Source organism: Corvus moneduloides, chromosome 10 (assembly GCF_009650955.1).
Source record: "Corvus moneduloides isolate bCorMon1 chromosome 10, bCorMon1.pri, whole genome shotgun sequence".
NCBI lineage: Eukaryota > Metazoa > Chordata > Aves > Passeriformes > Corvidae > Corvus > Corvus moneduloides.
In genome coordinates this window covers 25,989,757-26,059,492 of record NC_045485.1, presented here as the reverse complement: position 1 = coordinate 26,059,492, position 69,736 = coordinate 25,989,757, and the positions used below count along the sequence as shown (strand labels likewise).

At 46.5% G+C, this 69,736-nt stretch overlaps 3 protein-coding genes and 1 long non-coding RNA gene across 5 annotated transcripts in view; 2 read left to right on the top strand and 2 right to left on the bottom strand.

Moving 5' to 3' along the window:
• The window catches only part of NMD3 (NMD3 ribosome export adaptor), a 7,773-nt gene extending 6,794 nt beyond the window's left edge, over window positions 1-979 (bottom strand). Inside the window, exons 1-3 of the mRNA XM_032120248.1 lie at window positions 873-979; window positions 634-768; window positions 12-108 (exon numbers count right to left, since the gene is read on the bottom strand). Coding sequence (XP_031976139.1) covers window positions 12-108; window positions 634-768; window positions 873-916 — 276 coding nt within the window. The 5' untranslated portion in view covers window positions 917-979. The remainder of the gene's footprint in view (window positions 1-11; window positions 109-633; window positions 769-872) is intronic.
• Window positions 980-1,000: 21 nt separating this feature from the next.
• Window positions 1,001-1,635, top strand: LOC116449096. Its single transcript, XR_004242233.1, has 2 exons — window positions 1,001-1,110; window positions 1,404-1,635. It is a non-coding gene; the product is annotated as an uncharacterized LOC116449096 (long non-coding RNA).
• A 9,285-nt stretch (window positions 1,636-10,920) lies between these two features.
• Window positions 10,921-20,416, bottom strand: SPTSSB (serine palmitoyltransferase small subunit B). 2 transcript variants are annotated; one of them, XM_032120255.1, is made up of 2 exons: window positions 20,269-20,416; window positions 10,921-12,284 (listed from the first exon to the last, which is right to left on the bottom strand). In XM_032120255.1, the coding sequence occupies exon 2, from the start codon at window positions 12,254-12,256 to the stop codon at window positions 12,020-12,022; it is 237 nt and encodes a 78-aa protein (XP_031976146.1). In that variant the 5' UTR covers window positions 12,257-12,284; window positions 20,269-20,416; the 3' UTR covers window positions 10,921-12,019. The 2 variants fall into 2 exon arrangements, with proteins under 2 accessions (XP_031976146.1, XP_031976147.1); XM_032120256.1 differs by lacking the exon at window positions 20,269-20,416 and adding an exon at window positions 19,897-20,199.
• Window positions 20,417-28,803: 8,387 nt separating this feature from the next.
• Window positions 28,804-35,076, top strand: OTOL1 (otolin 1). Its single transcript, XM_032120249.1, has 5 exons — window positions 28,804-29,167; window positions 30,426-30,722; window positions 32,520-32,609; window positions 33,412-33,483; window positions 33,628-35,076. Exons 2-5 carry the CDS (start codon window positions 30,434-30,436, stop codon window positions 34,521-34,523), a joined length of 1,347 nt encoding a protein of 448 aa, XP_031976140.1. The 5' UTR covers window positions 28,804-29,167; window positions 30,426-30,433; the 3' UTR covers window positions 34,524-35,076.
• Window positions 35,077-69,736: the final 34,660 nt, after the last annotated feature.

Here is a 69,736-nt window from a genome sequence, read left to right as displayed (position 1 = left end):
GAGCTTCTCACCTTGCTCAGGGAAGCTTTGATTTTCTTCAGACACAAAGCCAGGAGCTCTCTTGATTCCAAAGCACACTGGATCCAGGTTCCTGGAGGCTGGAGATACCTGGGATACAGGGAGCATTTTACAGCACGTGGAAGACGCTTCAGCATCTTAAATTACTCGGAAGATGAGCAGCTATTTCCCAAGATTTCAGTTTAATAACAGCAATGCAGCTACAACTTTTAGAATTACAGAAAATCACGGAAAAGTGTCTAAGATGACTGAGTTCATTCCCTCAGCACTGCCAAGGCCACCACTAAACCACATCCCCAAATGCCATATCCCCAGGACTTTTAAATCCCTCCAGGGATGGAGACTTCACCAGTGCCCTGAGCAGCTGTGCCAGGGCTGGACAACCCTTTCCATGAAGAAGTTTTCCCAATATCCAAACTAACCCTTCCCCGGCTGCCCCCTCCTGTCAGGGACTTGTGCAGAGCCACAAGGCTCCCCCCGAGCCTCCTTTTCTCCAGGCTGAGCCCCTTTCCCAGCTCTTCACCAGACTTGTGCGCTTTTGCCCCCCTAAACCCTGAGCCTGCTGCATTCCAAGCGCATTTTGCTGCCATCCCAAGCAATTTCGCGGCCCCTCACCTCTCGCACTGCTTGCAGAAGTGCACCGTGCCCTGCTTGGGGATGCCCTCAGTGATGTCCACCTGGGCCCGCAGGCAGCCCACGCACATGTTGGCCGGGTTGGGCGGGATGGGGACGCCACACTGGCAGCACAAGCTGGGGCACAGGGACAGAGGGAAGCACAGTGAGTCACGGTCACGGTCACAGCCACCCCCAGCCCCGCCGCCCTCGGGGACCCCCGTCCCGCCGCCACCGCTCACATGTGTCCCTGCGCCGGGGCCGCCGGGGCCGGCAGGTACTCCATGGCTGCGGAACACGCCGCGCTTTCCGGCCGCCAGAGGAAGGGGAGGAGACGGCGGGGCCGAGCCCGGTCCGGCCCGTGGGAGGGCGGAGCGAGGGGGATGCGGAGAGGCAGGCGCGGAGTGGGAAGGGGTTGTGGGGGGGTTGTGAGCGAGCCCCGAAAGCGTCGTGAGGGGTCGTGGAGAGGCGGGGGAAGCGGTGAGGGAGCCCTGAGGGGATCGTGGGGGAACTGTGAGGGAACGTGGAAAGGGCTGTTAGGGGGCCATGGAGAGGCGGGCGGGAGCTGTGAGGGAGCCATGGGGGAACCGTGAGGGGGTCGTGGTGGAGCCGCCGTGGAGAAGCGGGCGGGAACCGTGAGGGAGCCATGGGGGAGCCCTGAGGGAGCCCGGAAAGGGCCGTGAGGGAGCCGTGGAGAGGCGGGCGGAAATCGTGAGGGACCTACGCTGTTACAATTCATTAATTAAGAATTAAATGATACTTTGATTTGCAAGGAGGAGCTGGTACAACCCGTTCGGTTTATATTCCATTTGTGATGTATCACAACCGCCCTTTGGAAGAGAGGAACCGCCGTGGCAGGGGTCAGAATTAAATGACCTTTAACGTCGTTTCCAACCCAAACCATTGTGTGATTCGGTGATTCTGTGATAGTAAGGTTTGTTTGTGGATCAGCATCTGCTTCCTGCAGGTTATGCTGGAGAAAAATAAAGCTGAATTGCATCAACACGCTGTGTGGCTCTTTTTAATGTGGTAACATCCCGATGGAAAGGAAAAGTTCTTTCACTCAGGGACTGAAAATCACAGCCTGTCAAGCTGTCTGCCGTGTTTTTAATTCTTTGGCACATTTTTCTTTGGTGGGCTGCTTGTGTTCACACACTGTTCCTCACTTCTGCTCCTTTGAAATTAAGTTTCTTTGCAGACCTCTCTGGAGACTCACTGTGGACCACATTATTAAAAACAATGAAAGGAAAAAGCAAAATTTAAAAAATTGAGTTTCCCTGCACTGTAGTTTTGTTTCAGAACCTCTGCTACACAGTGGATGTTATATATTTTTTACTTCAAGCCCTGATGAATCACTCTATCTTTTGATTTCTTTGATTTAGGAAATAAAACACTTCCAGGCTGGCATTTGGAGAGTCTAGCGTTGGGAGAGGGGTAGGACAAAGCCTGTCCTTTATGGAAGCCACATCTTTGAAGTCACTGGGAGGAGAATTCCTGATAATGCTTGAAAAGTTTCCATTGCAGATTTATTTTCAACCGCAGGTGTTTCCACCTAATTTTGGTGCAAGTATATCAAACCCCGCCTCAGCTCAAGGCACAGCCTCAGTTAATATCAGAACTGGGTTCTTTGTAGTCACCAAGGTACTCTCTATTTCCTTTGCAGGCTCTGGTTGTCCTCTGGCTTCGTGGAAAATTTGTGTGTTTTAAATTGTGCAAAGATATAAAGAAATTTATATCTTTGCACAAAATAAACAAGGTAAAAAGCAAAGCAGCCTGAATCTCACCCCTAGTGAGACAATATCAGTTTGCACTGATTTCTTATGTGTTTTTCAGTGAATATTATATGGATTTTATATAGGACTTTTCTGCCTCTACTGCCATATTCTTTCACAGCATTTAAAGGATCTGAGTGATAGGAAAGAACAGCAAGCACACCATTTAAATATACGTTAAATTAAAAAAAGTTAACACTATTTAAAACCAGGTTTCAATATTGATTTGCTCTCAGGCTTGTTTGCAGGTGGCTGGGCCCTCAAGAAAGTACCTGTCGGTGTTTTTGGGAAAGCTCAAGTGCCAAGGCTAGAAACACCAGGAGAGTGTTTACCAGTGGTGACAGCTCCCAGTAGTTTTCATTTCCAGTAGGAATGTCCATTAGAACAGTAAAATGGGAAAGATTCCTGTGATTAATTTAACAGACACCTGAGGTCACTATTCCCTCACATAAACTGGATCCAGGAAAGGAGGTGCTGCAGCTGCTCGAGGAGCTCCTGGGACTTTTCCTCCAGTTGGAGCTGCTGTGACCTTCCCAAAGAGGGTTTGTTCTGGGCTGCTGTTTTCATTACCTGTGCTCATTTCAGTATAAAACTCCCAGGAATTTTAAGAACAGGACCAAACACAGTGTTCTGCACTTTTTTTTTACTATTCCCTCTCAAATAAATTTGGGATTCAGAGCAGTGTGCACAGCAGCTCCAAGGCACAAACAGTAAAAATACCCTTGTTTAACTGTAGGATTTTAGCAACAGCATCTGGATGGAAGCAGGGGAAGGGCTGTGCAGTAACAATAAAACACCTTTATGATCTTTACTGGTGCCCAGTTTATAGGAGGATCCTGGTGACACCCAGTCTGTATTTTTAGCCGCTGAGGTCCTCAGCGTTCACACATTCCTGACAATTTTGCTCCTCTTCCTACTGCACCAAGTCATGGTTTGGAGGAACGGAGCAGTTTCCATTCAGACAACAGAATAGTCACTGGGATTCAGAGAGGGGAATTAAAAGCAGGGCTTTTAAAGGGAGCTGTTGTAGGCTCCAAGGTGGAGGCAGCAGCTCCCAGTGCCACCAGAGACATTCTTGGGCAGAACAGATTGTGCCTGGCCTGTGTGTGGGGTGGCAACTGCCAGGTTTATTCCAGGATCTAGCTCCCAGTTTGGTTGTAACCAGACATCCCCCAGTGGTCTATTCCTTTGAGAAAGCAGGGCTCTCCTTGCTTTTCATGCATGGCAGCTGGGAAGTTGCAAACTGATAATTTCAGCAAGGCAGCACACACAGAGCCGTGCCTCGGCTGCTGCTTCAGCTTGTCCTCTGTGTCTGAATGGGAGGAACACATGCCCTGATTCCACTGGGACATGGTACTTCCAGGGGCTGCTCGCCATGAGTTCACCTGCACTAAATTTACTGGGATAATGTTCCAATTATTTTCCAGTTCTTGCCTATTTCTTCAGTTCTAGTGAGGAATCCAATTAGCAATCCAATTTGTAGTGTGAGCCACGAGCATTATCACTGCTGAGCTTCAGAGGCAGGAACAAGGGAAGCTGGAACAACTCCTTTAAAATAGCTTTGTGACGGGGATCAGGATATTGTGACATTCCACTTTCAGCTGATGGAGATGAAACTGTGTTGCATCAGCAGCTTTAATGAGCGTTGTCACAGCACAAATACCTGTGGGTTGGCTTCCTTTTCATGTGTGCGTGAAACTTGCACGTAAAACATGTTGGATGCAGTGCAGGGATACCTCTGGAAGTGCTGCCCTGTGTCAGCAGAGGGGGATAATTCCCAGCCCTGCTGAAGCAGCTGGGAATAGCTGGATGCTCAGTGTGCCAGGGGCAGAGCTGCTGGGTTTGTGCACTCAGGGGAACAGTGGATGCACGCGGCAGTTTGGCACTGAAGGGCATCCTCTGCTTCCTAAATCCCTGGAACCTTTTTAAAACCACTGCTGTCACGGGCTTACAAACCGCGGAATTGTTCTTAGTAGCCTTTATAAACCAAAATAACCCAAACCATATTGAGCTGCTCAAACAAGGAGACATCCCAGATTAACGACATTAGATTTAGATTAGATGTGAGGGAGAAATTGTTCCCTGTGAGGCCCTGGCACAGGGTGCCCAGAGAAGTTGTGGCTGCCCCTGGATCCCTGGAAGTGTCCAAGGCCAGGCTGGATGGGGCTTGGAGCAGCCTGGGATAGTGGGAGGTGTCCCTGCCCATGGCAGGGGTAGGATGGGATGGGACTTAATTTCCCTTCCAACCCAAACCATTCTGGGATTCTATGAAATTGGACCTTGTGGGTATTGCAAGAGAAAATCCTCCTGTGATAACTCAAACATCACAGCCTAATCTTCCTTGATAACCACGGACAGCCATGGCAAAGGTTTCACTTTAAGGAAAAGCATGGACAGGAGCCAGCAGGTGTTGTTTTAGTCCTGGTGTGTTTGTTACCAGGCTGCACTAGGCCTGAACCTCAGACTAAGAAATAATTGTTTTAAAAAGGTAAATATTTGCTCATCAGAACACGAGAAGGATCTGAGGATGATTGTACAGGAGCTGTTTGCTTTCCTCTTGCCTTTGGTAATCTTCCGTGTCCCAGATAAAACATCTCGTCCCATTAAAGGAATCCTGGTGAGAAGGTGGGGTGAGCTGGGAGCTGCTGGGAGAGGGTCCACACCAGCGTTGAGTGTGGACATCAGGAGAGGTTCAGGTGGATATTGGGAAGAATTCCTTCACTGAAGGAGTGGTTGAACTTTGGAATGGACTGCCCAGGGTAGTGGTGGGGTCACATCCCTGGAGTGTTCAAACAACACTGGATGTGGCACTTCGGGATATGGTTTAGTGGGTTGAAGGTTGGACTTGATGATCTTGGAGATCTTTTCCAACCTCAGTGATTCTGTAATTCTGAGATCAGGAAAATGAGTGTATTTTTCACAGAATTTACATTTTCACTTTGAGTTCTCTGATGAGAGAGTGTGAGAAGAGCAAAATGCAGGTAAAAATATTGCACATTATGCCTGTTCAAAAGCTGTACATAGAAATTATGGGTAGAGTTGACATTTCCTAGACTTCACTTTCCTGACTTCCCTTGCCTCACTCTGGCTGGCTGGAGACAAAACCAGGGAAAATGCCAAAAATGCAGTTCAGCGAATGAAGATTGCTTAAACAGTCAGGGAAGGAAAACATGGAAAAAGGAGGAGTGGGAGGAGGATGAGGAGGACAGGGACACTCTGTCCACCCAGGGAGTCACCAGACCACTGGGGCATTGCAGCATTAAGCATCTTCCCAGTGGTAACCTAGGATGTGCTGAAATAAATGGAATTTACTAAATGAAATGACAACTCCTTCTTCTTAATTATGCACTGTTTTATTTTGCTTGCTCCAGTCCTCTCTGATGGCACTTGCATTTTACAATTATTCAGCGAGATAAGTTCTCAGGAGGAGATGTCACAATTGTCGTGGGATGGATCTCTCTTCCCACTGTTCCCACCTTGTTGGCACAGGCACACGGAGTGCTGACACATCCCTGGGAAAAGGTGCCTGTGCAGGTCTTGCTCAGCCAGAGCATTGCAAAACCAGGACTCACTGTATGGCCAAGGGAGTGGAAGCTTCCCAAGCTGATCCCAGTGCTGCAGCTCATTATTTATTTAGGAGTATCTGTGTTTGTAGGAAAGATGATCCCAGTGTTGCTCCTTTGGCAATGGAAGATTTCTTGGGGAAAAGAGGCCATGGAGCCAGGGCTGCTGCAAGGGGCTGTTTCAGTGCCCGAGTCCTGTATGGATGGATGGAGGGGATTGGAGAGGAATGGTTTGGGTTGGAAGGGACCTTGAAAATCACCCAGTGCCGCCCCCTGCCATGGGGACACCTTCCATTATCCCAGAGTGCTCCAAGCCTCATCCAACCTGGCCTTGGACACTTGCAGGGATGGATCAACCACTGTTTCTCTGGGCAACCTGTGCCAGGGCCTCCCACCCTCCCAGGGAAGGATTTCTCCTAATATCCAATTCCAAATTAAAAAATGATACTGCACTGGGTGTGGGGCTCTGAGGTATTTTGGTGCCACTAAACTGCATCAGTGATAAGGAAGAGCTTTTGGATACCAAAATTAGCCAAAATTTGGATTCCAGTTAGCTCAGATTATTGGATAGCATAGGGAGGCACCTGTAGCCAGCTGTGGAAGGTTTGGGCACAGGCAGCAAACTGGAATTTTTTGATGCATCTCCACAGCAAGCCTGAGGCAGCACAGACAGCTGGGTGGAGGTACCCACACCTCAGTACCAGTCTGATTCCACTTGAGTTCACCTTCAACTCTCACGTGGGGAGAAATATTGGAAAGGGAAACCAAAAGTGTGTGGAGAAAACTTCTTGGGATGTATTATTTACCTGGAGTGAAATACCAGACGTGTCCCAAACTTTCCCTGAGCAAGGCATCATCGTGTCCAGAGCTGGATGTGTTGAGTTAGTTTGCAGCATCTTTTTTTGAGCTGTTCCTTCATAAATCACTCAATCTCTGTGCGTTTGGCAGATAATTAGTGCCTCAGTGAGGCTTCGCTCTTGTGCAACTGGTGGCTGTGGAAAACGCAAGGAACTGCTGGAAGCCCTTTCCTCTGCCAGCCTGATGGGCGAGGCTGCTGCTCCCCATCTTTAATTACAGTGCTGCAATCCCATCCCAACCCTTTCCATGTCGGGCTGCTTTATCCTGAGCCTGGCCTCACTTGTTCCGTGTCACATTCTCCATGATGAACATTTTACCTGCGCTTTCTCCTCCTGTTCATTTTTTTAGTATCTGCAGCTCCTAAAAATTCACAGAGTGTAACTCATCCGTGAGTATGACCTTGAAATAAAGAGGTATTTCTGATCCACTCCATGATTACAAAGCAAAGATAGGAGCTGCCAGGAAAAGTAACGGGACCAGCACCCTGGCTGACAATGGATCTGTTCCTGACCCTGCCACAATTTACATTCATTTCCTCCCTCTTTGCTCAGTCATTGTAAGAAAAGCAAAATCTGGCTTTTTTTTTGTATGGATTTGTCAAATTTACCCTATTTTCCATCGTGTGGATATTTCCCCTCTCCTCTTTGTCCTGGTTCCTGACTTTTTCCTCTTAACTGAGCACATTCCAGCACTGAGATCCTTATTTTGATGCAAAGGGTTTGTGTGCATGGTTTTAATTCCACTTTTAAACCCAGACTAATGCGTGCTGGCAATTGAGGGGGGCTATAATTTATATTAGGCCACAGAAAGCAATTTCCATAGCCTGTTTTGAGCTTGGAGCTCCTTAATCCAACAAAAAGGAGGCCTTGGTTATCCTGGCTGTACTGAAACCCCAGGATCAGCAGAGTTTATCAGCTCTTACCTGTCCTGATGGAGCAACTGCTGAAATAAGGGTGGGGCAGGCAGGGATGATGACAAGTGGGAATTCTTGGAGTTAATTCTTACCTCCACCCGTGAATCAGAGCCTTCCAGCCAGGGAGTTTCCATGGAAGTTGCCTGGAGATATTCTCAGGATTTGGGCTCCTCCAATTCAGGCAAAAGATTGCTTATTGGAAGGACTGTGAAGGACAAAGTCGATCATGCTTTGAACCAAGGGGCTTTGTTTAGTGCAGGCTGCGTTTTCCTTGCTGTGTGTAAGGACAGAGTGAAGAGGAGCCCATTTCCTCTTGTCTTTTCCTGGTTGTGTAGTGGGACAAGCTCAGATCCAGCCTCTGGAGCACCTCAGGAGGCATCGGACCTCCTCTGTCAGCTCACAAACACTGAATTTTCAGTTTCCTGGGATTATTTTCCCAGAACATTTCACTAATTTCAGCTCCCTTGATTCCCTTGACTGCAACAAGTTTGCAGCAGGACTGCTTTGGGTGGTTTGATGTGGCTGTAGGAGATGAGCATCTGCACTTTAGGAGGAGTCCAGCTTTGCTCCTGACTTCCCAGTTTTTCAGTTTGTGGTAGGATTTCAGGATACAGCTGTTGTTTGGTGTTTGAGGAAAAAATAATTGAAATTATTTGGGTAGGGGTGAGAGCACAGTGCTGCTTTTGTGGCAGTGCTGAATATTGATGATTCTGTGTGATTAAGAGGAAGTTATTCCACGTTCAGTAATATTTCATTTGCAAATCAGCCTTTTCTGCTTTAATTTCAGTGCTCAGCCTGGCACGTGGCCACTTGTCCACGTCTGTGCCCTGGGGTGCAGCAATTCATCTGTGAGAATTGTCCCAATTTTGGCTCTCACTGGTGCTCCACAAGTGTAATTTGCTGTTCATGTGGTTCTGCTGACTCTTCTACACCTGCTGGGCTTCTTTTACCACGGCTTAAGTAGTTATGTGGATTTTTTCCCCAACGTCCAAATAATTAGGGAATTAAATTTAGAAGTGGAGCATTCAAATGAAGAATTCTAAATTATGGCTGAATCACAACAATGAGAAAACCTTAAAAAGAAAAATGGACTTGTTTTAAGGTTCCAAACTTTCATAAGCACAGGAATTTTTCCTGGAACTCTGTGTAAATGGAACACTCAGACATGCAGGGGCACTGCTGGTGATCCTGATCCCTGTGTTCCCTGGGGAACAGCACAGAGGGAAAGGTCCTTGGAAAATGTTTTTAATAGTTTTGGGTAAAAGCTGCCGCAGGGGCCTCGGGAGGAAAGTTCTGGAGGTTCATGGTCTGGGCATGTGGATGTGTTGTGGCCCTCAGTAATGGATTTGGGAGGTGATCCATGAAATTGGCCAGGAAACCTTTATGGCAGGATAAATGCGAGCTCTGATTAGATGAAATTAAGAAAATGAGTTTTAAACAAGAGATGTATGGTGCTGGCCAGCTGAGCCCCAACATTTCCTATCCCTTAAATTAATGGGGCATTTGTACTTTCAGGGTCAATGCAGCTGGAATTGGATCATCTCCTGTTCTGCTTTTGTTCCAGTTTTAACTGCTGGATTATTGGTTCTGTTTGCTCTGTTCATTTGGCTTCTTTTTGGTATGAAAACTTCCAGCTGCTGTGCTCAGCCTGCGCCACAATTAGCACAGTGGAGCAATTAACTACAATTAACATGGAGCAATAATGAAGCAGGAGAAAAGAGTGTTTTATAAAGAGCCTGACATCATATCCTTCACAACAGAGCTGTCACCCACGTGCTGGGCATACTGGTGTTACTGGGAGCTCCAAAATTCCACCCTCCCACCTTAGTGTGCAGCTGTGACCCCATGGAAACCTCTTCCCTTTGTCCAGGAATGGTTTTGTCCCCAGGGAAAAGGAATTCAGAGCTGGAAGTTTCCTAAGCTGTGCTGTGGTCTCAAGCTGTCGAAAGTGTTATCTCACCTCCTCTCTCTTTTAGTTGGGGAAAAAAATGCTTCTGTTCCCTGCTGAGTGCCAAAAATCCTCTGAAGTCTCCTGCTGGAACCCACTGATTTGGAATATCAAGTAGGGAGAGTTATTCCAGTTTTTCTGGTAGCAAGGAGAAGTGAAAAGGGCTGGGGAAATCTCAAAAGGTTTTTAGCAGAGATTGTTTGCAGCTGTTTCTTTCCTTCCTAGTAAATACCTCTTGCCTAAAACCTTTAAAATTTAGTCAAGAAGCTGAAGAATTCACACAAAAAATTAGTTTCCACCCAATTAAGGCTGCAGGGACCCCCCCCAAAAGCACCTGCTGCTGTTTCTGCCCCTTCCTGCACCTCCCAAAGCCTAACACAGTGAACAGGTGCAATAAGGAAGAGAAGTGCTTTGCATGGATCCCACCATGGGAGGGCAATGGAAATCCTGAACAAAGCCCTCCCCGTGCTCTGTTTGCCAAATGAAATGTTTAAAGAGCAATATTCCATCGGGTGTGTGCTCCTGGAGATAGGAGCTCCAACCTTTGCATTCCTGTAAAAGCCTGCTTCCCCTTGAACTCCAAAAGTTGTGTTTGATGTCATGGGGAAGAAACCAACTTTTTAAGGAATTTAAAAATAATGGAAACAGGACTGATGAGGAAGTGCCCTGGCATTCACACCATCATACTGTCTAGATGAGCAGAATCTTTGGAGATAGAATTTATACCAGCTGGCCGAGTAAATAGTTTTTCACCTCCAGCGTTGGGATTGTACCTTTTGGTCTATTTTACGGACCCTTTTCAGAGGATTTGTCACAGGTTTAACCATTTTTCATCTCCTGCGATGCCCTGTTTGTGACTCAAAGCGTGATTACAGCTTGGCACCTCATATTTGCAGGTTCCCCACTCTGATAAACTGTCAGGACAGCTCCTGTTGGAGCCTAAACCTCTCAGCTGAGCCCCCAGCACACGCAGGTATTTATTTGTTAATGCCTTAATTTGAGGCAGATCAGAGGCTTTTTTCTCCCTCCAGAAATGGGAGAGGCCTTGGGCTGGAGCACCAGTGAGGATGAACGGCTCTGTTCACCCCTGGGTCCATTTAAAGGATGCTTAAACCTCACCCTGAAACATTCACCACAATATAATCCATCTGCCACAGTGCCAGCGTGGCCCACACACATCCAGAATATTTATGAATGACTGGAAAGCACAAGAGAGCTGAGTCATGGAGCCAGAGGTCATTTCTGAAGAATAAAACTTTATTTTTTTGCTGAAAAAACTGCATACACATGTTCAGATCTGTGCAACCTTCATCACATGTCTTCGTTTCCAAACAAACTTGTGCTTTGAAGCATGCAGGAGCCCACTGCAGCTTGAGAAAGAAGTTAAGAGGTTTTTTTTTTTTGGGAAAATCTAGAACTGTGCAAACATCATTTGAAAGCTATTTACATTTTGCACCTCTCACTTCTACTAACAGGAGCATCAGCTGGTAAAGACGTGCAGTGTGCAGCTGTAATTTATGATTTGGCATCCACGTTTGATTTAGGTGTAAAGTGAAAACCAAACAAACCTCCCATTGTTCCAAAACCTCCCCACAGGCAATGGTAATAAATCTAATTTCTTCTTTGTAAAGGAGATCTCTTGAAGCACTCAGCCTTCCCTCCAGGTATTAAAATACTATTTCCACTCTGGATCTTCTTCCCCCGGTGCTGACTTTGCTGCCGTGGTGAGTGGGAGCAGCAAGAAAAGAACTTGATTTTCAGCAGAGCAGGCAGGAGGGCACTGAGACAGAGCAGGGCTGCTTCTTCCTGTCATCTTCACTGAACTGCAAGATGAGGTGGAGCATTTTTTTCAAAAAGAAAATATTTTAGACCATCTGAACTCAGATGCAGAAACTTAGGCATGAAAAAAGCTGGACTGAAGTTCATCCTCCTGTTGCTTTCTGTTCCAGTTTCCTCTCCCATCCATTAAAGCCTGGAAGTCAGTAACCAGCCAGATATGAACACTCAAATCCTGCTGGATATCCTCATTTTTTAATATCCCCTAACATGGCCACTGGACCGTGTCGATAGAACGTGGTGTGTGATGAGCCCCCAGAACAGTCTCTGCCAGAGTGGTTCAATGAGGCTGCTGGAAGCGGGAGCTGCTTGCATCCTGTGCCATTCCAGGCAGTGTGTCCCATTCCCAGAGTGTTTATGGAAGAGGGGCTGTGCTCAGCGCCCCGCTCTGCTCTCCAGCCCTGGTGGTGAAGCAAGCAGGGTTTTCCTAAGTGCCAAACTTCAGCATGAACACAATTTCACAAAGCTGCAAGAGCTGCTGGGCCCTGCTGCGGCCGGCTCAGTTCACCACGGTGCTCTCGGGCTGGGCCCCGAAAATCTGGGAGAAGAATTCCAAGGCCAGGCGGACGTGGATGGGCACGAAGACGTAGGCTGTGTACACCACCATGGCCACCACGGTGACGGTGATGGTGTGGAACATGGACTGCTCCCAGGGCTCCAGCACGTAGCTGCACGTCACCAGCTGGTACTGGTAGTACAGCCAGTAGAGGTAGTCCTTCACCCTCTTCACGTCCATCTTCAGCTCCAGGGGGGTTGGAGGAGACCTGGAATGACAGGGAAGTCGGGATTACAGCTGGGATATCCCATGGAACCACTATACAAACTCATTTTCCAAGGCATCAGTGCCAACCAGCTCCCTGGAGCAAAGGAAAGTGTTGAGTTCTGCAGCTGCTGCTTGGTTATTGGAGCTGCATGAGCTGGGCATTCTCAGTTCCCAGAAAAGCTGTGGCTGCTCCATCCCTGGAAGTGTCCAAGGCCAGCTTGGAGCAACCTGGGATAGTGGAAGATGTCCCAGTCCATGGCAGGGGTGGAACTGGATAATTAAACTCCCTTCCAACCCAAACCTTCCTGTGATTCTATCAACTGCCACATTGTGAGTGTGTTTTCCTATTCATTCCCTGTAGAAATCAGAGAAACAGGCATTTAAAAGGAAAGACTTTGGGCCAGCTTCCATAAATGTTCCATAAATTTCACGTATGCCCTGGAATAAAGATGAGATTAAACAACTGCTCTGTAACAACTCCTCTGCTTACTTTTGATAACCATTTTCATTGTTCTGCAGTTGCTGGGAATAAAGGAAAGACAAGTTATGAAAGAGAGAGGGAGAAAAAAGTAATCTCTGATTGCAGAAGGATTTTTTTCAGCTCATTCCAAAGAAATGAAAAACGTTACAGATTAAAAGAGCATTTAATGGAAACTACAAGTCTAGGGAAGATGTTCCTCTTGGATAATACCTTTATGCATTCATTGTTCCCGGCTCCACTTGGAGAGGAGAACGGCTGAGCAAGAATTAACGAGGAAATAGGGTTTGCTTCCACTGTTCATTGGTAAAATTGATTTTTGGCGTTTTAAACAATCTTTAAATGCAGGCTAAAAACATCTATTTAGAGAAAACTGAACAATAAGAAACTGTACAAGGCTTTACAGAAGGATTCCTTTATTTTGGGGTTTAAGGGCATTCAAGCAGATCAGTCCACAGGGAATACAACAGATTTCCCTGCTGGAAAACCTTCCAATGTCCCATTTTGTTCTACACTTGTGCTGCCTAAAATGCCAGGAACAAAGAGGCTTGGACATATCCCATCCCTCCAGTCTGGTGTTCATAGTGAGTTTGGGCCAACAGAACTTTGCTGTCCCTCAAAGCAACAAATCCTAAAGTAGCACTGGGAAATTTACAGCCTGGGATTAACATAATGATGGCCCACTGATATTGGTCAGAAAGGTGACAATATTCAGTGGTTTCCTGCTCTGTTCTGGAGGGACGTGGGGATTTACCAAAGGGAAGGCAAGTTTTCCCCCTAATTCTCCCTAAGCATTTCCTTCACTTCTATCTCCCCATATTTCCTAGACCAAGAAAGTTCCTACAATTCTCTGGGGGACAGATGAACATTTTAAATCCAGCAGTGGCTGTCTCTGTGACCAACTTTCCTTGCAGGGGTTCAGGCTGGGGAGAAAGGCACTGCTGCTCTCTGGCCTGGCATGAATGGAAGCTGAACCCTTTCAGATCATTTATTTTAAGGCAGAACTCCAGAGAGAGGCTTTAAAGCCTTGTAAATACTGCAAAGCCTTCAACAGAAGTGGCCCAGCTGGCAAACTGGGACTCCCTGAGAGCCAAAAGTGACTCTGTTTAGACTTTCTGCAAAAAGAGCAGCATTTCCCACTGAGGAGGTGAAGCCCTTTCCTGTACAGTGGGAAGGAGAAGGAGGAGGAGGAGGAGGAGGAGGAGGAGGAGGAGAAGGAAAAGGAAAAGGAAAAGGAAAAGGAAAAGGAAAAGGAAAAGGGCCCTCTCACACTCTCCAGGGTTATGGGATTTACACTGGGGTTAGGGCTGTGCTGGTTAAACTCATCCCTTCCGTGGGTTAATCCCTGCTAATCCTGACCCCTGCATGGAAAAGGGGCAAGGCTGGAGCACTGCTGGGGGCGTTTAAGGCTCTGAGTGAGCAGAGGTACACAGACTCTTGTGCATCTCCATCAACAGCTGGTGTAAAGAGCAGCCAAAGGCAGGAAAAACATTCCCAAGGTTTATTGTACTGATATTCCAGCCTGGAGCCCCACCACCAGCACTTGGAGGGACACATGAATAAAGGACGAGGTAGTTAAAATGATGAGCAGCCCTTTGGGTTTAACCAAAGCCCTTTTCCCAGCCTGGGGATTGCATTTCCATGCAGCTCCAGGACAGCCTGGGTTGCTTTCATTCTCCCAGCTCCCAGTGCAAGGCAGTAATTCCATCCCCAGGCACTCACACACTCTGGAACACCAGGAGGAACACGAGCTGCCTTGATGCTCTGTGGTCTCCTAATGAATGATGGAGGCTGGGATAAGTAAAAGGCAAACAGCAAATTACAGTCTGTGCCCTCACCACTGACACACTTCCCCTGCTTTTCATCCAGCCAGAGACTGCCTCCGTTAGCAGGGAGCTGGGAGGGATAACGCAACACCAGCTGCATAATTTATAAAGGAAAACACAGGAGGGGAAGGGCAGAAAAGCCATTTTATAGCAGCTGCTGAGGCAGTGAGAGACAAGGCTCCCCCGGGTCACTGTGACACAGAGCCCTTGGGGAAGGGACAATTTGCATTTGGGCCCGGTGTGAGGAGTAAGGAATAGCCCCAAACCTCACAGCTCCAGAGGTCTGTGGCAGCTTTGCCACCCCAATGAACTGTAGCAGCAATCAAAGGGAAAAGCAGATCACTACACAAACTTTGGAGGCTAAAAATCTGTGTTTTAAGCAGGATTGGTCCTAGAGAGGCTTCACTTCCATTACTGTGTTTTATTCGATCGCTGCTGGCACTCCGAGTTGAAAGGGCCCTGAGTTACTCACTCCTCAGTTCCCACTACTCCAGAGCAGGAGATAATTTGTTCTTATGCAATTTTAACTCAACATTCATTTGTCTACAAATTTTTAAATTTAAATATTCAGCGGTGTGGGGAAAATGCCCTCCTGTTCAGAGGCCACGGGACTGTTACAGCCAGCTATGAGGGAAATGAAGAGAATTCAGCTCCTATTAAGCAATATTCAGATTATTTTCAGCAATTCCACTTCCAAGGGGAAAAAAAATGCAAGAAGAGAAACCTGTAAAGCAGCTTTTACTGTTTTAAGTGGCTGCCTGATTTTCTTGCTTGTTGACACATGTCTCTGATTAGGGCAGCTCAAAAGATAAAGCAGCATCCAAATATCAAGGTTTCATTTCAGAGCATGCCTAATCTCCCAAATTTCTTTAATAATGACCTTATTTTCTGGGGTCAGAGCTAGCTGGGAGCTGGAAGATGCCAGTGTTAGGTCCTTTACTCTGTAATTCCTGCTCTGAGCAGCTGGGATTTGGAGAATTTTGTTCCCATTATCAGTCTGCAACTCTGACCCGTGGCCGGACAGCTCCTGCTGGGAAATTCCTGTGGGAAGAAACATTCTTGCAGGGGAACTGGGAGAGACTGGTTTCCAAAGAATGCTTGAAAAACACCTTATGCCCTCAGCAGGAAGGGTTGCTCGAGTTACACATACAGGGAAAAAGGATTTCCAACATATATTTGGGAAAAGTTTGTCTGGAGGGGAAAAACAAAGCCTGGAGCTGGAAATGGCCCCATGATCATTCAACAAGTGCTTTAAATGTAAAGGAAGGACGGGGTAAGAAATGAAAGCAGCAAACAAACAATCCATCCCCAAAATGCAAATATTTAATTGGCTAAAAATTGGCCCTTTGCTGAATAATGGCTGGGATAGCCCCGCAGCAAGAGTGGGTGGGGTTTGCAGCATCCTGAGGGAATCCTCTTGTGCTGGAGCTTAAATAACTTCCTCCCACGAGCCCCTGAGGGGGTCTCAGTCCCACCACCCCTGAGCAGCCACATGTGGGCAGGTGCAACCAGGCAAAGTGCCAGAATTCATTTAAAGTTGTCTGATCTGTAAATAATTTGGGATGTTAAAAGCTAAATGGGTAATCACTCCCTTGGGATTGAAATAGAAACCCTGTCTGCAGGTTATTTATGTGGAGCTGTTCTTATTTGTAACTTCACTGTGTTAAATGGGTTTGTTCTGCTGAATATCCTGACTTATCCAGGGCACCAATCTTGTCCCTCCTAATGCTGGCATAATTCTGGGATGAGCCCAGTGGTTTCACGCAGGCCAAGTGCAAACAGAACCAGGAAGGGATTCCCATTCCCATTCCCAGCTCATCAGGCATTTCCTTTCATGTTTTATTCAGTGAGCACCAAGCACTGTGCACAAGGAATGAAATGCAGTGGATCAGCAGTTGGGCAGAAATTGAGATGAGGCAGCAGTTGGTGCAGGGAATCCAAATCCTGGCATTTCCTGGGAACTCCACCTCAGCCTGTTCCTCTGGTGCATCCCTGTGGCTCTGATCCCGCACGGAGCGTGGCCATGGAGCAGCAGCTCAGCCTGGAGAGCTGCCTTCCCCTCCTGGCAAGCAGGTTCCTGTAGCACTCCCACATGGATCTTTAAATGAACCCTCCAGCTTGTTCTCCCAGGGAGGAGATTCCAGACAGAATGGGAATGAGAAGAGCAGCAATAATCCCAGCACAGCTCCCACTGCACTCAAGGATGCACCTCAAAAACCATCTTGACTTGCAGATTTTCATAAATAACCGTCCCTGGAATTCTGCAGTGCACAGCAGAGTGAGGCAATCCTGGTTTCCCTCCCTCAGCTCCCTGAATCAGCGCCTCAGCACCCTTGGCCATCCATTACAGAGCTCCAGGAAATGTCAATCCCATCCATATGCCCCGTGCAGCAGCAGGATGAAGGCCTGAGCTGGGGAAGTTTTACTGCTGTGTGTGACTCAGCCATTCCGCGTGTGGGTGAACGTGGTTCCACTGCGCCAGTGGGGTTTGCTGGAAAAAAAATCTTCCAGGAGTGGAAGGGGTAAGGCAGAAAGAGCAATGGTATTTTCAGCCCTGTTTCTGCTTTACCTCACACAGGAGAATGAACTCCAGCATCTTCCTAATCTTTAACATCGCCTTCCTTCCTGCTGGCCCCACTGGGAGCACACAGGGGCTATTTTGGTTCTTTCAAATGTTCTGTAATGCACACATGGCCCAGGACCTCTCCCTGTCCAGGAAGACTTCCTGTAGCCTCTGGTAACTTCAAACCCCTCCTCGAGTGGCAGGGCCACACCTGCACAAAGTCCAACCCAACTTCCTCATCTCCACCTGAGCTCAGATCCATGTGTGTGCTCCTCCTGCAGCAGTTCTGGGCTCCCAAACTGGGGTTTGGTGCTGTGATTCAGCTGCATCTCTGCCTGGAGCACGTGGATTCTGGAGCCCATGGATTCCTGTCACAGTGTGCCTCCCCAGCTGGATAGAAGAACAGCCTGAGGATTGCTGAATTTGCTCCTTCAGTTGGGTTAAGTACACAGATGGAGTTTATGATGGCCTAAAACGATGTGGAAAGTCCTTTTAAATGACATCCACAAGTTTTTGACCCTCAGGAAAGCAGAGCCTGATCTGCAGCACCCACAGGGATCTCATTTGGAGAGAGGCTTCTGACCATTCAATACCAGCACAGCAGTTGAAAGCAGTTGAAGTTCAGACTGATTTAATGCCTCTCCTGCCCCTGACAGCTGGAGGCTGCTCCCAGCAAAGCCACAGCTCTAAATAACTCAACTGTCCCTAACTTTGCAGCCTTGCTGACTTATCAGTGCCCAGTCTCATCCTTACTCAGGCACAGAGAAAGGAGAAGATTCAGCTTCTGTGTAACAACAGCATTCCTGGAGCAGCTCTGTCCCATTTTCTTCCAAGGCCAAATTAATTTTTCAACAATTTTCCTGTTCCTCCCTCCCCTGAAGTTTCCTCAGTCGTTTCCTTACATAACCAGCTGCTCCTTGCAGTTTATGTACAGATCCCTTCCTTTCCAGCTTTCCCTGGGCTGGGCATGGTTTGGGCTCTGGGTCCTTCCCCTGGGACAGGATTTGTACCTTGGAGCAGAACAGGTGAGCAGCTCTGCCAAGGAAGATGGGGAAAATGGCAAATTGGATCCCAGGGAAAGCTTTCCCTGTATTTTCAGTGTAAGGAACATGGTTTTGAACAGAACCATTCCCAACCAAAACCCCAGATTTGGGACTAGAGACCAGCACCAGGTTTAAATTGCAAACACCTAAAAACTGAGAGTTCCCCAAGAACTGTTCCAGGAGTATCTCAGACGGGTTTTGCCTTCGCTCCTGGTGGCCAACCTCAGTTCCTTGTGAGATTTGGGACATGATCTACATCCTTCGAAGGCTTTCCAGTTCAGGAGGTTGTGTAAACACATCAAGCTATAAACAAAATAACTGAGATGTCTGGGCTCTAAAAAAAGAGATTTACTTTCAGTTGTAGCCCTGATTTATTCAGACTGCTTTACTTTGCTCTGAGTCATTTCTGAGGCAGCTGAAGGTAACACCTTGGGTTCTGTGCAACATGAGAAGGTGAATATTGTCACAGCTATGACAGGTATTAGGGAAACACAGGGACCAAACCCTTGTGCAAGTGCATCTCCCCCGAGATCTCCTGGAAGGAAGCAGTGTTGCACCACTCCAGTCACTGCCCCAAAGGGGAAAAGCAAAAATGAAGTGAGATTCTTGCAACAGATAAGAAACAAGAAGGGAAATGCACTTTTTTTCACAGATTTAACCCCATCTATGCAGCGAGGAACAGCTTCCTTTGCAGGCCATTTCCTCCCTGTGAGCAAACAGGTTTGGACACACAAAGCTGTTGATATCCATAAAACAAATTAAAAGCTCCATAAAATCTGGCTTGGCAGGACCCAGAGCGGAGGCCCGGCTGCTCCCCAGCCAGCTGGAGCGCTGTGTCCTGGTGCTGTGCACTGCATCTCCTGTCCTGGATGCTTTTGGGGCACAGAGGGGTGGGACAGGCATTGCCATGGGCCCAAGCTGCTCCCCAGGCAGCGTTTCAGCATCTCCCATTCCAGCTGGAATAACATCCATGCTCCGTGCACAGCTTCCCTGCTTTTCTCCACTGAACCTGCAACATCCAGAAATCCCTCCAAGGACTCATGGGATTGCTCTCAAGACACAGTTATTTGCACCATACTCGTGATATTCGTGAGAGAAAGATAACCAAGCATCCCAATTCCTAAAGCATTAAAATCCACAGTCCTCAAAGTCCCTTGTGCTGAGTAAGCAGAGCCTAAGTGTTTATTGCAGGGATTCTCCTCCATATTATCCAAGCTTTATCCAACAGGGAAGGCAGGTCTTGCACCTGCTTCCCACTGAAGGCAGCCACCAGCAACTCTAAGAAAACCAAAGAGCAAAAATCCGCCAGCAATGAGAATTCCCAGCACAGTGGTGTGAGCAGCACAGTCACCTTCCCTCCTCTGTTACCCCCCACCTACTGCAACCTTTTCACTCCTGGGTGTTTGATGCGTTTTTAGGGAATCCCTAAGGTAAACCATCTTCCTGACACCTGGAAATCCCCGACTGCAGAGCTGCAGCAACAAGTCACAGGATCACGGAATGATCTGGCTTGGAAGGGACCTTAAAGCTCATCTCATTCCACTCCTTCCACGGGCACGGGCACCTTAAACCCAGAGAGCCCTCGCCGGAGGCTGCAGGTCCGGCTGGAACGCCACCAGCTCCCTTGAGGAAGGCACAGCACAGCAACCCCCGGAGGTTCTGCGGCTGCCAGCCCCGCTCCCGGCCTTCCCCCCGCTCCTTACCGAGCCGCCGGGGACCCGCCGTGGCAGCGGCCGCACTCGCCAAGGTCAGCGGCCCCTGCCTGGGGATGCTCCGGGACGCGCCTCCGCCGCGATGCCCTTGGGCGAGCCGAGCTGAGCGGGGAATGAGCGCCGGCACCGGGAGCACCGGGCTGCGGGAATGTCGGGGCTCGGCGGCACGGGCGCACCGGGCTGCGGGAACACCGGGATGCAGAGCACCGGGATGCAGCGCACCGGGATGCAGCGCACCGCGGCCCCGCGCCTCCCTCACCTCCGCTCCCCGCACCGCAGCTCCCCAGCCCGGCGCTGCCCGCGCTTAAATCCCCACCTTTCTCCCTCCCTCCCTCCCTCCTTCCCTCCTCCCTCGCTCCTCACCTCCCGCCCGCTCGCTCCTGTGGCCGCGGCCCCGGGCCGGTCCCTCCGCCCCGCCCGCTGCCGCAGCCGCTGCGCTCGGGCTTGCGGCGCCGGGGCGCGGGGGAGGAGGAGCAGCGGAGCTGGGCTCGGGGAAACCCGTGGGATGGAGCCGGCTGGCACCTCCGGGACGCCAGCTGTTTCCCTGGAGCGCCGTGTTTCCCTGGCTTTTCCCGGCGCTGGCGTCATGCGCTCGGCGGCCGCGCTGCGGGATGCGGGGCTGCGCCAGAGCTGCCCCGCACGGAGTGGCTTCATATCGCACCCCTCCATCGCGACAGACTCCCTTCATATCGCACCCCTCCATCGCGACAGACACCCTTGCAGGGTTCTTATCCTGCCAAGGGTGCCGGCAGGTGCCTGCGAGCATCCCGGCTCCAAGGGATGAGTGGGAAGGAGCTGAAGCTGCAGCGCGGTGTTCCAGCGGGAGGAGAGGGGATTGGGGATGATTTCACCATTTATCAGGAAGCCCCAGGTATCAGTTGAGGGGTTTCCAGAAAGGAGAGATAGGGATGGACCAGGACCTACCAGATTTTATCTGAAATCCTGTGAAATATAACATGACCCTGCCAATCATGAGGCTCAGGTTTCTGTAGTTTATTCTGTCCCAGAGAGAAAAAAGCTTAATTTAGTGTCCTGCTCGCTACCATACAGCTACTTTAGAACTAAACCTTGCAGTTTAAGTGAGAAATAGAAGTGTCAGAAATGCTTTTTCCTCTACTTCCCCCTGGGGCAGCAGGATTCCAGGCACAATCTCCCCCACTAAACAATGTCGCTGTTCTGGCACCCACCGGTGTCTTCCAGCCACAAAGGAACGCAAACTGTTTCGAGGGCCAGATGTAACAGCTGGTATTAAAGCTGCTCTTTTCCTGTTTGAACACATTGTAACGATGCTTTAAAACTGCTCTTTCCTCGGTGAACACCTTTAAAAGGCGCTTGCACAAACAGAGCTGCGCAGGTGACAAAAGGGCGATCAGGATGTGATGCTTTCATTCCCAGCCCAACAGTGCCTCTTTCTGCCGCTGCTATTTTTATGGGTGTTGACTGAGGAACTGATGCTTGCTTAGCCTTTGATCCTAAAATATTCGCATGGAAAGGCTTTGTTTTAAATGTACAGATCGTTGTGTCCCTTTCTAGCTCGGAGCAGAGCTCCGGCCCGTCCTGCAGTTCTGTGTTGGGTCTGGGCATGACTCGGGATGGTGAAATCCTTGAGTGGGCACAGGTTGAAATGGTCTGAGTGGTTTTGCCAGGGATCAGCAGTGGGTGGGTGTCACCCCAAATTCCCTAAAAATACTGGCAAAAGCATTTTGGGTTATCAGGGCTCCACACAACAGCTCCATTTGGGGTTTTCCAGGGGGCTGCTCTGTACTGAGAGGAGGTTACAAATAACTGTCCCAAGTCTTGTCAGCACCCTGATGAGCTGCTACTGCCTTGCTTCTGATGGGCACAGAATCATTGAATCTTGGAATCATTTAGGTTGGAAAAGACCACCAAGATCATCGAGTCCAGGTGTTCCCAAAGCCACCACTAAACCATGTTCTAAAGTGCCACATCCCCACAGCTTTCAAATCCCTCCAGGGATGGGCACTCCAGCAGTGGCTTGGGCAGCTGTGCCAGTGCTGGACAGCCCTTTCCAGGAACGAATTGTTCTCAAAATCCAAACTGAACCTCCCCTGGCACAACTTGAGACTGTTCCCTCATCCCTGGGAGCAGAGCCCGACCCCCCCGGCTGCCCCCTCCTGTCAGGGACTTGTGCAGAGCCACAAGGTCCCCCCTGAGCCTCCTTTGCTCCAGGCTGAGCCCCTTCCCAGCTCCCTCAGCCACTCCTGGGGCTCCAGAGCCTTCACCCTGCAGGTGCACTCAGCACTGATGCAGAGGAAGGTTCAGTGTGTGTTTAAACCCCTCACACTTGCCTCTGACACACTCTGGCTTATCAAACGGAGAAGGATTTGCCTCACAATGGATTTCAGATTTCCCTCACAATGAATTTCAGATTTGCTGATAATCAACTCTTGTTTGCCTTGAGACAAGACAGGGCTGCAGGGGCCCTGCCAAGCCCTGCTGGTGTTTCCAGAGGGAAGAACCTCCCCAAGTCAGAAGCGATGGAATTCAGGATTAACAGTTCTTTTATGAGAAGTAGGACAGGGTTTAATCTCAAGGAGGCTGTGGTTTGATTTATCAGGCACTGCTACTGAGGGAGGCAAGGCTCTGCTTCCCCCTGAGCCTCCTGCTCCTGCTGCTTCCTTCCCTGACTCAGGAGAAGCCTCTGGCTTGTCCCTTGGAAGGAATGAAAAGGAAATTAATGAAACAGGAACAAAAAGTGAACCAAAAAAAAAAAAAAAAAGGAAATAAAGAATTAACTTTTCAATCAGACCAGGGTTTGAAAGGAGAGACTTCATGTGGTCAAATAAATCCATTTATAAACACAACCTTTGCGTTTACCAGCTGCAGGATGACCCTTCTTCACAAAGAAAGGAGCCCCAAAACCTCCCAATGCCTTCAAACCAGGCCTATAAAATAAAGGATGAGGAATACAACTACATTTAGTAGCCAGCTTCCTCAAGGTTACCATCCTCCTGCTCCACACCTGCTTGAACCTCAGCCTTCCCTAAAAGCCCTGTGCCTGTCATAGTGAAAATCAGACCAAATTACCTGGATAAAGTAGATAAAAAACCGGGAGTTTGTTTCCTCATCTCCCCAGGGGCTGCTGCTCTGGAAGATCTGCTCCCTTCCTGGTTTGGCCCCTGGGGATTTGTGTTAATGATTGCTGGGGATTCCAGCCTTGGCTTTGGCTCCTGCAGGAAACGAGACAGGAATAAAATCCCTCACCTGCCAGAAAGGCCGACACGGCATTTATAGAGTCTGGGAATATTTCCTGGGCCTTTGGGCTCTGTCACACCCCTGCAGGAACACTTTACAACAGGCCAGGCTCTTCCCAGCCTGGATCACCAGAGGGTTTCCCAGAAGATCCAGTTTCATAGAATCCCAGAATTCCAGAATGGTTTGAGTTGAAAGGGAAATGAAATCCTATCCCATTCTTCCCTCTGCCATGGGCAGGGACACCTCCCACTGTCCCAGGGTGCTCCAAGTCCCAATGTCCAGCCTGGCCTTGGGCACTGCCAGGGATCCAGGGGCAGCCACAGCTGCTCTGGGCACCCTGTGCCAGGGCCTCCCCACCCTCACAGGGATGAATTTCTCCCTAAAATCTAATCTAAACCTCCTACCTGAACAGACTTGAGGATGTTCCTACAAACCCAACAAAGCAACAGCCTGAACTCTTTTCATTTTCCAGCAGCGAGAGATCTGGATGTGTTTTTTCAGATCTTGTCTGGCTGATGAGGCTGTCTTGATTAATGGAAAGGAAACTTCCAGGGTGAGCACGGAATTTGTCGGAGTTTGCAGAATATTCTGGGCAGGGGTGATGCTCTGGCTAAACCTGAGATTATTGGGTCGCTAACTGTGTTCCCAGCTCATTTGGTGTGTGGTGATCCTGTTGCCAGTCACCCTCTCCTGCCAAAAGTGCACTTAACCTGACAAATTAGAGAAGAAGCCTTTTATCTAATGACAGGGCAGGCTGAACAAAGCCATCAGCGCTGTGGGGTGTGGGTGACAACCCTTTGTGGGTGATTATCTCTCCACTTGCTTTAGGTGCCACCAGCAGCTGCTGCTTTGGGGATTGGTGGCACTGCAGAGAGGCAGGAGAGGCTCCGTGGGACACTGGTGGCAGCAGTGACCGGGTCTGATCCTCCCTTGTGCTGGGATTTCCTTTGGAATTTTGTGCCAAATAAGTTCCACGGCCCCTTCTGAGAAATCCTGGTTTATAGGAATCTGTTTATATGTGGCACAGAGTGGATCTGGGATTATATATCAGCAGTCTTATCCTCCTAAATATCAATATCAATATTAATTAATGTTCTGGGTTAACTGGCCTGCACCCGGCTGGGGGAGGGGCTGGGTGGAATTCTGGGATCAGGGACAAGTAATTAGAAGGTGAAGGAATAATCAGCTTGGAGAACAAGGGCTGGGCAGGATCTCCAGTCCTGGGTGAGTCACGTTTTCACATCTCTCTGCTTCCTGCTGTTTCCCCTGGCCAATATTAAATTGCTGCAGCCACGCTGGGCTCTGGATAAGCAAAGATCTCCTGGGATAATGGGGATGATTGGGATTTGTTATTGACCTGCAGATCCCAGCACATCCATACTCCCACCTTCACTGGGCTATCAGGTGGGAATCCCCTTCCCACGGCTGGGAGTGCCTGGGTTGCTCCCATCACTGCTTCCAAAATGTTCCAGAGGAAAATCAAGTGGCTTTGGGAGGTTGAAGTTTCCCTCTGGAGAAGGCAGCTGCGTTTTGGGATGCTCTGGGAGGAGTCACCCATGGAACAGATCCCACCCTCTTGCTGGAGGAGATTTTCACCCGGAGAAGGCCCAGCCTTGAGATCAATCCTACTCATTCCAATACCAGTTCTCCATGGGAAATTTCCTTTAAACGAGGAATTCTTCCCATATCTGTTTTTTTTTTTTTTTCTGGTTTGTTTCCCCCCATGTAGGTTACTGCTTCCAGTGCGAACAGCTTTGAACAGCGTAGGTCTCTCAGACATTGATTTTTGTGTTCAAAAAATTCCATTTTGGGAAGTTATCCCGGGAAAATGTTTGGTTTAGATCGTTGTGCTTGTCCTGGGTGGACCAGGGTCGGTGGGGTCATTAATTCTTGGGGCTGGGATGTTTGGAAAACACCCTCAGGCACAGGGTGGGATCGCTGGGGTGTTCCCTCCAGGAACTGGACTGGATGATCCCTGTGGGGCCATTCCAGCTGGGATATTCCCTGATTTTTGTGCTTCCGCTGCAAATCCCTCCCTGGCAGAGCTGTTGGGAGCTCCTGGAGCTCCCTCTTGTGCTGAGCCTCACCTGGAGCAGCACTTTCCGTGTTTCCCGAAAGCTCCTGTGTTTTGCTTCTCCATCCCACTCCCGCCCTCCCATCCCTGCTCCTTCCAGCTCCACCTGCCTGCGTGGAACCCCCCTGGCTGTCCCCCATTCCAGCACGAGGTGACATCTGGCACAGCTGTCGCCGCATTTGGAGTCCCTGTCACCTCCACGGAACCGCAGGAGTCCTTCCCACCTCAGCACATTTTGCTCTTTCTCCCTTTCCAAGGGGAAAATGAGAGATGGAAGCAAAAGATGAGAGATGGAAATGAAGCCACTCTGCTCCTGCCCTAATCTTGGCGGGATTCCTGGTAGCATTCCTGGGGCTGTCCTGTACAGAGCCAGGAGCTTTAATGATCCTGGTGGATCCATTCCACCTCAGGATATTCCATGATTTGAGCCAAGAGATTTAAAAAATACAATGTATTTTACCATTTATTTATAATATATTATTATTAATCTTATTATTATGCATTCCTCTTGGTTTATTTTTGGAGATACTTTGCTGCTTCTGCTGCTTTTGGGTGAGTTTCAGAGGAGGTGGAGAGTTTTAGGCATCTCTTCCAAAGACATTAGTGGGAATCTTCCCTCTGGTTTTAGTGCTGATCCAAAGCCTCTTGCAGCGAGTTTGCACATCAGAAAAAATAAAATTTTCTCGCTTTCCTTTCCTTTTTAATTTCCTAAATTCCATAAACTCCCCAAGTTCTTGGAGTCCAGCACATACAGACAGTTTTATTCCCAGATTTTTGCTTCCTGCTGTGATTTGGAGGTACTGCAGCACTCTGTGACCTGTGCTGGAGCCCTAGATTTTATGACACAGCCTGGATTTGCCAGAGCCGAGAAGAATTTGGGTGAAAGGAAACCAGAGCTTTCCATTTCCTTATTTCCAAGGGAGTGTTGCAACACCTGCCGAGGTGAAATCTCCTGCAAAGGGATTCCGTGCCACAGGAGCAGGGCAGGATCCTTTCCGGAATGAAATCTCCCAGCCCTTTGTCGCATAAAATGCTCATTAACGTGGGGAGTTGGATGCTGAATGGATTTGCCGGGGTTGAAACGATGATTCCAGTGGCTTTGCTGGGGCTGGGGGAGGGAATGACAGCCCTGCCCCAAGGAATGAGCCGCTCTCACCTTCCAGCCTGGAATTCCAGCCCCCTTCAGCCACGATCACCTTCCCTGAAATCTGGCACTGCGGACAAGGAGGGAAACGATCCCAAAGAGCAAAGCCAGGGCTCTTGAGGACAGTTTTGTTTCCCAAACACACAAGGAAAACAACATTCCTCAGGAGAAAAGGGTGTCCATGACATCCCGGAGCCGGCTCACAAAGGGAGACCCCGCTGGAAAAGGGGAGCCAGGTAATTTTATCCCTTCTCCTTTTGGCTGTCTCGAGTTCCCAGAGGAGACAATGGGTGCGTTTCTTAGCCCAGGCCTCCCGACAAAGGAAATCCTGGAGTGGGGTTTGCGATAACACCTGGGGGAATATGTTCTACACTCAATTTCTGTGTCCATGAACTGCTGAAGACACAAAGATTTTTAACTTCAGTTTGAAACCTGGAGTTCCAGTGTTAAAAATGGTCATTGATTTCAAAAAAGGACAGCTGGAATTCCAGATCCAGCTGCTTCCAGCAGTACCAACGAGGGCTGGAGCAGGTTCCACCACAGGAGCTGAGCCAAGCCTGTGTCCCACTCAGGGTTAGAGCATCTCCCTGCGAGACTCCTGATTAATTTATTGGGAATAACCTGGAAAGCTGAATTAATCCAGCCTGGGATGTTTAGTAATAGACTTTCCTTAATCAACTTTTTACTGCTGAATGCTGGAGACTCTTGTGGAGGAAAGGAGGGATTGCAAATAAATCAGGGAGGATTAGGATTCTCTCCACCTAAACTAAAGGAGAATTGATTATTTTCTTGCCTGGAACCAGCAGCTTTCCTTGTCTGGCTGCTGAGCTTGGAGGGTGCTGGGATGTAGGGAATTCAGCCTGGAGGAGTGAAGGGGTTTCCTTGCTTGGGTTTGCCCAGGACAAGGCAGCCTCACATCCCTGGGTTTGGTACTGAGCTCTGAGCCAGGCTGGGAAACCTCAGAACAAACAGAATTTCAGAGCCACCGGGCAAGGAAACTGTTCCCGAGGACAGGGAGAATGGCCTCAAGTGCAGGAGGGCAGGGTTGGATGGGATATTGGGAAGGAATTCCTGGCTGTGAGGGTGGGAAGGCCCTGGCACAGGGTGCCCAGAGCAGCTGTGGCTGCCCCTGGATCCCTGGCAGCATCCAAAGCCAGGCTGGAGCAGCCTGGGACAGTGGAAGGTGTCCCTGCCCACGGCAGGGAGTGGCACTGGATGGGGTTTAAGGTCCCTTCCATCCCAATCCACTCTGGAATTCTGTGATTCCCTTTCCATGTGTTGCTTTCATGATCCCACAGAGCCCTTCCCACACTCCCAGCTTGGGGAGGGGAGTGTGATGCCAAATCTGCACTTTAAATACTGAGAGGGAAACCCAGACCTTGCAGGAACAAATGGACAAATTCCTTCTCCTTTGGGTCCTCGCTGTCCAGACAAATTCCTGCTGAGTCCGGTGGTACCCGGTGAGACGAAAGAGGAGCATCCCTAAATCCCTAAAAACTGGTGCTGGGGGAAGAGCCAAAACACCCCAGCAGCACCCCAGGCTGAGGGAAGGGTTGGATTTCCTGGGATTTCAGTGTCATTTTGCCAATCCCCCCTCGTCTCCCGTGCAGGCTCTCATTGGCCACGGGAGCAGCTGGGACAAAATAAAACTGATTCTCTCCCAAAATGCGATTTCCTTTTTCCAGGTGCCGTGGAGGGGGGGTCCTCCTGGGAGCAGGAGCCGTTCTAAGGTAGGAGAGAACGGTAGAATTGAAGACCTAGTGGCAATAGGATTTGTCTCCAGAAAAATTCCTCTCTGTAATCAATGTATAACTGCATGAGGATTAGGGTTTGGTTTTCCCCTCACATATCTAAGAACTAGAGATAATTCAACGAGATAAAGTGCAGTCGTCTCCATGATATTTAAAACTGGTGGATTGGGGTTCAATTCCTGTTGTGAACTGGAATATTTAAATCCTATAATTTTAGGGAGCACACAACAGAACAAGTGAATTATTGCCATGTTATTACGGGAAATATGTTAATAATTGGGAGATGTTTAGCTCCAATTAAATATAGATTAATTCTATGAATTATATGGCCCTGCAGCAAAGTTTAATTCTTCCTATTTTGTGTCCACTGTGAATTATAATTTTAGTGGTGGGAATGCAATGAATGATTTTATATTCAGTGGTGGTGAATTAATGTCATAATAAAGCCCAAAATTTCAGTTTTATTCAAGTGCTTTTATTTAGAATCACAGACTGGCGTGGGTTGGAAGAGACCTTAAAGATCATCTTGTTCCAACCCCCTGGCATGTAAAAAAACTCCTAAAATAATTATTTAAGAATAATTAATATAGGAACAATCTTACCCATTAACATAAAAATCTGTTTAGTGATTCCTTGCTCTGAGCACTTCATTTTTTCAGGCTGCTGAGGTTAAATTTGGTTATTAATTATGTTTTTCCAGTGTTTGACAGCAATCCATCAATCCGGCTACAGAACTGGAGGGTGGCTGGGTTTAGGGCTTGTAGTGCATGACAGGAAAACTCAGGAATGGTTCGGATGGGAGACCGGATTTAGAACTTCCCCATAAAGTTATTAAATCCCTAAAATCTCTGGTTTTTTTTGGTGTGGAAATGATGGCTTTATTTACTTATCTCCAGCTGTTACAGGACACTCCCGCATGAGGATACTGTTCAAAAGGAGAATTTTAGGGTTTTTCCCTCTCCCCAGGCAGCAGATGATCCTTTTCCTTCGTTGCTGCAGCTGCAGGCTCTGGCTGCTCCCTGCCTGCCTGTGCTGAACATCTCCCTCCACACCAACTTCCCGGGAAAACCCTTCATGGTAAGGCTGGCAGGGGCTGCTTGGAAAAAAAATCCCAGCCTTGGACAAAAATCTGTGCATGGAATTCCATCCCAATTCAACACTCATGGAGGAGGGATAATTGTGGATTGAATGGTCCCAATGGGCGGCAGTGACCCCTGGGGATTTTATGTGGGGAATCAATTTGCCATTAAATGATTTTATTTTGTTTGAAAATGGGGAGGGAAAAAAAAAAAAAAATCACTCTTTCCCCTACAACGGAATTGTTAAAGATGGAAAGGTTCTAATCCAAATGCCTGGTTGGAGCCAGGTCTGCTTTTGCCCTCTGGATGACAGGGATTGGGGGGGGTCTCCCCTGGAGGTTTTCCCATGCAGTGGAATGCTGTGGCTCCTGAGGAAGGTTGGGTTTCAGCTTCAGCAAGAAAGGGACTCTATTCCATTTGCATTTACAGGTGGGGACCCTGCTTTAAAAAAGGAACAAAGGTGCTTTTTGTGATGAGTCACCTGAGAGGCAGCACCTGTCCTATAGGAGAACTGGGGCCTTCTGACTTTGTCCTTTCTTGCTGGGTCAGCTGAATCAACACCTCAAAAATAAAAAGAGCATATGCGAAAGTTTACACTAAAAAATATCCAGAAAATCAGGCAGAAACAAGGAAAAAAATCAAGATAAAAATTCTGGAATACTTGACATTGATGCCAAAGTATCTGGGTTTGGAAAACTTGATGTTCCATTTTGTTTCCACGTATTCTTTTACAGCAAAGCTTTTTATTGTGTGCAGTTGGACTCTGAAAACATTACGGAATTCTCTCCATATCCTTCCAGGACCTAATGGGGGTTACAAGAGAGCTGGAGAAAAACTTTTCCCAAGGGCACGGGAGTGACAAGACAATGGGAATGGCCTTGAGCTGAAGAAGGGCAGGGATGGATGGGATATTGGGAAGGAATTGTTCCCTGGGAGGGTGGGGAGGAGCTGGGATGGAATTCCCAGAGCAGCTGTGGCTGCCCCTGGATCCCTGGCAGTGCCCGAGGCCAGGCTGGACATTGGGGCTTGGAGCAGCCTGGGACAGTGGGAGGTGTGGAAGGCATGGAATGGGATGGGATTTAAGCTCCCTCCCAAAACAACCCGGCCTTGAGCATTTCCTGGCACGGGGCAGCCACAACTTCTCTGGGAAAGCAGTGCCAGCGCCTCCCCACCCTGAGGTGCTTGTCCTTCTGGCTTTAGGGAAGAGCCGAAGGCTGTTGAGCAGGGATTTACTGTCTGTGTGTGTTTTCCCACAGCAGCTGCCATGTGGGGCTCGCTGCTCCTGCTGCTCGCTGCGCTCCCCGTGCTCGCGGCACTGAAGGTGACCCCAGCCGTGCACTACACCAAGCCCAAACCTTCCCAGCTGGCGGCCTCCGCCCCCTCTGTCCCGGGGAAAACCCCATTCCCAGCAGCGCCGGGCAGAGCCGAGCTCCCCACGCTCTTCCCCTGGGAGAATTCCACGCTGGACTCGGCCGAGTTCTTCTTCAACTGCTGCGACTGCTGCCCGCCCGCCGCGGGGCCGCGGGGCCGGCCGGGCCCACAGGGCCCCCCAGGTGCGCTGAGCCCGCTCTGCGGGGCACACACCCCGCAGCCGGGGGCTTTCCCCTCGGCACACACCCCGCAGCCAGGGGCTTTTCCCTCGGCACACACCCCGCAGCCGGGGGCTTTTCCCTCGGCACACACCCCGCTGCCAGGGGCTTTTCCCTCGGCACACACCCCGCAGCCGGGGGCTTTTCCCTCGGCACACACCCCGCAGCCGGGGGCTTTTCCCTCAGGAGAGCATTGGGCAGGGCCTGTGCAGTGTGTGAGGGGAGATCTCAGCAATCTGCAGCTCTTCCCGAGGGGCAGCCCCGATCTGTGCTCCCTGTGACCGGGACAGGACGCAGGGAGCGGCTGGAGCTGTGCCGGGCGCGGTTAGGTTGGATGTTAGGATTTTAGGACAAGGTTCTTCCCTCAGAGGGTGCTGGGCGCTGCCCAGGCTCCCCAGGGAATGGTCCCGGCCCCGAGGCTGCCAGAGCTGCAGGAGCTGCCTGGGATGTGCAGGGTGGGATTTGGAGTGTCAGTGCAGGGCCAGGAGCGGGGCTGGATCATCCCTGTGAGTCCCCTCCAGCTCAGGATATTCCCTGATTCCATAATTCTACGGAATGTGGAATGTGATCCTGCCTTGTGTAATCCAGAGCAGAAAAGTGCATGGCAGCCGCATCCTGGAAGTTACAAACCACCAGTGTGGGTGGGAATTCCCCAAAAAGGAATTCTCTGCCTGTGGCACTGTCCTTGGGACCACAGTGGGGTGGGACTATCCCAAATCCCTGCTGGCAGGAGGCTGTGCTCCTCAATTCTCTATCCCTGCCCTGATCCGCTTGGATTCACAGATTTTATTCCACATTCACTTCAACCATGGCCCAAAAATATCTTCAAGCAGTTTTGCATCTTTACTGAAGGTTTCTTTTCTTTTTTTTTTTATCTTTTTTTTCCATTGGAAAAGAGGAAATTAAAAAAAAAAAAAGGGTTCAATTTTAAAAATAAATAAATAAAGCACAAGAAGCAGCCCTCTATAAAGTACCTAAATATTTCCTAAAATACACTTTGTCTCTTCTTTCTGCTGCTAAAATGCACATCCACAGAGCACCTCATTCTGCTCCTGCTCTAATGAATAGTGCATTAGTCTGCAAATGTTCACTTTAATAGCACTAATGTTGGAGATAGGAACTGTTCATCTGAGGAAAGGTGGGAAAATCATGAAATAAGTCTCCTTTAATCCAATGTACTCCAGGGATTTTCACTTCCCGTGGTTTGGGAAGGGTTGGCTCATGGAAATTGTAGTGGCTGCAAAGGAAGTTTGGTCTCACATTTGTTGATAGAAAAGTCCTTGTGCTGATTGAAGGTGTCATGAACCCAGACAGGCACTGGGAATCTCTGGATTCCCAAGGGGGTGGAAAAGTGAAAGGATTTCAACCCCTCCTTTCTGCAGCAAGGAGCTCTCAGCCAGGTTCCACTTCTGTACTTGCAGAATTAATTCTCCTTAAGGAAAGGGACAGTTCCAAAGCTGTGGCAGCTCCTTGGATGTGCTCAGATATTCAAGACAGATTATTTCTGGTGTTTTATGAACCTTGGAGCTCCTGTGGCTCTGAGGCAGCTCAAAGTTGGTTTTAAAAAGTCTTTATCTACAGTGCAGAGTGAAATGCAAAGCTGTGAGATTTGATGATGTCAAATAAAACAAGCAGCTCTTCCCAAGGTGATGGAATCACCTTATACACACTCCTCAATGCCTTTTTCCTTAGCTATTACTGAAAATGTTATTTACAGAGTTAAACCTTGGAGTTACTGAGATAATTTTGTTGCTTTTACAGGTCCCAAGGGGGAGAAGGGAGATGCTGGGCTGCCAGGGCTGCTGGGAACTCCTGGTCCTCAAGGTCCAAAAGGATCTAAAGGAGAAAAAGGTAAACCAGACTGATGGGAAATGCTGTTGTCTTCATTTTTCAAAGCAAAAATACTGCTAGGGATTGAGGCCTGGAGAGGTTTAGCTGGCATTAGTGCAGGGACAGGAACTCAGGTGGTGGCACTGTTTGTTCAGGTGGAATAGGAGCAGCTGCTTATAAAGATCTCACTCCAAACTTCTTGTTCTGAACAGGAGTTCAAAATCTGAGTTCAGTTTGCTTTGGCTTAGGGACAGAAATAGGAGAAAACCACCCCAGAAATCGTGTGCAGGTGTAAAATCTGCATTTCAATTTAAATATCTCAGGCAAAATCACTTCAGTTGAGATGCTGACCAATCATTATCCATCAGAATTCCTGAAAGGAAACCCTTCCCTTCATATGGGGCTTGGAGAAGCTTTGTCCTGGCAGGATCCTGCTGCTGCCTCTGGAGAATCACCCCCGGTCCCAGCAGCAGAATGAGGTGCTCTTCAGTCACTGCAGCCCCTTAGGCAGTGATTTACTCCTGGAAAAAGGCTTTTGGCCACCCCGGAATGAGGAATGCAGAGCTGTCATCATCTCCATCTTCCATGAAACAGCAGCAAGTGCCTCCCAGAGGGGCAGAAATCTTGGAGTGAGGTGGTGCTCAGGGCTGTGGGATCCAGCTGAGGCTCCTGAAGGTGTTTCCTTAAAACCCTCCTTGCTCATGTCTGGTTTATTAATGAAGTGAGGGACACATGCAGATGGTCCCAGTGGGGTGTGATGTTTGCTGTGCTGCACACACCAGCACCAATTAATTAATTAATAATTCATGCTGGGATGTCCTAGGAGGAAAAGGGGAGCAAGGGGAGCGAGGAGTGAGTGGAAACCCCGGTTATCCAGGGAAACCTGGGCCGCAAGGTAGGTCTGGGAAGCCAGGATTGCACTGACCTTTCCCTCTGCTCCCGGTTTTACAACAGCATGGAAGGACCAACTGCTCTGGATGGTCCTTCCATCTCCAGAGCAATCCAATTTTATTATTTGGAATTTTCTTTCCCCCCCCAGGTGAAGCCGGAGCCAAAGGCAATAAGGGCAGCTACGGCTTCCCTGGACTGAAGGGACAAAAGGGGGCTAAAGGGGACACCTGTGACAACGGGACCAAAGGAGACAAAGGGGACAGGGGGGATCCTGGAGAGCCGGGAGCGGGCGGGGAACAGGGAGACAAGGGGGAAAAGGGGGACACGGGGGAAAAGGGATACTGTGGGGAGCCAGGTGGGAGAGGGGCCAAGGGAGACAGAGGGGAAGGGGGCACCAAGGGGGAAAAGGGCAGCAAAGGGGACACGGGCACTGAGGGCATCCGGGGGGCGGATGGCAGACAGGGAGAGAAGGGCGAGCAGGGCTGCAAGGGTGACAAAGGGGACCTGGGCCCCGTGGGCACGGCGGGCCCCAGCGGGCCCAAGGGCGACCCTGGCACCAAGGGCGACCGCGGCGGCCCGGGCAGGAAAGGCTCCCGCGGGGCCAAGGGTGCCCGTGGGGACGTCCCCAAGCCCCCGCGCTCGGCCTTCAGCGCCGGCCTGTCCAGGCCCTTCCCTCCTCCCAACGTGCCCATCAGGTTTGACCGCGTGTGGTTCAACGAGCGCGACGATTACAACCCCGCCACGGGCAAGTTCAACTGCAGCGTGCCCGGCGCCTACGTCTTCTCCTACCATGTCACCGTGCGCGGCCGCCCCGCACGCCTCAGCCTCGTGGCCAGCAGCAGGAGGGTAGCCAAGGCCAGGGACACCCTCTACGGGCAGGACATCGACCAGGCCTCCTTCCTGACCATCCTCAAGCTGAGGGTGGGGGACCAAGTGTGGCTGGAGGTTGGGAAGGACTGGAACGGGCTCTACGCTGGCGCGGAGGACGACAGCGTCTTCACGGGGTTCCTGCTGTACCCTGATGGTTTTGAGGTTGTGCTGTAAGTTTATAGCGTGAAGATAATACTGAGGAACATCTTTTCCCTCTGCTGTGAGAGGAGAAAAGGGTAGCACGTTGGTTTAGCTGTTATTTCCGTGATATTTGAACAAAAATGTTTCTATTTGCAAGGTATGGATTAGTTTGAAGAAGTCGCACGTCCTTTGTTCGTTGTCCAAACAGCAGCAGGACCAGCACGGGGAGGGCATTTCCCATCACAGTTTGTAATAAGCATATTCATGTCATGGAATGGAACTCCCTTCCCAGCTCCTGCAGTCCTTGCATGGCCCAAACCCCTCTAGGAATCAGTTGTGATCACCTCTGATTTCACTAAAAATGCTACAGTTTGATTTATAGAGCTCAGCCAGATGGGAACATGAGCAGTAGGTTCCTTGAAATCACCTGAAAAGATTTAAAGTTCTTCTCTCATTGAATCAGTATTATTTAGTGCTTTAGTCTTGGTCATGAATTATATAAAAATTTGTCTAAAAGAGTATTAGATCAGTGTAAAAACCCTCCTAACTCTTGGTCTTAAAAATAAATCTGAAACTTTCAAAAGTAGCTGAGAGATGAATATTTTACCTTATTGGCCTACTCACACCTCCAGTTTCTGAGCCTCTGATGCTGTGGGATCATCCTTGGGCAGCCAGGAACAGATTTTGGAACCCACTCGAGGTTTTGTGATGGCCCAGAGGGTCTGAGGGCACATTAAAAAAGCCTCACGGAGACCATTTCACCAGAAAACCTTAATCCAAGCTGTTTTCCACCTTAAAAATGTTGAAGTGTAAAAAAAATCCCTCATTTTGATCTGGTTCTCCTCATTTTTCACGCCGTGGCAGAATGACAATGGATTGATTGAGGATGTGCTTTGTCTCATTATGGAGCCCTGCTAAAAAAAAAATGGCAAAATATTTGTTCCCTTTCACTTCTGCTTCTATTAGCAGGGATTTGTGTGGTAAAACTGTCTCCTCTTCAGGCTGCAGTGAAGCATTTTGACACTGGTGGAAGAAAATAAATGCTCAGGGTTCTAATCAGGCGAGCAGCTCTTGTCAATTATTATGAAAAATTATTCCAAGCTGACACAAGGCCATAAAAACACCCCTTTTCTGGTGTGTTCCATGGTTTTTAATCAAATATTCCGCAGATTAGCACTTAATTCCATGATTTTAGTGGCAGGACTGGGTTTTTTAACCAGAGGAAGAGCAGCAGCAGCAGCACTTTGCTTCTCCCTGTGCTTCCTGCCCTGGCTTTGGGGCTTTCTAGGTGCTCTGTGTTGCCAAGCCACTGTTCCCATCAGGAATCTCCCCAGCTGAGCTGTGTTTGCCCCGGAACGAAGCAACACGATAATCCAAATTCCTGCATTCCAGCTGAAATGGGCCTTGGTTTTTTTGGGAATTCTGTAGCTTTACTTGCAGCTGCTTGGCTGCTGAAAGGTTTTCCTTTTTGAAAGGAGGGAAAACACCTTTTGATTGGAGTTAAAGGGGATTATGGTGTGAGCACTGCTGGTTTTCCAGTGGTTTGTAAAATGCTGGAGCTGCTTAATAGGGAATATTTATGGTGGTGTTCTCTAGGTAGAGCCACTGGTGTTCATTGCCAGGAAAAGCTCTGCCACAGTTCTGTGTGCCCTGTCTGAAAGCTGCAGTTTCACCAATATTCCTTGAAAAACTTTCAAGCTGGAAGTGTCTGCACCAGGAAAAGATTCAATGTGGAAACAAGAAGGGTTTGCTGCTGGGTGGTTTTCTATTAATATCATCTGTTAGATTCCTAAACTTAGATGTGGATATTAAAAGTTTCCAAGTCTATTTTGGGGTAAATTTGAATCACTTGGCTCATTTTAATGACTTCTTTGAATTGCTCTTTTTTTTTTTTTGTAAATAAATCCTCTTTCAAGCAGAGATTTTTCCATTTTCTGGGTGAAACTCTTCTTGCTGCAGCCAGAACTTCCACACTTTTCTCCTTTAATGGGAAATATTTTATTTCATTAAGATAAAGTTGTGGATGGACTGAAAATGCGCTGGCTTTGTTTCAGCTCATCTTTCTCAGTTTAATCTTTGGTTTGCAGCCTCTAAACCAATCTGGTTTTAGTCTGAGCTTCTCCAGACTTTGCCTTATTTAAAAAGGGGAAAAAAGAGGAATAAGTCATCCTAAAACTCAGATATCTCTAAATTATATTTTTATTCGTGGTTAAAGTATTTGATGGGAGATGGGTCATTTGAAAAGAGAATTTATTTTAACTTTTTTTTTTTTTTTGTGAAGGATCTGGGGGCTGTTTGAGCCTCTCTGAGGGAGCCAGGTGAATGTCTGGGAGAGGAGAGAAAGAAAAAGCAGCTCTGGGTGGTTCTCTCCTGTTTTTTTCTGGTAAAAGATCAATGTAAATATAAATGTGTCTTTTCTGCACAATAAAACATTGATTTACTCCTCTCTTTGAAGCAGCTCTGGGGCAGTGGGGGAATTTCTGGTGCACTTTTCTCCCTGCCAGAGGAAACATCCTTTTTTTTTTAATTGCTAAATTCTCTAGAGCTGCCTCTTGCCCACCTTTCTCTCTGCACTTTGTATCCCTTAAACTTCAGCCTGTTGCTGCCTAATGAGAAATCAATGCTCATCGAGGAAAAATTCCATCTGTGGAGTGCTGAGGGCTGGAAAACTGGGAGGATAAAGTCAAAGCACCGGGACTTTATTTGAGGAGAGTGGGATTCCAAGGAGTGATTATTTTATAGGTCTTGTGTCACATTATCCTCACACTTCCCATTATCCAAGGGAACTTTTATTGCTCTGTAACCATTTATCAAGCTTCAGGATATTCCTAAATATGTGCTTAATATGCTGCTGCATCAGTTTGGGATTGAAAGGGCACCAACCCAGTCAATAAAATCACCTGGGCTCAGTGTCTTCCCTTTGAAGGAGTGGATAAAATGCCAGGATAATCCCACGGTTTTATGGGAGCTAAAGTGTTATTTTTTCGCTTTGACTCTTGCCCTTTTTCTTTTGGTATTCAGCTGGGTAACACTGGGAGCTAAATTGGCTTGAAAGGTGGGAGATTGGGGTTAGAGAGGAAAGCTTTATAAACACCAAGTCCAATAATTTAGATTCAAAGCCTTCAGGATGCTGCTGAACAGCTTTTGCTGGGTAAAACTGTTACCAGAATATTTTCTCTTTAGTGAGGGAGGCAGTGTGGAGCTGTGGGAAGGAAGGGTGAAACTACAGGAGATCTTGGGAATGGGAAAAAAATGGAGAAATAAACTTCACATGTTTCCAAGTCCTTCATAAGCTTTTTGATATAGAATTTCTGGGCAGGTGGGAAGCAGTGGGATCAGGAGGTGCCCCTGCTGTGCCTGGGTTGTTCCTGGCTGTGGTGTTCCGTGTCACCTGGAATGCACCCCAATGAGATCACCCACGCCATCCTTGCCTTGGCAGGGCTGCTTCCTCTGGAATATTTCTAAGGAATTACTCCAGGAAAGCTCTTTGTTGCCTCAGAGACCCTGCTCTGGGAGCTCCCACCCACAATCATTTTAATCCTAAATCCTGAACTGGAATATATCCTGAATATCCAGTCCCAGGCAGCTGCTGGGAGCTCGGCAGCCTCGGTTTTTCTCTGCAGCATTGGGGCCAGGAAATATTAAAATATTGGGGAAAACACAAATACATGGCCCTGTGTGTAACAGAGCCAAATCGACTCACTGCTTTGAAAGCCTCAGTCCTTATTTCCTTGTACTACAAATGCAGCCACACCAGAAAGGAGCATCTAGCAGAGTTGTCTGTGCTTTGTGTGGCGCTTTTCTCTTTATATTCACTTTATTTCTCCCCTCTGCAAACTCACAGCCTTTCTTTTTCTTAAGGTTTTATTTTAGCTCCATCGCTATCCAGATTTTTCATCTCCCCAGGGCATATCTATTTGTTTGGATGACTAACTTGCTTTTCCTGTGGAAATGTGAATTTCTAAGTTGCTGATCCAAGTCTCTCCACTGATAAGTCATTGTCCATCTGTCTGCTCCCTCCTGAGCTTGTGCTGGGAGCTGCAGAGAGGATTAATGTGTGTGGAGCAGGCTGCAAGTTAGGCCTGGATTAGCAAGAACAGCCCCATGCCTTGTTTTCCCCGTGTTCCTGTTGGTGTTCCTGGCTCCTGAGGGAGGAATCCCCTGGTTAGATTGATTTAGATTGAATTTTTTTTTTTCCACTTTCCATGCCCAAGGGACTTGGTGAAAAAAAAATTCCTCTAAAATCTCATCATCATTAAGAGCCAGGTTCCAGCTGGTTTCATCTCACTTTAAACCTGGATTTGATGGCCCTTTCTGCAGGTTCTTCAGGAAAAACTCCATGCAGGAGCATGGCCAGGCTGTGGGGGGTTTGCAGAAGGAGGTGGCTGGGCTGTGCTTGCAGGGTAAATCTGCTGCTGAGAACGTGGTGTAGCAGCTCAGGAGCCAGTGAAAGAATCGTGTTGGATGCTTGGCTGGTAAAACAAGATGTTAGGAGCTGCAGGGATGTGATTTATTGTGGAGGGACTGAACTGCTGGAGTAGAAAAAGCTGTTTGAGCAGCGCTGCAGCTGTGCACACCTCACTTGGTGTGCCAGGATTAATTCCTGGACTGTTTTTTGTGCCTCTGCATCCGACTGAGTCCTTGCAAGGTTTGTGGGGCAAGGATTTGGGGGGGTGAGGGGGTACAGGGGCCTCTCTGCCAGAATCTTCCCTTGTGTCCCATGGAGTCCATGCTGGATCCAGGATGGACCTGCTGTTGGACAAGGCTGAGTGTCTGGGACAGAGGCTTTAGGAATTCGGGGGGGAAAAGTGTGCAGCTGGAGGGAGAATTTGTGGGGGCAGCAGCCCCAAGGTCAGTGCAGAAGGAGGGGCAGGAGCTGAGATTCCCTGGGAATCCAGTCCGTGGGGGAGCACAAATCCCTCTGCAGCCCAGGGAGGATCCCACAGTGGAGCAGGGGATGTCCGAAGGAGGCTGTGATCCCATGGGAAGCCCACGCTGGATCAGCTCTCTGTGATCCCATGGGAAGACTGAGGAGTCCTGCCCTCGAGGAGGAAGGAGGGAAAACGGGATGAGCTACCTGCAGTCCCCATTCCCTGCTCCCTCTGTTGGGAGTGATGCTGAGCCCGGGAAGAAGGGAGGGATGGGGTGAAGATGTTTTTAAGATTTGGGTTTATTTCTCGTCGCCCTACTCTGGTGATAAATTAACTTCCCCACGCGGACTCTGCTCTGCTGTGACAGCGATGGCTGAGGGACCTCTCCCTGTCCCTTCCTCACCCCAAACCATTCCTGGGTTTTCTCTCCCATGCCGGCTGGGCAGGGAGCGCTGGAGCAGCTCAGGTGGCCCCGGGGTGACCCCGCGGCACCCGCTCATCTCTCGGAGTTCTTGGCTCATTCATGAAAACGCTCGAAGCCCTTTGCAAGGTGACGGCTCGGGGAGCTGTTGGCGTTCGGAGCGGCTCGGCGCCGCCTGGGATCCGTTCCCGCGGATTTTGGGATCCGTTCCCCGCGGATTTTGGGATGCTGCGGGAGAGGCAGGGACAGCAGATGGCAGTGTGGCGCTGCGAACCGACCGAGAACCCGGGAATTCGGGATGGGCCGCTAAATTCTTTGGAAAATCAAGACGAGCGCTGCTGTGGGGGTCCTGCCTTAGGCTCTGGGCACAGGATTTGGGGCCGTGTGATGGGTTTGCCATAGGATGGGATGGATGGATTGGGAACCCGCTCAGGAGTCGCTTTGTCTCCCATCCTCGGGCTCTTTGTCCCTCCGAGCTGGCACCGCTGGACAGTGCTGGGCTCGGGGATGTTGGGATGGGGACACTCCCAGCCTGTCCCTTCCTCTTGGGGAAGGTCCATTTATGATTTTATGCCCTAGAAAGCTCGGGCCCACAATGGGGTGGTTCGTGTTTATTGGGGGCTCTCTGTGTATTTTGATTTAAATGTTATTTTACCTCTGAGGATCCGTGTACACAGTGACAGCTCTGGATGCAGAGTGTTGGAGCACAAACCTCAGTTCGGGATATGTGAATTATTCCCCAACTTCAAGAATCCCAAGAAGTCTGTGACCACATGGGGGACTCCCTTTGCTGTTTTTGATACAAGGCTTGTGATAAAACCAACCAAAATCTAAAATTCCCACATTTTTGGGGCCTCTGCATGTGGAAAATCAGGAGGCAGAGAAGCTGTAAATGCAACATAAGCTTGGCTATCTCCCTGATTCATGGGACTCATCAATTAATTAGGCAGCCAAATGGTTTTATCTCCACCTGCAATTGATTTTTGGCTGGCAAATTAGTGGGACACAATTAGAGGTGTTCCTTAAAAAAAAGAATAAGGTTCATTGGGCTTTCTGGATCCCAAATCCTCAGTAAATCCAGTGGGTTTGCAGGGAGAGAGGCTCCCGCTTCCCCTTTAATGCCTGGAGAAGAAGGCAAAGATGTTCCTTTGCAGGTGCTGGTGCTTCCCAGGTGCCTCATTTGCTCTGGAGCTCCTTTTGGATAGAAAAGCTGGGAGAAAATGGGAGATTTGGGAGTCATTGGGAAGAGCAGGGTTGTGGTTACTGAGCAAACCAAGTCAGAGCTCTCAAATCCATTTTACAGCACTGAGGGGCTGAACTGGGGGGGGGTCTCTGCTCCATAGCTGGGTATCCAGGTTATTTGCTTTTTGGGAACTCTTTTGGGCAAATTAAAATGCAAATTGTTAATGATAAAATTGCTCTTAAGATATAAATTTATCACATTTCCTCAATATTTCTACATAGAAGTTCCTTCCATGTCTTGTGCCGTTTCCCAGCTGAGAAGCTGCAGGAATAACAGCCTGTTGCAAACACTGTAAAATCTGGATTTTGGGCTGGGTTGTGACCCCCCAAGAGCTCTAAATTGTGAGTTTAACTCCTCATACTTAAGTATAAAATAATATTTATTTTAAAAATCCCTCTTGTCCAGGCTTTTTTTCTCATTAGGCTGCAATGCAAAAGCTCCTTAAACACTGCCAGTACCTCTCATACCAGTCCCAGCCATTTCAGAATAGCAATAATTACTTTTTCCACCAGGAATCTCCAGTTAATGCTCTCTGGAATGTCCTGAGGTGGTGGTTTGATAGAATCTAATCCCTATCTCTCAAAGGCTGGGTGATTTTAAGGGAGAGAGGGAGTTGGTGTCACTTAAATCCTTAAAAACTGAGTCTTTATGATGAACTGGAGCTCTGCTCTCTCTGCTCTTTCTCTTTAACAGCACAAATTGAATTTTCTGGCAAATGAGGGATTCCTGTACTGGTGAGAGCCCCCCAAAGCTCCATCCCCAATTTATTTGAGGAGGAATGGTGGGCTGGGGGAGCTGCTGCAAGGCTTTGCTGCTAGATTGGCAACTTGGGTTTACGGAGAATTGATTTCTAAACACCCCCTCCCATGGCAAAATATGGAAATAATGTTGAATTGTGAGAGGGGAATGGGAATAAAAATATTTGTGGGATCACCTGGATGTTTTCAGCCAGAGCAATGAAGCTTTGGAGCTGAAATTGCAGCTCTGTGGTGTTGAGGGATGGGTTTGGTGTTCCACCTCCAGCTGTGGATACAAAACTCCCACAAAAACTGTGCAGAAAGTCACAATGTTCAGGGATTTTAAGCTCCTTAAAGAAAATTCCTCTTGTTTGGTCACTGAGGAGTGAATGAACCAGGAATCCCTCCTGTGCCAAGCCTTCTGAGGTGGTGGTCAAGATCGGATTTGGAATTTATGCTTCCAGAAGACACTGGAAGATCAGGTAAACAGGCTTTGCACTGAGAGGGGAAGTGGGATGGACTTTTTTCCTGGGAGAATCTGCTGTGCATCTCGATCCTGGTCTGGATGTGGCTCCACAGGCCTCTGCAGTGGGATTTTTGGCAGTGGGATGAGGGCAGGAGGCCTAGACAGCTCTTTGGAAGGGAGCAGGGAGCGGATTTGGGATGATGCCCTTGGGATTAGGTTGTGATCCTGTGTTTGTTCTGCAGATGTGCAGCTTCTCCTCTGTGCCTGGTGGGATTTATGGCTCCAGAGGGGCCTTTCCTGGCTTGCACACTGATTTTTTCCAGGCTCCAGGCACACTTGGGGAGGAGGAATTTGCCTCTGGATCCAGCCCAGTGCTGCAGGCGGGAGGACACCTCTGGAATCCCCCAAGGCTCGGGATCACCAAATCCTGACTCTCATCCCTGGATTTGACTTTAGAGGCTGGAAGTGGGCACAACTTCCTGCTGAGTAACAATAATGGGGAAGAACTGCAGGCTCTCAGAGCAGTAATCAGAGTTATAAACAGCTGTGCCACAGCTTTTTCCAAATAGATCTTCCCATTCCTTAGTCACTGCTGTTATCCCTGTTTACCTCCAATGGAAATCTTTCCACTCAATTGTTTGTAATTGACTCAGTCACTTTAAGGAAAATAACTTGGAAAAAAAGAGGGCCTAAATATATATATTTTTTTCCTCATAAAACCTTCCTAAAACTAAAAAAAAGATAAATCCAAATTACGAGCTGCTCTTCCCAATGGAGCCCAAATTCGTCTGCGACATAATTGGAATTACAGCATCTCTTGGCAGCCCAAGAGAGTAATCAAGGAGAAAAACTAAACCCATCCCGGGCCCTGGAAAGTTATTTTAAAACTAAAGTGAGCAAAAAAAAGTGACTGAAAATAAAACCAGTTTTAGTGATGAATGGTTATAGCCACATCTCTGGTTTATCCTGACTAAACAAGAGGTAATTGAAAATACAGGGATATCAACAACTCCAGGACTGAAGTGACCCCACAGGCAGCAATAGCTGGAATTCTATGAATTGGATTCCAACTCCATCTGCCCCCTCTTGTTTATAAAGCAAGGTTTTCAAGTTTTAGCTTTGTTCCCAGTTAATCACCTGATTATAGATTTCCTGGAGTTCCAGGAGCACTCTGTGCTGCTCCAGATGTGCCTCCCCCCTGGCTGGGATCCTGGCAGAGCCTTCCTTTGCTGGGGAGTTGGTTAATACCCTGGGCAGGGCTATGAGGACCAGAGAAAATATTTTCTGTGGTGCCATTTCTGCTTTAAGAGGACCTGTAATGGATACAGGAACATTGGCTAAGGAAATGTCCCTCTCTGTTCTGTTTGCATGGGAAAACAGTGATTTTTGGGCTGCTTTTTAGAGAAAAGCCAAATATGCATCAGGCAAAGTGCGGTGTGAAATATCCTGAATGTACAGGAGGATCTGCTCAGTGCTGGGGCAGGGTGGAATCCTGGAATGGTTTAGGCTGGAAAAGCCCTCTAAAGGCACTGAATTCCTCCAGCACAGCCAAGGCCATCCCTAATCCATGTCCCCAAGTGCCAAGGAAAACAAAAACCCTGGAGAACTTTACCCAGTGAGCTGCTGTGGGCAGGAGCTGTTCACTACTCCATGATTAATTTAAGCAGAGAAATATTTGCTCCTTGGAGTAGCTCATCCTCCCAGGAGCACTCTGGGGGCTCCCAGGCCTGCTCTCAGAGGGCTCATCACCGAAAAATCCCAAACCACTTCCATCCTGAAGGAGAAGATCTTTCCCATTGGTCAGGAGTGATCCTCTGCCAGTGGGATTTTCCAGCTGAAGATGCTTCCCAGTGCTGTCTCCCAGAGCAATCCAAATAAATCAGCACTGCTGAAAACATTCAAAGCTTGAGTGGGGCTGCAAGAATTTATACTTTGGGGAAGTGATGGGGTTTTTTTTATTTCTGTGCTGCTTTGCTGGAGCCTGGGGGAGATGTGAGTGGAATTGGGGTGCTGGAGCCACTGCTGGGCATTCCCAAGGTGGTATTATCAGCCAGGGGGTGCTGGGATTTATGGGAATCGCTTTTCCTCAAGATTTGACTTCAAATCTGCCTGAGATTTCACAGCCTCCGAGCAGGGGAGCTTTGGGGATTTGCAGTGTTTTCAAATTTGCAAATGCTAGAAATGCCATTATCTGAGCAGGTCTTTATTAATCCCAGTAAATAAAGGCATTTTTCCTCTGCAGCAGACAGGCTCCAGAAATCCTGGGAGTGTGTGGTAAGGCAGGAATCTGCAGCTCCACACCTCGGCTGATCAGGAGTTCTTTGCAGCCAAACCGAGCCTGTTTTTTAGAGCCTCTCCACATGTGTAATGCTGAAGCCTTGGGAGTTGGAAAGGAAGTTGGGATGTAGAAGGAAAACTGGGTTTGCCCTTGGATGGCAGGGGGTGGAACTGGATGAGCTTTGAGATCCCTTCCACCCCAAACCATCCTGTGCTTCCATGGGTTTGGTTTAAGACAGTTTATTGTTCCTTTTGAAGTAGCTGGTGATCCCTGAAATTGTGTGAGATAACAAATATTGTCTGTGGTGACCTCCCCTGGACTGAATCAGTGTTGGGGATTATTTACTCAGAGCTGGCCTCAGGCCTGTGGTATCTGCCCTGGGACACAGAAAAAGTTACCAACAAATTAATTTCTTGCTCTTGGGGGAAACAATAGAAAAGTGAGAGCAGTTGGGTTCCTCTTTTTATTTTTGGGGGTGTGCGTTGGCTTTTTCTCAAAAGTGGCAACTGCAGTGAAATGGAGCTTAGAACAAAGGAAAGGGGATTCAGATCTGGTATTAATTTTAGCCCAAACCTTCCAGGTCGTGTTTATCCTTCCAGCAGTGGTTTTCAAACTTTACCTGCCCTCCTTCACACTCTGAGCACGAGTGAAGCCTCTGCTGTGTGGAAATTGTTTTTGTTTTCCCTTTCCACTGCTGCCTCTCCCCAAATATTCCACCTTTAATTTGTGCTTTATCTCTGTCAAAGCCCTTCTCAACCTGCCACTCTTCTTCCTGAGCTCTCAGTGTTCTCTCTCAGGGGCCTTTTATTGCTTTGCAGCAGGAACTTTCCATGTTTTCCTGCTCCTCCTGATTATTTTCCTTCCCAGCCCTGACAGCCCTTGAAGGGGCTGTGAATGGAGGTGTCTTTGTGCCTCCTCTCAAGCACAGTCAGGTTTTTAATACCAGCACAGTCTGAGGGGAAACAAAATGCAAAGAATGACATTTGTGAAGAGGGGAAGATTTCCATGGTGTCACTTCTCCCATTCAGTGGAATGGCAGGGCTGGGATGCTGCAATGATTGATTTCCTTACACTCCTGAGGAGGCCTCCCAGAACTCCAGCTGGGGCCACCTGCAAATAAAACTTTTGGTTGCTTATCCCATGCCAAAAAGTGATTAAAAAGTAGTAAAACTCCAGCTCTCTGTAAACTCAGCCTAAAGCCAGAGCATCTCCTAGTGCTCTGTTTTATTTTTTAAGGGATGTAAATGCTTCACACTTCAGTATTCAAATGTCATTTTCCTTTTTTTTTCTCGTTTTTTTTTCTAGAATTCCCATTTCCTTGCTTTGCTTTTGCTACCTCTTTTCCCCACTTGTTGCCCAAATTTCCTCCTTTAACATCTGCCATTTTAACAACTGCAGACTCTCCTGCCAGGTACTTCATTCTCCTTGGGATGGTCACCTGCCCTGTCCTCCAATTCCTTATTGTCCCCAGGTTTTGTTCCTGCTGGAAACGCCATAATTGGCATTCAGTGCCTCAAAACTTCAGGGAAATGAGAGACAGGGTTCCAGAACTAGATTTTTCTGGAGCTCATTTGGAAGTCAGTGTCAGCTTTGAAAACATTCTGCAAATGCATCCTCGCCCGTGGATTTCTCGTGCCTCCTCCTTTAACCCCCAGGATGGATTTACCCCTGAGCTCTGCTTGGGGCATCACCCAAAGCCAGCTGTAACTGGTGAGGGTTCATCCAATAATCCATGAATCACTGGAAAATTGAGGAATGCTAAAGATCTGACTTGACTTTTGCTTTTCAATCCCACTGGTTTGAACAGGATTTCAAAGCCTTCAGAGAGAGAGGAACTTAAAATGCTTCTTGCTTTGGACTCATCATTTGTAGCTTATTAAAGCCCAGCTCTAGGTTTTTATTAGATAATCAATAAATCTAATCAAGTTTTATAGGAAGGGTGGTTTTATTTTATGCTGTCGTAAATTCTCCTCATTTTGCCTATCAACGTTTACAAGGGATTTGAAAAGCACTTTGAGCAAGAAACCCCATTCTGTCCCTCACATCCAGTTCATCAACAGGACTCTTAAATTTCTGTCCATGTCACATTAAAAGCAGAACTGAAAAAGTTTGAGAACCACTTATTAAATCTGTGCCCCTAAATCACCAACAGATGGAACTTCTCATCCTCATAAGCAGCTTTAGGCACAAGGTATGGATAGGGATGAATCACTGACATGAATTCTGATAGGTATTAAAAACCCCCAAATATTGTAGTATTAACTCAGCTCTTCACACCTTTGTAGCTGTTCTGGCACTAAATAGCACTGGGATGGTGCCTTTGGAATGTGCCAGGGAAGTGGGAGCTGTCTCAGCCAGGAAATGGGAATGAGTTGTTCACCCCAGCCCTCTGTCTTGGGTGGTCCCTGCTTTGTTTTTGGACCCTAGAGTAGGGTCAGGGATGGTTTGTGTGGAGCAAGGAAAGAGAAGGGATGTCCCTCCTTTCCACTGGGCTGAGATTCCAAGGGAATTCAGGCTCAAAACCACCACCCTCCTGAGCAAAGTGCTTATGAGGGACAATGTTCCTTTACAGTCAGACTCAATGCAGATGAATTATTCTAGAAAAAAAAAAAAAAAACAACAGTTTTTAAGTAGTGGAATCTGTCAGTGTTTCCTCTGAGGAGAATATTTAATATAAAAATGACTGCAATGTGTGATTTAATCCGTGGTGTAAATGTGCTGTTCCAAGCTGTTATTCCTCTGAATTTTTTACCAAATATTGAGTTGGGTTTGGCCTTGACATTAGAATGACTTCAAATTAATACTGGGGAGAGGCAGAGTAAGAATGGGAGGACTCAGGAGCTGAGGTTGCACCTGTAGTAAACGTAACCTTTTAGCTAACACCAGGTGTGGGGGTCTGAGTATTTGGGAAGGCTGAGGAACCCCACTGAGCTTTAAACGTGATCTTCCTCGAAGAACAGCCTCAGTCTGAGCCTGGGAGCAGCACAGCCTGACCTCAAGGATGAGATTTCTCTCCCTGGATGAGTTTTACCCCCGTAAGGCCCTGCTAGTGAGGATCAGGGCAGGATGAATGACCCCCAAAAGGCTGCTGGTTCTTAGTGCAGATCATTTCTGTGCTGGGGCTGCCTGGGAGGGCAGGATGAGTTTTCTGGGAGCACAGAACCATTGGAATATTCACCCAGAGCTCTCCCGTGGCACTGCTTTAAGCAGGCAGGCTCCCCAGGGCATTTTCTCATTCCCACTTTTTACTTTTCTTTTTTTGTTAGGGAGGATTTTCTTCTGTGTCCATGTTGCTCCTGTTTTTATCTCCTGATCCAAGCCCTTCTTTCTCCCCTGTGTGCCTGGGAATGTTTGCTGGGAACCCCCTGATGCTGCCCTGCTCCCTGGCTCTCCATCCTCTGCTCCCATGTGCCAGTTAGGTGGGATCAGCCCTGGGAATGCCAGATTGCTGGAATGCCTTTTTAAAGCTCTTGTTCAACGTGGAATTTGCTCAAAACGGGAAATGTGCGGACAGTGCTCGAGGGAGAGATTTCTGATCTTGGGCAGAAAGTGTCCATGGCCTGACTTAAAAAATCATGGAATTGCTGAGGTTGGAAAAGCCCTCGGAGATCAACCATTCCAACCCTTCCCAGCACTGCCACGGCCACCACTGAGCCCTGTCCCCAAGTGCCACATCCACGGGGCTGTTCAACCCCTGCCGGGATGGGGACTCCACCCCTGCCCTGGGCAGCCCTTTCCATGAAGGAATTTTCCCAATATCCCACATCTATTTAGCACTGATTTAGTTCAAGGACAGGCTCAGCAAGGGTTGCCAAGGGATTTCAGGTGCCCTTCTGTTGTGCAATATTGTGTCCTATTTTCCCAGCCCTCAGTGTTTGAAGACACCTCGGATTCAACAACCACTGCATATTTTAATTTATTTTTTTCTGCTGTAATTTATTCGTGGCCAAGAAGACATGGCTGGGTTATTAATACTCTCTTAATTGCTCTGTTTTCTGGGAATAATTTGCCTTTTGTGGCTGAGCAGGAGGTGACGGTGGCAGCCAGGCTGTGACCTGGAATGATGTGACTGCTTTGATCCTGACCTTAAAACCAGGGCAGGAGGCCTTTATTCATATTAATACTTTTCCCTACTAAAGCAACTCTAATTTTAGAAGAAATTGGACTTATTCATAAGTTTTGATGATGCATTTTTATGGCACAAGGGTTTGGAAAGGTCCTGGCTCTGCAGCTGCTCCTGATGTGTTACAGGGAGCGGGGCCTCGGGGTCACCTCCGAGGTCAGGAGGAGCCTGGGCTTTGGTGCTTTGGCCTTTGGGGGCAGAACCCATGGAGCACCCTCACAAAATATCCATTATTTTGGAGTCTAAATAGAAAACAAGTCAACATTTAATAGGGAAAGAGAAAACAGCAGGAATCTGCTGAATGCTGCAGATCTTCCTGGGGACCTTCAGTTCTTGTGTCCCCTCTGTGCTCGACCATTAGGGAACCCTGTACTTGATGCCCAACCTCAAACAGAGATCACCTAAAACTGAGGGGTTTTGCCTTTTTTTTCCCCCTCCACCCCCATTTCCTCCCCTTTCCTACTCCTCCCTCAGTCCTTGCTGGGCACACGTTGATTTCCAGACTGTTCCTGGCCAGCAGGAGTTCCTGATATTAATGATGGGGTGACGTTCAAAAGATTCTGGATTTTAAAAGATTTTAAAGCAACTTTGCAGGCAGTTTCCTTTAAACTCTCCTGAAAACTTGTACCACGGTAATTTGTTTCAACACAAATAATTAAAACCTTGCTTCTGTATGATCTTGTAGTTATCTTCTCTTAACTTTTGGAGTTTTCCTGGTAATTTAGATTTGGATTTGTTTTTGGGCCAGAGGTGGACTGTTATTATATTAATTTAAATATCCTGGGGTAGGTTTCTAATAGGGCTTCATGCAATTAAATCGTGACCTTGAGAGGAGGCTTGAGCCTGCTTTATCTCCTGTTCCAAGAGGAATTAACCTGTTACTCCCTTCTCCTTGGCCACTTGTCTGATCAAAGCCAAGGGATAGGGGAAATTCTGCTTCCCCTTTACTCAGTAACAAAACTCTTGTTGGAATTAGATCCAGATTGCAGCAAAGCAATTTTTGAAACAATTAAGAAGGTGCTTGATGGGCCCTTGGTCCCTCAGCTCATTTGCAGGCTGAGGAACGGAGCTGCTCCTGTTGGAGAGGCACACAGGGAATCTGGGAGTGGAAATGAGGGTGTTCCTTGTGTCCTCTGTGCTGGGCTGGTGGATGCAGAGCTTGGCACTGGATCTGATCCATGCTGTGGGATCAAACCTGTTGTTTTGTGTCTCATCTCCCCCCTCACGGGGGTTTTGGGGGCTGAGGTTCATAGGACAGACTTGCTGCTTGTTTTTTATTGACTTTTTGATTTTTCTGCTGGAGATCCACACCAAAACTGGCAGCTTTTGGTTCCCACCAGTTTAACGGTGCTCTGAAGCTATTCCTTTGGGATAACCTGGATATCCTGCTGGACATCCTGCAGCTCCTGCCCTGTGGATGCTCTGGGTTAGGGCTGATCAGTACAGACCTGCAGAGCTGGTGATCAGCTGGGCACCGCGGGCATTTTGCCTTTGATCCATGGGCAATCCTGGCTGGAGGCACCCATTGGATTGGGGAGGTTCTGGCAGCCTCATGTCCAGCTGTGTTCCTTCATTTCCATCCTGGTTTGGAGGCCAGGCTGGAGAAGCTGCAGCAATCCACATCTGGTTCAAAAGGCTTGGAATACTCCGTATTTCCTTCATACCTTCCTCAGCCTTTTATCCAAGAATTTCTGCTGGTCCCTTGCTAGGTAGGAGGTAAAAAAGGAATAAGGAATGAAACCTGACAGGCTGGAAACTTTGGGTTTTGTTGGCTTTCCCCTTGCAAAAAGGAGCCAAGAAACCTGGGAATCAAAGTCCTCCAGGATCCAGGTGTGATCTGTCCCCTCCTGGGGCCACCCAAGCCACCAATTCCTCTTTTGTTTTCTGTCCTGTGAAATGTTGTAGCTCAGGTGCCCCTCTCTGGATGGGAGTAACTACCTAATCCTGCTTTGCCTTTCCAAGAAATTATTATTTGCTTGTGGGCATCTCTCTTCTCTGCTTTATGTGGGTTCAAATCTAATAAATTTAGCTTGAAAATCGATGATGTTGCCCTTACAAAGTCAATATTTCAGAACAGCTGCAAGAGGGGAAAATTTAGAGAATACCACCATCCAGAGCGGTGCATTTTTAATCCTTTATCTTTAATTTGGGTCAACTATTGTGGAATAATCTTGTTATCCATAACAACCTGGCTGGGCAGGATGACATTCCCTCAGTTTGTCTCCAGTCTCCAGCTCATCTCCATCCTCATCTGTGTCCCTGGATGGGGAAAGATAACATGCAAAATGCGGAATATTTTTAGATATCCCTTAGTAAAAGCCATGAATTCCCAGTTAATGGAGCTCGAGTGTCAGGGAGAGTCATTTCAATTCTACTTCTGACAAAAATAATACTTCAGAACACGCGGAGAGCTGGGAGGAATAATTGTACTTTCCTTATTTATGTGGCAACTAATAATGGAAAAGAGTTTTTTCTCTCACAATGTATTTTAGTCTCATGAACCAGTGATTTGCTTCATTTTTACGGGGGAGAGTGCTTCTGGCTGCTGCTCTCTTGAGATGGGAACAAGGGATTTTTTTTTTTCTGGATGTCAATTGCTTCACCAGCCACCTGAACTCAGGGATGTGGCTTTAATTTTGGCCACATCTCTGAATATTCTGCTCGGAAGGATGCTGTTTGACAGATAAAGGATCATTTACAGCAAGAATTACTAAAAATATGGAATAAAAACTGCTTTTGTGACACATTCTGAGGCATTTGGGGGCTGTCTGGTGGCAGGGATTGAATGTCTAGGACTGGAGAGCCTGGGCCCTGGTTGCAGTTGTTGCTGCCTTCATCCCAGCAGATAAAAGGGGAAGAGGATTCCCTTTAAAACCTTTTATTTTGATGGACAGAGCAGAGTGAGAATTCTGATGAACACAAAGCTTTTCTGGCTCTGTTGAGAATATTCCTGCAGTTTATCACTGGGGATAAACTGGGAGTTGCTAACACCTCGTCCATGAAAATCCCGTCGTGCTGTTTGACGCTTCATCAAAACCTTCATGGGGGAAAAGATTGGCTTTCTCTTTTCTTTTGAATGTTAGCACTTAAAATATGAACTCTGAGAAGCTCTGAAGTTGAGATTTATTTGTGGTGCTTCAGGTATAAAAAAATTTAGCACTTAAATCAACTTTCTTTGCATCTCAGCCATGGTATCAGTGGCTCCTGCTGGAGAACTTGTCTGATGAGGAATAAATAAATAACAAAAATAAAAAAAAAGAGACGAAGTTTTATTGTAAATTTATTAAATTAAGACCAGAAAAGTTGGTTGTGATAAATAGAAATGCTTTATATAAATTGTTCTATATAAACTGCCCTGGGAGGCTGATGAGAGCCTGGCTCAGGCTGCCCAGAGAAGCTGAGAAATTTGAAGAGCAGAGCCCATCTCAGCTAATGTTAATTGAGAGTTTGGGGGTATTTTTGAACGAATTGAGGCATAGATTTCATGTGTAAATAACAAAGATGTTATTTGAACTATCTTGGAGTTTTTAAGTGCTGGGTTTCTCCCAAGCAGCCAAAAAGCCCCTCCCTTGCTCACTTGCACCGGTGCTTTTACAGAAACTGCTGCAATTAAACCACAAACCCAGACCAATAAATACATTTTTCTGCTGCCAGAATCTTGCCTGGGGCTGATCTCTCCTCACCTGCCCTTGCCCCAGGTTGCCCAAGCCAGTGACTTGTTCCATTTTTCTGTCATTTATCCCATTTGGACAAACATTCCCTTCTTTGCCAGCTCCCCCAACCCGGGGCTGCCACGAAAATTCCCAAAATGCTCCTTTTGGGATCCTTTGAATCCTTTTTTTCCTCAAACTCATTTTCAGAACACTCCAGCTTTTGCTGTAATATCACTTTCCCAGCTCCTGAAGCTTAAAAGAGCAGCAGAGCTTGGCTTTACATCTTGCTGGATGCTTCACAAGTGATTTCCATTAAGGTGCTTAAATGAATCTATTTTCAGGAAAACACTGGCTTTTCATGGGTGAATAAAACCTAATTCTGCCTGACGAAAACATGGCTATAAATAAGAGCTGATGCCACTGTATTAAGAAGCAGCAATTATAATTAATGGGCAGAAAATTCTATTTCTGGAAAAATTTCTTGTCCACAGGGTCATGGATGTTTTTATTTATCTGTTTGGTTTTTAACTTGCAAAGTGTCCAAGTGGATACAGACAGGGGCTGTATTTTATTAAAAGCAGGAGCTGAATGCTTTGGCTGGAGTTGGCCAAGTTTGGAATAACTTAATTGCTGAAAATGCACATTTTCCACCGGAAAGCTCTCAGTGGACAAACTCTGGCACAGCCAGATTGGCACTTTTTTTTTTTTTTTCCCCTCCAAGCTTGGGAATTCATTTTTTTTTGTCTCTGGGGCTGTTTTGATGCCTCAGATTTTCTCTCACAGGTGTTCAATTTTTCCAAGATGAAAAGGAGCTACATGGAGCTCTTCTCGAGGTTTCTCTCAGCCAACTTTCTCTGGCATTTAATTCTTTTCGGATGCTGTTTTATGCTTGATTTCTCCTCAGTTCTGCCAGGTCTCCTTCCCCTTTTCCTTTCTTCCCTCTGCCACTGTAACATGTTCCCTTCAACGTTTTCAGAGATCAAAGCCTTCTCCTCTCCCTTTCTTCCACCTGTCTTGAAAACAGGGATTTCAATTAATGTGGAGGCAGCTGGAAAGGAAAAGTGAGTAAAGAGCACTCAGGAGTTTTGTTTGGGCATCTCTGAGTTTCTCCCACTTAATTTCTTGTTGTTAATGGGCCTAAATTTCAGTGCCTGGTTCAATTGCCATGAAAATCTTTGGGAATTCCAAACAGCCAGGGAAAAGCAGTCCCAAGAAAGGAGCAGAAAGAGTTTAGAGAGGTCTTGTTTACTTGGATGCAGTTTTTGAGGATGAAACGAATCTTTAATTGGCAACCAACTCTCTGGGAATGCTGCTCCATGGTTGAGGGCATCCCTTGGGACCATTTAGAGGGAGCAAGGAATTGTTCATCCTTCAGCTGCTCAAGTGAGCTCATTTTCCTTCATCACAACAACTGACGAGAGATTTGGATGTTCTCCCTCTTAATTGATGGATCTCCTCAGGCAAATCCCTGGGAAAGAGGTGGAGCTGGAACCTCTGGCCCTTTCTTTGGCAGTTTTTCCACCCAGCAGCAATTTCCCTCGGCAGGAGAGGCTGCTGGAATGTCAGGAGGCAAAATAAGGATGGATGTGGGTGATTCTTCCATAGCATCAGATGATTCTGAGGATGCTCATTCCTTTTGGGAAGCCACCATTTCTCAGGAAACATGAATTCTCCACCAGCAGCACTTTTTTACCATCTGAAGAAAAGATTTGGTTGCTGAATTTCTTGGGAATAAATGTTTATTTATTTTTTTTTCCCTGGTGTGTCCTGCCCCTGGCTGGGCAGGAGGATTTGGGGCAGCAGGTACAGGCAGAGTTTGGGTGTCTGTGCCTAGAATTCCCTTGTCTGGAGCATTAATAAAGATATTTAACAGAGTAGAAAGAATAATAGGGAAAGAATCCTAAAGTTAAGGCCTATTTAGGCTGCTGCAAAACCCCAGGTGAGACTTGAATGCCGTTGTAGGAAGGGATTATTTTGGGAATAATGATCTAAAAAGGACAATCCTGACTAGTCGTGGTACTTTGCACAAAGAGAGGGCACTCAGACTTGAGGAAATAAATCCAAAATCCCACCTTAAGCATCATATTACATTAAAATCACGTGCATTTGGAGAGATCTGAATAAATACTAAATAGTGATTGCATTCAGAACTGTCAGGATCATAACAACTTATTATTACATACAGAAAAGAATTAGTTATATTCTTACATAATATATATAACATAAATAAGAATATATTTTATATTAGTTATAAAAATTAAATCAGACCATTTTTTTTCCTGTTTCCAGTTCATTCTCCTTAATAACCCGAGGTGAATCAGCCTGTTTATAATTGCTTAATGCTGAAAATAGGTTGCTGAAATAGGACAATACCTGAGCACACATTTAGGATATTTGCATTGGGCTTCAAAGGAAGCTGATGTTGCAAAAAAACCCCAACCCACAAACCCAAACAACAACAAAAAAACAGCTGGGGGGAGGTGCATGACACAGAAAAATCAGCTTTTCCTGCAATGAAATTCTCTGGAATTCTAAATCAATGCATTTCCACCCCCAAATTCTGTGTGCTCAGCTGAGGGAAGCTTTGGAGCAGAGAAGAGCAAGACTCAGGCTCTGCTCTTCCAATTTCTGTCAGCTCAAAGCCAAATTGTGCCAAATCAGCCTGAACTTTTTGTCCTCAAAGGCAAAAAGAGCAGGAAATTTCTCACCCCCTTCCTTGATTTGTGTCAGGAGCCCTTTGGGGCCACCAGGGTGAGGAACACAAGTGGGGTTTTGATGGAAAACCTTCGAAATTAATTTCTCTCATCATTCTGGGTCTGCCAATGTTGGGGGTTCTTGCAGATATTCCCAGGTGTTTGGAGATATTTCAGTTCAAGGATCAGCCCATCCACCCTAAAAATGGATATTTAAAAAATAAAAAGCATCAAAAAATAGACCTACCAGAGGCTTTGAGGTACCTTCCTGGTGAGTCAGAAGTTTTCTGTTGTTTCAGTCAGGTTCATCAAGAGGTTCCTGAAGTTTCCGGTGTATTTTTTTCCTAAAAATTTCCACCTGCTTCTCTGTCCCCTTCCCACCAGCTGCTGCAGGGAACATTTCCAGCCAGGTTTTCCTGTGCAGGCAAATTCCTGATGTGGCAAAGAACCAACTTTTGCAGTTAACTTTTATTTAAACTCAGGTAGTGATGATGTGCTCTGCACCCAGACAGTTCTGCAAGGGCAGTTCACTCTCTTGTAAACAGTAGGTTATTTATTTTAATTTTTTTTTGTAAAGGCAGTATTGGCTTCTAAAACATCTGGAAGGCTTTAAAAAAAGCCTCCATGACCCTCTGGTGTGAGTTAACATCTCCTACACGTCCTTTCCTTCTTTGACTTTGTCATTGGGGATGAATTCACTCAAAAGCCCTGGTTCCATTTCTCTGGTTTTGAACTTTAATGCTTTCTTTGTCTCTACTTCATCTCCTTCCTGTGGGTTAATTATGGAAATCTTCACTTCCCCCCTCCCTGGAGCTGGTTAAAGGCATCACTCTGATTTTTTTATTTGTGTCTCCTCATCCAACCTAATGCCCCATAAGACCTGGGGTTTAAATTATTTAAAGTGTGTTGGAGCTTTCTACACTGTGTCAGTGCGAGTTGTAACCAAGATATATTTTAAAATCTATTTTTCATGAGGCCATAAAATAGCCCCATAATTCTGTTTGTCGGACTTGAAGTGTGTGAATAAATATGGCAGGCAGTGGATATATGAGCTTAATACTTTCAGCTATTGGATGTTGGTGTATATATATTTTTTAATATTTTTTTCTGTGTGTTGAAGCTTAAGAGGAGCAGGAATTAAATAAATTCTTTAGTTATGCAGTAGTTTTAAGTTGAAAAGGACACTTAAAGTCATCCTGCTCAGCCCCCCTACAATGAGTAGGGATTTTATAAGACTCCAAACAACCTGACCTTGAATGACCTTGATTTTGACCTTAATCAAGGCTGTAATAAATGAATTAATTAAATTTAATAATCTTGATTTTCAGGGCAGGACTTGGCTGCAGTTGGGGTTCACAGCCCTGATGGGTTTGAAATTCCACTGGGGCAGCACCGGAGCTGTGCTGAGCTCCAGGAGTTTTGGAGGCTTCAAAATCAGCTGCATGCTAATGAAATGAACTTTAATTAATGCATTTTTACATCTAGACTTAATGATGCCACTAAAGGTGGAAATGAAGAGAGGAGGCTCTTTAGGGAAGTTTATTCAGCACAGTGTGGCAGCCTCTGGACCCCAAAGTGGGTGACAAAGTCATGCTCTGGTTATGACCAAGAATTCCTTGTGTAATGCCAAAAGAAATGAAGCCTCGTGTGAGGGAATTGTTGGGAATTTTGGAGCCACTTGGTGGAATTTACAGGGCACCTTATCCCAGCATCAGTTCAAGGCTCTGCCTGTAAAACCAGGCAGCAAAAGAGCTGAGCTGGAGCAGTTTGGGAAACAAGAGAGCTGATGTGTTTTCCCTTCGGGCTCAGGCAGAGAATGCAAATTGAGCTCGACCCTGCTCTTAATCACAGAATCCCAGAGTGGTGTGGGTTGGGAGGGACCTTAAAGCTCATTTTGTTCCATGCCCCCCCAAGAGCGGGGTGTTTTGTTCCGCACCTTCCACAGACCAAGTTGCCCAGAGCCCCACCAGAGATTTAGAAAAATAATCTGTTGTTACATTTCTCTTTCTGTTCCTCTTCTCTATGTAAAAACTGCTCATGGTTTGGAAAAATTCAAAATATCTCCCTCAGCTTCATCACCATCAGTCCCTCTAAGCTGCTTCGGGATTCCAGGAGAGGAGCAGCCCTGGTGCCAGGGAAGGTTTTGGAGAAGGACAAGTCCTCTGTGAGGAACTTGGTTTGTGTCTGTGCTTTCCCAGAAACCAAAGAAACAGCAGAGATAAAATCAATGTTTCCAAAGTAAAACAACTGGTGGTTGAGGTGCAACATTCACCTCTCATCATCACCTAAAATATTTAAATATGTATGCATAAGAATGCATAAAGATGGATTCCAGGGTGCTTAATTCTATTTTTTCCACTATATGCTCATTTTCTTTCTATTCTTCTCCTTGGATCTTTTTGTTTTTCCTTAAATCCACGTTTTTCTTGCTGCCAGGTGCTCATTTCTGTGCATACAAGAGCCTGACTGGGCTCAGTGTGGCTCTTGCATAAACCTTCCCATTCTCCTCTTCTCTTTTCTTTTTCATACACAAAAGTAAAACTCAGAATTAGTGGACTTAGATTATTGGGAGTTTAATTGATTATTGCGAGTTTAATCTTGCAATGAATATTTTCTATCATTTAGCCCCTTCCTCAGAATATAAAAATATTGAACATTCCACTGCAACAATAAAAATTATTCCTCCAATACCATACAAAAAAAAAAAAAAAAAAAAAAAAAAAAAAAAAAAAAAAAATCTTCTTTTTCAGCTTCTGTTTTCTCTTCTAACCCTGTTTCTGTTTGTTTTGGATTCATGTCTGGAACAGGAGTTCTGTTTCTCAGTCCACATGCAACAGATTGTGGATGAGCAAAGAAGGCAGTGAGTGAACAAGTTTGTTCTGTGATCAGGGAAATGATGATAAATAAAAAGATTTCAGGGATTCTCAGCAGTTGCTGCTGCAGCTGAGTTCATGTGATGAGCGAAAGCAGCTGATGCAGGATGGGATTTTTACCTGACTTTTGTGGTTGAACCAATACTTGCAGTAAATAATCTGCTTTTTTTATCCTATGCATGGATATAGATGGTTGGAATGCTGCTCTTTTTGGCCTTAATTTAAAAACAAAACATAAAAAATGGAAGCCAATGAGATAAAAAGACTTCTAAAATCCTAATTTAATATCTGGCCCACGCATAACAAATCTTTTGCTGGTGGAACTCCGTGCCAGGAGAGGCCACTCAGAGCTGTTGTCCTGGAACTGCAGGATCAGGCTTTGCCATAATAATACAGATTTTTCCCTGCTTAATATTGAAGTGAGTCTTCCTTCCCATCCATAGGGATGCTATTACTCAATCCGTGTGTGCTGCCTAATTTTCCCTAGTGCAGAATTCAGCAAAGCAAATCTCCAGGCTTAAATTTATCCTGCTTTTATAGTTCTACTTTCATTTTGACACGAGAGAACCTGCTTAACCTTGTATCTCCACTGGCACATTCCTGCCCCGAGTATTTGAATTATTCTCCTTTAAATTTCCTATTTAAATTGTTTTTTCTATTATTCATATAAATTATACAAGAAGAGTTGGAACAAGACAGCAGAACATTTATTGTGGAATAGATTGGATGTAGACTTACTTTTTTTAATTGGAAAATTGTAATATAATCACAAAATGCCTCAAAATCTCGTGCTCTTGGGTTTTCAATGTTTTCCTTGTTTTACTTTGTTTTCAGTAGGGCTCTCCCTTGTGGCTGCTGGAGGGTTTTGTGCTGTCATTTCCTTGAGGCCATTCCCACTTGTATCCCATGTCCTGCCCAATCTTTCATCCCTCCCATGCAAATCAGGAAGGGCTTTTCTCCAGGAGAATCAGGATAATTACCGGAGCACAATTACAGCCCATTATTTGTGGAGTGTCAGAAGGTGGCAGCCAATTTCTGCTGTTTGCTCAGGACGTTGCAGCTCCTTCTCATTTGGGAAGAACAAACCCCAAAATGAGCTGTAAAGGTAATTTTCAGATTGCCTGTCAGCTCCAAACACATTTTTATCTATCATCACAGTGACACAACGGTGACTTCCTCAGCATTTTATGCTTCATTTGCATAACCCACAGCACCCAGACTTTCTGGAGACTTCAGAGCAACTTTTCCATGTCTGAATTAAATTCCACATAATTTATTTCCACGTAGAATTCACGGGAAAAATATTCCACATAGATTAAACAAAGGCGAAAAAGTTTACTGTTGCTGACCCATGATCTGAACTCCTGATGGGGACAGCTTTCCATCAAAGTGAAAAGAAATGCCATAAACTAAAACTTCTCCTCAAATAAACCACCCTGCTATTATTTAATGCCTCTTAGATCTGGGAGTGGGGTAGTAAATGCTTGGCAACAGGGTTTTTAGAGGTTTTGGTGGCTTGGTGTTTGATGCCTGGTTAAATGAGAGTTTTATCTTTGCCAGATAAGGGTGGCTGGATTTATCACACATTGTGCTGCTGTATGGCCAGATCCCAGGCAGAAAAAATGAATGTTTAACTCCCCAGGCTTGCAAATTGGGTTTATTTGGTGATGAAGGAACTTGGTTAAGTTTTACCTCATGAAAAATTCCCAGTAAGGTCTTCTAAAAGGAAGTCCCACAGGAAAAGATAGAAGTTGTTTATTTACTTCTTTACTACTTCTTCAAATGATATCAATACAATGACAAAGAGGGTAAAATCTTAATAATCTTGAGGGGTTTTTTTTGGGGGGGGGATAGGATGAAGTGTTGTAGCTTCTATTGAGATTTGAGTGAGATGTGGCCTATGCTGGCAAACCCAGGCCTGTGACTGATGGGAAAACAGGAATGGCCAGTCCAAAAGGAAAAAGCTGAAGGAAAAGTAAAGTAAATATGAGAGTGGATATTTTAAAATGAGAAATAAAAAATAAGAATAGGCAACTGAAGGAAGAGAACAGTGGTGGTGTGCTCAGTTAATCCTGGAACAAGAGGTGTTGCTGCCTTCCTTCCTGCTCTGTTTTAGTGGGAAGACTTGGAAGGGAAAGGAGGAAGATGAGTTAATCCTCAAAGGGACAGCTCTGGGAGTGATTTGTGCCAGCAGAGCCAAAAAATCTGCTTTGGATAATTTATTTTCATGTTATTTGGATGTATAAAGGGGCAATTAAGGATAAGAGTCTAATTGGACTTTAATCTGAGCTGGATTGGGATGGTTGATCCCAAGAGGACACTCAGGAGAAGCGTTACACAAAGCACTGCTACTGTATTTTTGAGCTTCTGTAGCACAAACTCTAGAAACGCTTCATTTTTTATTGTGAAATATGAAAAATCCACTCAATGATCAGAAATGTTCAATTGTAGAACGATTGGGGTTTCTCCAAAGGCACATTAAAGCTGCTGTGAGGGGAGGGCTCTGGGAAACACCGAGTTGAGTCTCCCACCTGGAGTTTTTGTGTGATAATAAAGGTGAAAACGGGGAAAATGTTCTCATTTGTCACAGGAAGAGTAAAATTTACCCTTCTCAGAGGAGCTGTTTAGTTTTCTTCTCCATCAACCCTCAGTAGGGCAAGAGCCGAAGATGCTCAGCAGGAGCTGTGACCTTACAAGCCCCAGGAATTTGTTCCAGGTGAGGCGAGGGGAGGTTTGGATCCCAGACACTGAAGCGTTCCCCATGGAGGGAACATTTGGGTTTAACAAACACCTCAGACAGTGCTTTCCCTCTGCCCCTGCTCATTAATCTTGACCCAGCAGCTTTTCCTCCATCATCTCTCTCTTCTCCTGCTTAAAAGAGATTTTTTTTTTGGTAATTACTAGGGACAAAGCTTGTTACAGGCTGAGCAAGGGAAGTGCTGTTCCAGGAATGTTCCCTCTTAGAGCTGAATTTCTTCCGAAGAGAGGTGACACGCATGACCTGTGAAGCACAGCTAAGAAAATTAGTAACTTTTAGAAGGAAAAAGTGACTTGTTTTCCAGATAATATTTTAAATCATAATAAAAAGCCTCTTACAGATAATAATGGCTGGAAAATGGGTTGTGTATATTTGTTTTAGAGAAAAGAATAAGGTTTGCTGCTTGTTTGAGTGTCAGGACCTAATTATTTGATAAATAAAAAAGAATTTTAATACTGGATCAGTACTGAATGTTAGTATTTAGTCATTGCAGTGGCCTCTTGAATTATTCTGATTAATCACCCTCTTCTTTTTTCTCTTGAATTGTCTTATGGTTATTTTTTAAAAAAATCCATTGGCAGTCTCAGATCTTTCCTTCCATTAGAAGCAGTTTGTCACTTTTATGGATTCCAAAGGAAATTCTCACCTTTTTAAGGTGGAGGTGCTAAAATCTGTTGGACATTTGGAGTTTTCCTTCAAGTGTTGCCTCAATGCAAAGATCTTTTCCATTATTTCGGGAAATAGCCCAGAGACAGGAAAAGATTTGCTGAAATAATTTGCTTGGTTTTAGGGAATTAGTTGCAACAAAACCTGGATCTCCTGAAATTTTCTGCTTGGTTAATGGTTGGGCTTGAGGAATCTGGGGATCTGTTCCAATCTTAACGATTCTGAAATTCTGTGATTATGACTTAATGAATTTTACGAGGGCCCTGTTGCATTTTGAATTTTACACTGGGATGGGTCATAAGTTGTGGTGGTTTGTAACGTTTTAAGTGAACATTCCATTGGAATGTTTTAAGGGAATATCCCACTTGATTATTACTGAAAGGCACTGCTAAAATCTGAGCATTTTGTTTGTATCCAAACTCTTGTAAGAGTTTGCTTTTCCTCTGGGAGATGAACCTGTTCATACCTATTTCACTTCCTTCATTTTCAGGGCATTTTTCTTTTCTGCAGGAGCTCTTTCTGAGGAGTTTAATTAAGTTTAGATGCAGAAATTTTTTCTTCTTCTCTTTTTCTTTTTGAGGGCCAGGCGGGGAATAAAAATCTGATCTCCTGAGATCTTACTCCCAGAAAATACTCAAATACTGGGGAAAAAAAAGATTAATTTCTGTTTCACATCCTCAGACCCTTTAAACCTAAATGGTGGTGTGAGGTCCCAATTAGAACCACTTAGGAGAAACTCCTGGGGGTGGAAATCTCTTTTCTCTGAGAAATGAAGAAAATACAACTTAAAATTGTTTTGGAATTGGGGTTTAAGTGTATTCATAAGAAAACATGAATGTCACATTTGAGATTGCTACTCTTTTAAAGACTTTTTGGGTTTTTTTTTGTTCTTAGGAATTAAATATGTTTGAGTGAAAGTCCAGATGTTGCCAAATCTTACCAGCTTTTCCAAGCAGAACCATGGGTTTGCCTCTGCAGAGAAAGGAGAAAAATCTTTGAACCTGAGGTCCTAGAAAAAGATCTGCTCCAGAATTCTGCACTTTTTCTTGGCAGTGATTTTTTTCCAGCCATCAGTTTCTGCCTGCTCCGTGATGAAATGAAGAGACCACGATGACAAATTCCAAGGCTCAGTCCAAATAAATCAGTTTATCTGGTCTGTGTAATTGGGAGATGTCTCCCTTCTGAAGGATGGCAGGCAGTGATTGAGGTACTGATCATAAATAAACCTGGCAAACTGAATTCTCTTATTTTCCTGCACTCCCGAATGCCCAAGGAACAGCATCCAGGCTTGGACCCTTCCATTTGGATTGAGGGTTGGCTCTCCTTCCAATTGTGCTCATTGATGATTTTCCCTCTTCCTGAATTAATTTTGAGATCTCATCCATGCCCTTCTTGCCGAGAAAATGTTCAGGGAAAGAGAAATAAAGGATATTTTACTGCTGCACAGTGTGGAACTGTGTGAAAAGGGATTTCCCTTGCTTTAAGAGCTGGATTCCTCCAAAAACCTCTGGACAAGAGAGGCCACGTAATGCTCTGTGTGCACCAGGGGATATGCAGAATTTGAATTTGTTGCAACATAAACCCACTGTCATTCCTATAGATTTGGTTACAAATAAATAAGGGAAATACTCTTATTTTCCCTTCACCGAGGGAGCAGCACTGGGATATCCTGCATTAATTTTACACGAAATACGAGTTGCAGGCGCTTGTGTAATTTAGTTGGAAAAATAAATAGCATTTTCTAGTGCTAAGGGGAGAGAGGCACTGGGTAATCCATTTCTTTGTTATTCTGTCTCAAATTTTATGGGCATGAGATAAAATGGAATTAATCTTTGTTAAAAGATGACCTTTGGAATAGGCTCCCTGCTGAGTGTTTTAATTATTGGAGCAGGTATTCACAGCTTGAGAGCCAGGAATGATTGATTTTCTTGGAGTGTATCAAAGAGAGTGGGGCAAATTCACGCCTGGTGTTGCCTCAGTGAAGTCAGAGCCACTTCTGGAAAAGGACATGCTGGAAATATCCATTTGGGAATGCCTATTTTGCCCAGGGGACTCTGCTGGAAAATGTCTTATAATCAGACTTTAGTAGTGGGAATTTTGCTGTAAGAATGTCGTTGTTTTTTTTTTTTTTTTTTTGGTTGGTCTTTTTACTAAAAATGCTTTTAATTTCTTTAAATAAAATAGGTTTAGTCAATTTAGATGGGCTGTTAGGAGGGAATTCCTGGCTGTGAGGGTGGGCAGGCCCTGGCACAGGGTGCCCAGAGCAGCTGTGGCTGCCCCTGGATCCCTGGCAGTGCCCAAGGCCAGGTTGGATTTGGATTGGAACAGCCTGGGACAGTGGGAGGTGTCCCTGCCCGTGACAGATGGATGATGCCCATGACCCTGCCCATGGATGATCTTTGAGATCGCTTCCTTCCAACCCAAACCATCATTTGATTAAAAAACCCCATAACTGAGCAACGTGTTCCTTTATCAGACAGTTGGAGGTTTTAGACCACCCTTGGAGCTAAAACACCCAAGAAATTTAAGTATAAATGTATCAGTATCCCCCCCCAGCCAATTTTCCCCCTCTGGATGGTGTAAATCAGGAATTTTCACGGCAGACCATGGTCTCTGCTCACCTAAAAGATGCCACAGCAGCTTTTTCCTCAGTGATCCTTTCCCATGGATCTGGGCAGTGCAGATCCCTCCTGCCTGCAGGAACAGGCAAACCTAATTTAGTCTCCACAGACTGAATCCTGGAGCAGGGTTTCCGAGGAGCCGATTATTAGTTAAATGGGATAATTGGATTTAATGGGAAGACTGTGCAGGGCTTCAGAAGCAGAGCAAAGACCTGAGAACAATGGGCTGTGTGGAAAGAGGGGAGCTGTCAGTGGAGCTCTCAGGGATTGGTGTTGGACCAATATTAGTTCATATTTTTGTTAATGACTTTGGCACCAAAAGTCAAAATGTGCTAATGGAATTTGCTGATGACATAAAACTGGGAGACAGTGTCAACACCGAGGAGGATGGGATTAATTAGGCAGGATTAGATGACCTCCAAGCCTAGAATAATAGAATTAGGGGGAAATCGAGTAGTGCAAGCTCAGGGCCGTGTCCTGAAGAATAATGAACTGAATTCCATCAGCAACAACAGGAGGAGTTGGACCTTTGGGGCTTTTCCTGGATCACAGGAAGCTTTTGACCCGTTAACCTGACGCAGTGCCTGGTGAAAGGGGCTGTCGAGTTCCCAGCCAAAATGTGTCTGGGATTGTGGTTACCTGTGCTCAGGGAAAACCCAGCTGGGGCTGGAACAGATGCCTGGAAAAGCTGCTGGGGCTTGCAGGGCTGGTCCCTCTGGAGGCTGGAGCAGCTCTGCTTGTTTTGCTGAGCAAAATGAGAGTGGGGAAGGGATGGGGTTGCTCTCTATGAGGGCATTGGGGGATAAATGAGGGGGGGAAGCTGTTCAGATGATGTTTTTGTGGGCTGGACAAGGAAGTATAAGCCAGGTTTGAATAAATTAAGGCTGGAAATTAATGGAAGGTTTGGAGCTGCAGGTGGACAGGGAATACTGGGCAAGAAACTTGAAAATTTTAAGAGGGCCAGGGCTGATAAATGATGAAGGTTCCGGCTGTCAGTGGGGAGAGGGCTGGTGGGGATACCCAGGAGCACTTCCAGCGCTCTCTTCCCAGCAGTGCAGAGCTCAGCTCACTGGTATCCATCTGCATGCCATGTTTGCCTTAAAAATAACTTACAGCCGTGTCTAGACAACCAGTTTGAGGAGCTGCTAGTGCCCACAGAGGTCTAACACCAGTGTGGGGAGAGACCATGGCTGAATTTGTGCATCCAGAGCCTTGTGGGCCCCTCGCAGACACCAAATTCACATGGAACCACCTTTGGAGGGCTGGAATTCTGAATCGATGCTTGGCTGGCACCTGTGGGGCAGATATTTATAACTCCTTTAACAGATGATTTGCTGTAAACTTCTCGTTTTTGGGGCTCACAGGGAGGGGAGGTGGATGGGAAAGGTTCATCTTCTGGGCAGTGGTTGTTTTAGGGAGGAGATAGTAGATTTTGTGGTTATAGCTCCAAAGAAAATAGGGAAGCAGCAGAGAGTTTTTTGGGCTGCTCAGGCACACTGCAGGATTATGACACATTCCTAAGAAATGCCAGGTGTTTTTTTGGACACATCTGGAGCCAGGTTCATCCCTGTCTGCCCTTGCCAAGCATGGCTGTCCATCCCTAGGTGTCCCTGTGAGGGACAACGTGCTGTGCCTGGCTGAGTGGCAGTGACTGCTGGTGCTCTGGGGCTCCCAGCCCTGCTCCGGAACACTTGGAGAGCCCAAATCCCCAAATTAAAGCAATTAAAACGATGAGAGACAAATCCAATTAGGAATGTGCTGCCAGCTCGCCGGTCCCATGCATTCTGCAGCTGAAAGCCGTGTTTTCTGTCTGGTCCACACTCATCTGTTTCAACAACAGCAAGGTACAGGAACAGAATTCCCAGAATCCCAGAATATTTGGGGTTGGAAGGGACCTCTGGAAAGCATCTATTTCAATCCCCTTTCTGAGGCAGGGTCACCTGGAGCAGGTGATGCACCCAGGTGGGTTTGGAATATCTCCAGAGTGAGAGTGGGAAACAGCCAATTTAAAATAACTCCTTTATTTTTAGTGGAGTGGAATAATGAGATGCACCACTCAATGTGGCACTTGGGTGTCTTCAAATAATCATTTTTTTTTGTCAACTCTCCTGGGCTGCCTGTCTTGAAAGCTTTGGAAAATTCTTTGGCCTTTAAATTGTCACTTGGGATCGAACATAAACGGAGAGGGACAGGCAGGAGCAACACATCCACTGCTTCTACCCAGTGCTGGGTGTTGAACGAGTGGCTTGGAGTACCTGGGCTCCCCAACACTCTTTGTTTGCCTCAGAAAATGAATTTCTGTGCTGCTGAGGCAGTGTCAGGAGCGAGTGAAACAAGGCAAACACAGAGTTCCCTGCTTGGCAGCCATTTCCTGAGGAAAACCTGCGAGTGTTGGCCTTTCCCAAATAAAAGCACTCCCAACCCTGTTTTGGAGTGCTTTAAAATTATTAGTTTATTATTTCAGTGTAATTACATTCCAAGCCCAGCACTTTCCAGAAGGAGTTTCGGCTCTGCTCTCACAAGTAGGTATTATTTGCTTTATGTAATTGTAGAGCTTCGGTTGCCGTGGCAACCGGACACAGTTTTAAATTTAGAAACTAATTTGTTTTCTGTCACTTTGCTCTTTACTGTTAAGGAGACAAGCTGTTTGCTATTAAATAAAACTGGAAAAGAAGGGGAGATTAAACGTGGATATAAATATAATGTAGAAAATATCGTGTAGCATTCGGTTGGAGATGAAGGAGAAAGCACTGGCAAGGCCAGGAGGGAAATTCCTCTGTTCTTTAGGAATTCAGGGGAAGTTTTTGTGCTGCTGAGGGGGATATTTAGTGTGTGTATGGGAATAAATCCAGTGGGGCTGCTGCAAAGGTCTAGGAGGCCTGGAATCCCAGATTCCTGAGTTTATAATCCCATTTTTACCACTGATTTTGTTCTCTACAGCAGGCAGGGGCACTTGGCCTCTTTAATTTGGGGCTAAAATAGTGACAATATTCAAGTCACTGAATTAAGCTGTGGAATTAAGCAGCTGAAAATCTCCAGGTGAGCTTTAGCCCTCTTCCCTACGAGGAATTTCCTCGTGTTTCCTTCACAAGGGATTTCCTGGTGTCTGTCTAACCTGTCTTCAAACCTCTCCTGATGGAGATCCCTGAATAATCTCTTCCTCTGATCAGCTCTCCTCAGTCATAGAAAAAAGAAAAAAAATCACATTTCCTGGTTAAATCTCCTCTTGCTTCTGCTTAAACCCCTTTCTCTTGTACCATTCCCAAAGGACTTGTCCTTTCTCCTTTAGTGAAGGAACTTTTCCTGTCCCAAGGCTTCTCTTGGACCCCTTGAAGGCATGTGGGGTGCAGCAGACACCAAAATTTGTGGTTAAATGAAAAGCAGAGGAACAGAATTCCTTGGCAGTAGCAGGGCCACCAGCCAGGTGTCCAAACCATGCTATTTTAGAAAAAGCTTAATTTTTTTTGACCTGTGAGGGACTCAAATGCCTTCTTGAGTCTAAATACAAAGGCAAGGATGGCAGAGTTCTAATTTTACACATTATAAAATAGATAAAAAAGAGGTGGGTCATTTTGTTGGACAATTTGGTTTAGACTGCTGGATTACTAAAAAAAGAAGGAAAAATAAACAATGAAAAAGGAAGCACTCATAAGTGCTGGTCAGTGTTACTGGGCAACATCTCTGGTAGTTCAGTCTGGATTTTTGGGACATTTCTGTGTTATTACATTTTGTGTCAGGATGTTTTATAATCTATGTTGAAGTAGGCAATATTGCAAAATAAAAGTGAAAATCTCCGTGCTCAGAACTTCCCGGTGACGTCAGCAGAGGATTCTCAGGAAAAACCCATGGTGGGAACCACCTCTCAGTGCCTGGGTGAGCAGAAACACTTTCCCAGCTCCATTAAAAGTTCAGGAATCCTGCATTTATCACAGCAGCTCCGTGGTGTGGCTTTTGTCTCACTGGTTGCGTGTGAGCTCTGCTCAAATTGCCTGGGAAATCAGGGAAACACAAAATGTGAGGGAACGTTTTAGGTGCTCACCAGCTTGCACGAGGTGTTTAGGCTTTGCTGCCTACAAAAACATAATAAAAACAAATGAGGAAGCTGACATTATTCCCAAGAAGTGAATCAGTCTCCAAATGGATAATAAAGGGATGAAAAGGAGGTGGAATAACAAGTGCTGCTGGCAGAGATGGATTGCTGGGCTGAGCTGCTCATGAGCAGCGTCGCTGTGCAGTCCTGCTTTTAATGGCTCTGTATTCAGCCAGTTAAAATAGATCAGTGGGGACAATTTAGGACACTCCTAAATGTCCATTGTCACCCTGATGTGCCAAATATGCCCCAGAAATAAAATAATAATTTTTCCCCAGTCCTTCTGGGAATGCTCTGTGGCAAAACAAGCTCGTTTTTTAAGGAATTGCAAGAGTTTTCTTTATCTTAATGCTTTGTCTATGATGGGTTTTGTTGGTGTTTTAATTCTCAGATTCTTTCTGGAGCTCTGGATTAAGCTGTGATGTTCCCTTGGAGACAAAGGTGGTATTTTATATTACGTAATATGGCCTCGGTACTTTTTCTTAAACAACATCTAAATCAGCCTGGGATCTTTACAGCAAAAGGGAGAATATAAAATATTGATGTTCCTGCTGGAAAAGTAGGTCTTTCAGATTAATTTTTTTTTCATGAAGTAGAAAGCCAAGGATTTTTAAATGACTGGAAGAGCCAGGCTGGTGAATTGAGCCAAGAAGCTGCAGGTTTGTGTTGGAGATGTTTTATTTTTTACTAACACTGATGGCCTCAACTCAGGCTGGTGAAACCTGAAATTCAAAGTTAAAACTTCTTCTTTATTTTCCCCAGAATTTTAATAAAGATTATAACCAGGCTTACCCTCCAGGATACCTTTATCTGCTCTGGGCACTGAAGTTCTGCTGAAATAGTTTTTAAACTGATTAAAACCTTTGATTAAAGGTTCAGCACAGCTGAAATGTGTTTGTATAGCTTTTACATTGTACTCAAATTAAAAAAAAGATATAAAAAATAACAAGAGGTGGGTGTGAGCTTTGTGGTCGCAGTGTGTGGCTTTGAGAGAGGAATTTGAAAAGCAGCAGCACCTTCTGTGTGTCTTTAGAATAAACTCGTGGAATTTTGTTCAGCCAGAGGAAACGGAGCCAATTATAAAGAACTCCTTTATTTTTAGTGGAGTGGAAAAATAAGATGCACCACTCAAAGTGGCATTTGGGTGTCTTCAAATAATCTTTTTTTTTTTCCTTTCTACCCAAGCAAACACTGCAGAGAATTTATGAGTAAGTGATTGGTTTTATCTGAGCTCCAGAGTTTGCTTTTTCCTGTCATTATTCCTGGGTTTAATCAAAAACAGGGATCCAGTTGCTGTTCCTGGAGCTCTTTGAGGAGAGCTTGGGTAGTAGTGGAAATATTAAAGCAAACACAAACCTAATAATATAAATACACAATAAAATGTGTGTGTATTGTAAGGCAAAATGTGTGCTAGAGATGGAATTATGGCTCTTTGGAGAAAACCAGCTCAAGATTTAAAGATTTATTCATTTTTTGCTGCAGTTTTGGGATGGTGGTCACCAAAAAATGATCTAAGAAGCTTGGAAAGTGTGTGTGGGTATTTTCTGAGGGAGTGAGGCTGCAGCAGCCTCTCCTGGGCACAGGGATCACTCCTGCTCTCCTGATTATTCCCCTATGGACCCTTCCCAAGGGATGCTCAGCTCTCCCCATCCTTGTTTTCAACACACCCAGAACTTCCCTCACCCTTTCCTATTGGAGTTTCCACCACGGAGAGTTGGAGCTGGGCCTTCAACCAGAGCTCTCCTTTGTAATA

What these genes read in the sequence shown, in the direction of transcription:
- SPTSSB (XM_032120255.1), bottom strand. Translation starts at nt 12,256, where the DNA reads ATGGACGTGAAGAGGGTGAAGGACTACCTCTACTGGCTGTACTACCAG.
- OTOL1 (XM_032120249.1), top strand. Translation starts at nt 30,434, where the DNA reads ATGTGGGGCTCGCTGCTCCTGCTGCTCGCTGCGCTCCCCGTGCTCGCG. An exon ending in GGGCCCACAGGGCCCCCCAG is followed by an intron (nt 30,723 to 32,519) that starts GTGCGCTGAGCC and finishes TTGCTTTTACAG; the next exon opens with GTCCCAAGGGGGAGAAGGGA. An exon ending in AGGGAAACCTGGGCCGCAAG is followed by an intron (nt 33,484 to 33,627) that starts GTAGGTCTGGGA and finishes TTCCCCCCCCAG; the next exon opens with GTGAAGCCGGAGCCAAAGGC.